Below are 72089 nucleotides of genomic sequence, written 5' to 3'. Positions count from 1 at the left end.
AACAGAAACGCTTAATAGTTTCCATGTTTAGAGTAATTGATATTACTTTTTATTGAATGTTTCTATCATATTTAATACTTCTCTTCTTCCAACAATGAATTGAATTGAACTTCAATTTCACAAGGTTTTGGGGAAATTTAAGCTTTTAAAAAATGTTTACTTATCTTTGAGAGAGAGTGAGATAGAGCGTGAGTGGGGGAAGGGGCAGAGAGAGAGGGAGACACAGAATCTGAAGCAGGCTCCAGCTTCTGAGCTGCCAGCACAGAACCCGACGAGGAGCACCAACTCGCAAACTGTGAGATCATGACCTGAGCAAAAGTTGGACACTTAACCAACTGAGCCACCCAGGCGCCCCTAAATTTAAGTCTTAATGTTACTCTGGGCTATTGCTTAAAGGTAACTTGTGAAATATCTGTCTCATAACCTGGAATTACTTGGGCACCCAGCTGAATTATAAATTGAGATATTACTACAGAGACCTTGAAGAGGCTAGAGAACACACCCATGCATGTTTTAATGGAAACTTTCTGAAGATAAAATTTCTGTCAGAATGATTTGTGACATTAAGGATTCTACTTAGTTGGAATGGGGGGATTCAAGGTAGATCAGAAAGAAAGACATCCCTGCATCAGACTGGCAGATGTGTTTGGGATAGGCAGAGTCATTGTTCTTGCTGTAGACTCTCCTGGTATTACTTAAAACCCAGAACACTGAATCAATGAACTGGAATTAGCAGTGGAACTCTGACTAGGTTAAGCCCTAAAGATCCCCTCTTCCTGTCCCCCATGCTAACCCTTCTTATGAAAAACGTAACTTCTGGGGCGCCTGGGTGGCGCAGTCGGTTAAGCGTCCGACTTCAGCCAGGTCACGATCTCGCGGTCCGGGAGTTCGAGCCCCGCGTCGGGCTCTGGGCTGATGGCTCAGAGCCTGGGGCCTGTTTCAGATTCTGTGTCTCCCTCTCTCTCTGCCCCTCCCCCGTTCATTCTCTGTCCCAAAAATAAATAAAACGTTGAAAAAAAAATTAAAAAAAAAAAGGTAACTTCTATTTTTCACCTTCCTGATTCCTCATCATAACTCCCTTTTCATTTTGTTTCATTTGAAAATTAAAATAAGTCTCCAGAATTTTTACCTTGAAATTCACCTGAAAGTCATAGAATCCCCAGGCCTCATCCTTTTTAGCCAATTAGTAGCAACAGGCATTGAGACTCAGCACCCAGCTCAAGTTCTTGAGATGCTCCCTGCCTGGCCTCAAACTGACCTCCAAAGGCTGTCTCCAGCTTGCACTGGTACTTAGAAGGCTGTGGGTAGTTTGTGAATGCTACATTCTAAGAATGGACTCCTGTCAGAATGGCATTTATTCTTTTGTTGTTTTTTCAATAAATATTTATCAAGTGTAAGAGATACCAACCTCTCCCTTTCCATGTTTTCTTACATAGTCCTTCTAATTTCTTGGAAGTGTTAGGGAGAAGGCTACAATCCTTCTTATTTTCACTTCCCACCTGTTGTCTCTCATGGGAGGTAGATTGGTTTGTTTTAGAAAAAGGATCACTGCATTCACATGGCCAAATCCCTGCTTTGCTTTTTTTTTTTTTTTTTTTTTAATGATGTTTCCCATAGGATATATGCATTCTTCTTTTCTTTGTATGGTAGACTAACTGGGGAAGACCCTCCTTCTGTAGATAGCCTGTGGTTGTACAAGTTCTGCCTATGCTTGGTTCAATATGGTTAAGTTCAATTTGGGAAGGAGGAGTATGAAACTCATTTTGGCTTCTAATCCAGGCTGTGTTCTTTAATTTTTTTTTTCAACGTTTATTTATTTTTGGGACAGAGAGAGACAGAGCATGAACGGGGGAGGGGCAGAGACAGAGGGAGACACAGAATCGGAAACAGGCTCCAGGCTCCGAGCCATCAGCCCAGAGCCTGACGCGGGGCTCGAACTCACGGACCGCGAGATCGTGACCTGGCTGAAGTCGGACGCTTAACCGACTGTGCCACCCAGGCGCCCCCAGGCTGTGTTCTTTAATCTAGCATTACCATAAAAACTGATATTTGAATTATTATATGATTCCTGGAGTGATATTTTTGTTGTTCAGAACTCGGAAGTAAGAGGGAATAATTCTCATATTATTCTCATTCTTAGACTCTATTTATTGGTGTTCATTCTGTACAATATCCTGCTAAGAGCTATGAAGAGGTCAGAGGATTATGTACATGGTCCCTGCCCTCAAGAAATTTGTAGTTTTGTAGTGTAAGACATTCACACAAATAACAACAATTCAAAAGAGATACTATCATCCAATATTTTGAAATTTTTTTCTGGCTTAAGGTGACAGATGCTGAAGATACAAAGATATATCTTCATGGTTTCTGCTCTCAAGGACCATAAAAAGAAATTTTCACAGAGAAAGGGAAACTGACCTAGTCTAAGAAGGGTAGAATCTTAAAAGGCAGAGATAGGAGAAGATAGTCCAAGTAAAGGGAACAACATGATCATGAACTTGGAGGCAGGAATGAAGACAAGCCCACTCTCTCAAGTCCACTTTGAGAGAACTGGGGAGATCTTTAAGGAGAACACTGGGAGATAACTGGACAGGTATATTGGAACCAATTGTGTGGTTTCCTGATTGCTGGCTAATCAGAGGTAATAGAACCTATGGGTAAGTGTCTATGACCCTGGGTAGGAAAAAAAGGGTCCCAATGGACGCTAAACTCCTTAAGAGAAAAAAAATGTCCACCAAATAAATACTTTCCTCTATAATTTACTTGGTATGTAAGCACAGAATATCAAAACTGGCAAAGCTTTTAGAGAAACTCTAGTTCAAATTCTTTATTTTAAAAATGAAGAAAGAAGTTCAGAGAGATGAAATGAATATTTGTATGAACACTGGAAGCATACCTAAAAAATACTTAAAGATGATGCCAGAGTGAGAAATCATCCTAAGAAATAAAAGCAGCAACAGGATCATCTTTGACCAAGAAAGGCAGAGTCTCTCCAGAATTCCAATAACACAATGAGTAAGAACAGTTTCAGGAACCCAAATTAAATAATTTCCTATAAAGTGAGTGGGAAGCTTTCTGGTCTTTACATGTATGGATACTGGTCTTGTATGAACCAGGGGGACTGAGTCACAGTAATTACTAGATTATTGTAAAGGGTTTTGGTGTTTTTTTTTTTCATGTTACAGTCATGCACTTAAATGACTTTTAGGTTAAATTTTCAACCCCCAACTAGCCTTTAAAAGGTAAGAGACGTCTTTTGTTGGTGCTTGCTGGAATGATGGGAGACCAATGGAAAGCATTGCCATTATGAGTCTTAGCAGGGAACCTGTCTCCTAGGCCTTACTTGTCAGACAGTGAGTTCCATGGGACAGGCAGGAACAAGATGTAGAGGGGAACACCTGTGGGAAACAAAAGTAAACATTGTATTAAGAATAATTAAATTAATAAAATGGACATTCTCCAACCCACCTTAGTCACCAAATGTTTAATGCACCGTGGCCCCACGCAGCCAGAGGGAGAGTTTTAATAAGCACCAGACTCCCCGAAACTAGATGTCCTGAATCCAACACAGTCAATGTAAAGTGCCAGTCCTTTGAGGTTGGGAAGACTGCTGCTTGTGCAGCCTTTTTGGGGGATGAAAGTTGAGAAGAGGTCAACCTTGGCATTCTTAAGCAAATGTGTTGGTTTTTTTTTTTTTTTTTTTTTTTCCTTAAGAAAAACAGGTTTGGGGCGCCTGGGTGGCTCAGTCAGTTAAACATCTGACTTCGGCTCAGGTCATGATCTTGCGGTTTGTGACTTTGAGCCTGGCATCGGGCTCCGTGCTGACAGCTCAGAGCCTGAAGCCTGCTTCAGATTCTGTCTCCTTCTCTCTCTCTGCCTCTCCCCCACTTGTGCTCTGTCTCTCTGTCTCTCAAAAATAAATAAATGTAAAAAAAAAATGTAAAAAAAAACCAGGTTTATTTATTTATTCAATAACATACAATTCACCCACTTAAACTTTATAATTCAGTAATTTTTAATATATTCACAGATATGTGCAGCATCACCAATTTTAGGGTAATTTTATTACCTCAGGGGGAAAAAAAAACATCTGGTGAGAATGAAATGTAGACTTACCATCTGATCCAGCAATTCCAATTCTGTGTATATGTCCCAAAGAATTGAACTTAGGGACCTGAACCCACTATTTGTATCCTCATGTTCATAGCAGCATTATTCACAGCAGGCAAAAGGTAGAAGCAACTCAAGAGTCCATCACCAGATATAAACAAACATGGTGTATATATACAATGGAATATTAATCAGCCTTATAAAGGGATGAAAAACGGACTCATGGTACAACATGGATGAACCTTGAAGATACCATGCTAAGTGAAAGAAGCTAGTCATGAAATGACAAATATTGTGTGATTCCACTCATGTGAGCGACCTAGATTAGTCAAACTCATAGAGACAGAAGTAGAATGGTGGTTACCAGGGGTTGTGGGGAAAGGGAGAGAAGAATAAGGAGTTATTGTTTAATGGGTATTGAGTTTCAATTGGGGAAGATGAAAAAGTTCTGGAGAGGGATGATGGTGATGGATGCACAAAAGTGTGAGTGTGCTTAATGCTACAGAATCGTATAACTTAAAAATGGCTAAAGTGGTAAATTTTGTTGTGTACATTTTACCACAATTTTTTTTAAAGATGGGGCCATCATGAAGAGGCCCTTGAGAGAAAAAGCGTTTCTAGCCCATCTCCAGCACAACTAAAGTTCATGTGCAGAGACAGGGTGAGCTGCAGCGACAGAGAGGCTTCTTGCCTCTACTTGTGAGCCGTGCAACCAACACGGTACTTGCTCCCTAGCATGTTTCCTTATCTGGGAAATGGGAATAATGAAGCAGCATGGCTCTGATAGTTATTGAACTTTCTTGAAATGTAAAATTCCTTTAGACCACTATAGTATATACTCACCAACATAAATGGTATAAAACATAAAAGAAAATATGTAAGTAAAAACAATGGAAGAAATCCCATACTCTTTAGCTGTCTATCACCCCCTAGTCCTCATTTCCCCTCCCCACCAACCCTTCACCTTAAGAAACCATTAATATACTTTCTCTCTATATAGATTTCCCTATTCTGGGATTCCTTATGAATGGAATCATAAAATGTGTGGTCTTTTGTGAATGGGATTTTTTGTCTTTTTTGCCTTTAACTAAGCTGCCCTTCATTGTGAAACACTGCATTTCCATGGTGGGAAGCCTGGAGCTGTAGGCAAGCCCTGGGCAGGGCATTTGGGATTGTTAAGAATGAAACTGAAAGTCCTAAAATTAAAGCAGTTTTAAAAGTTTTTCTTATTATAAAATCATATATTATTGTAAAAATCTCAAAGAATATTGAATAGAAAAAATAGCAAAATAAAAATCAGCTCTACTCACAACACCCAGAAATAACCATCAACAATTTTTTTAAAAGTTTATTTATTTTGGGAGCGAGAAAGAGAACGTGAGCAGGGGAGGGGCAGAGAGAGAGGGAGAGAGAGAGAATCCCAACCAGGCTCTACACTGTCAGCACAGAGCCCCATGCAGAACTTGATCCCACGAACCATGAAATCATGACCTCAGCCAGAATCAAGAGTCAGACAACCGACTGAATCACCCAGGCACCACTAACAGTCAGTGTTTTAATATTCTTTCAGACTTTTTGCTATGCATATAATACTCTCACATATACATATAATTTATTGTATTAAAATGTTTTTACATATTTTTCTGATTATAAAATTTAGAGATGTTTATTGTAAAGCTATTGAAACAGTACACAAATATAGATTTAGAATGTACTTGGTAATCTCTCCATATAGATATGTTTTGACTTAAGAACACGTCATGATATTTTTCATGTTAGTTCACAGGAATTTATTTCATATTTGTCAATAGTTGCCATTGGGGCGCCTGGGTGGCGCAGTCGGTTAAGCGTCCGACTTCAGCCAGGTCACGATCTCGCGGTCCGTGAGTTCGAGCCCCGCGTCAGGCTCTGGGCGGATGGCTCGGAGCCTGGAGCCTGTTTCGATTCTGTGTCTCCCTCTCTCTCTGCCCCTCCCCCGTTCATGCTCTGTCTCTCTCTGTCCCAAAAATAAATAAAAACGTTGAAAAAAAAATTAAAAAAAAAAATAGTTGCCTTAATAGCCCATTATATGAATGTGCCATTGTGTTTTAGCATTATCCATTGATAAAACGTGTGTAGCTTCTAATTTCTCACTGAAATGACATAATCCAGATATTTATACTTGTTTTTTTGTGCTAGTATTTCCTAGAAGTGGAATTTCTGGATCAAAAGATATGGAAATACACTGTTCTGTAAACTGGTTTTTTTTTTTTAACCTATTGTATATTATGAACCTCTTTTCATTAAGTATTTAATTTAGTTGCCTGTTATTGTAATCTACAAATGTAATAATTTATTTTTCCGAGCTCCTAGCACTAGACATTGAGTTGTTTCTACATTTTCACCATTATAAACAACTTTGCAATAAATATCACTTAGCTAAATTTTCACATGCACATTTAAAGTTATACTTTTTAAAAAATGTTTTATTTATTTTTGAGAGGTGGGGGAGGGTATACAGAGAGAGGGAGACACAGAATCCGAAGCAGGCTCCAGGCTCTGAGCTGTCAACACAGAGCCTGACGCAAGGCTCAAACCCATGGACCATGAGATCATGACCTGAGCCCAAGTCAGACACTCAACCAACTGAGCCACCCAGGTACTCCTAAAATTATACTCTTAAGATGAATTCTTAGATTTAGAATTGTTCATTCACGGAGTATACACACATTAAAAATAATTATGTTTATTGTTTTTTCTTATTAAAGAAATAATATATGGTTATCCTGCATTAGAAAATACAGATAGGCAAGGAAATCAGATATGTATAACCTCACCACCCAGAAGTAACCATTGGTAATGCTGTGGAGGTGAACATTGGTAACTAGTCTGACCACATATTTTTTTTACATGAATACAAATACAGAGTATATTCTACTTTGAATACTTACAATAAGCATCTTTTCATTTATTTCCAATATCAATTTTAATACCTTCATAGTGTTATATCTTATAGATGCACCAAAATATAGTTTCATAATTCTTATTGCTTGGCATTTAGCTTGTTAATGAACATATTTAAAAAGCTTTTCAGGTGAATGCAGTACATATGAGGGGAATCATCTTACTGTCAAGAATACCTGAACAAAAGGCTCCCGCCTTTTTATGGACCTGTGGGCCAGGGTGAGGGAGAGGGAGGGAAGGGATAGTAATGGAAAGGTATGGAGTCAAAGTGGAGTAAAGTGTCTCAACCAAGCCCAATAAAGAGGGCTCTATCTGGAGGCTTTTTGGTTAGGAATATAGATATGTACATGAGCATGGCTGGTTTGGGTGGGGAGAAAGAGGGCTGAGTCCTTGACTGTGACTTCTGCCAGAAAATTGCCATGCTTTGGCAATGCATCAAGTCTGGTGTGGGGAAGGCAGCTTCTACCTATGTAGCCAGACAGGCAAAGCCTTATAATTTCTTATGATCGGGTCTGAAATATCACACATAGGATTTTGGCCTGGGGCTGGATTCCTCAGTACATGATGACAAATTGCCAAAATTTGTCCCATATCCCTTCCCACCAGAGTATGTGAGAGTGACAGTTGAAATGGAAGTTTGTCAGGGACTCAGTAGGGAGGACTGAAAGGATTTCTTCTGGGATATATAAACTGACATCTGAGGGCAAGACACAGAGTTCAGCATGACTGGGCAACTGAATGAGCCCCAGAGAATCCTAAATAGGCTAAGCCAGGATCTGATGTAATGGGTCCCCTCCTTTTGGGAGTTGTGACTGAGTCATCTCCATATCCACTAGACTGATGGCTCTACTTTTAGAGTGAATCCTAAGCATATATCGTGTGAATGCTTGGCTCTGCTCCATGACCTCAGAAAGTTATGATAAATCTTCTAAATTTTGTTTAAAGTTTATTTATTTATTTTGAGAGAGGACAGAGAGAGAGCACAAGTGAGAGAGGGACAGAGAGAAAGAGAGGGGAGAGAGAGAGAGAGAGAGAGAGAGAGAGAGAGAGAGAGAGAGAGAGAGAGAGAATCCCAAGCACACTTCACTCTGTCAGAGCAGAGCCCAACATGGGGCTTGAACTCACGAACTGTGAGATCATTACCTGAGTCAAGATCAAGAGTCGGACACTTAACTGACTGAGCTACCCAGGTGCCCCAAATATTCAAAATTTTAATTTTTTTCTTAGGAAATAATCTATTTTGGTTGATTCCTCTTGAGTTTCCTCTAAGCCCTTTTGATTATTTTCAACTTGCACTATTTCTCTGAGTAATGGGTTTTCTTAGTCCATTACCCACTGTATATAGTGCTTGTATTAAATTTTCCTGCTTCAAGATTTAAATACTGTGAAATTTAACAGAGAATAAGCACTCTCTGGTTAGCTCATCCAAACCCTCATTATTTCATAAACTTTTATCGCATCTCCTTTTAGTCATAATTGTTTTGGCCTGGTCTATTCTTTTTTTAACCCGTAAGATGGATTATTCTCAAGCCCTTTGGCCACTCTATGTGGACTTTCCTGAGTTTCATTAAATTATTATTATTACGACTATTATTATTTTGAGTAACTATCATAGGGAAGAACTGTTGTAGGTTCTCAGAGAGGGACACAAAGTTGAATAACTTATGATTCCTTATGAACCTACTATTCTCTTACCTTGGCCTACAGAATTAGCCCATTGGGCCAAGTCTTTGGAGTGGAGTTAGGACAGGACATTGCAGGTGGACAATCTATTCGCTAAGCCACAGGGATGTTTGACTCTTCAGTAATGAAGAGAAGAACTGATGGAAGTTAATTTCTTTAATTCTTTGTGTCATGGAAATAGATTCTCCACAAGAATAAGGTGAGTGAACCTCATGTTTCCAGATTTTGCCTAGATTCTACCTCCCTATAATGAGTTCTGACACCAACTACCCAGAATTAGGCTAAACTTTACAGGTTAATGGCATACTCCTCCACAAGACTGCCTTCACTTTAGATACCAGCTGTAAGTTCGGGGGTGCTCAGGCCAACTTTTAACCTGATGGCTACAAATTTCGGCGTTCCCACTATCCTCTCAGGTTTGATAATATTTTAGGATGACTTAGAGAATTCAAGAAAGTGCTATACTTATAGTTTTTATTATAGTAAAAGGATACAAAGCAAAATCAGCCAAAAGAAGAGACATGTAGGGCAGGTTGGGAAGATCTCAAGCTCCCATCCTCCTCAAGGACATATTGCCTTCCTGGACAACTCGTCTATGTGTGATAATACACACAGCAGAGGAAAGCTTACTTGAGCTTTGGTGTCCAGAGTTTTAACTGGTATTTCATTATATAGCCGTGATTGAATCATTACCATGTAGCTGAACTCAATCTCCAGACCTCTCCCTTTTCTAGAAGTTGAACTGATATCACATCACTTAAAACCCCAACCATCTGGCATAGCTAGCCTCCATCCTGAGCCATCTCATTAGCATAAATGATCTAGGGGCCCATCATGAGTCACCTTGCTAACAAAAACTATCACGTATGGTCTGAGGGACTGACCATGAATAAGAAAGTCTCTCCTATTACTCCAAAAATTCCAGGGATTTAGAGATTACCTCCCAGGACCCAGCGGCAAAGGCCAGCCAAATTTTTTATTACACAGTCCCCTTGAGGTCTCTCCCTAAGCACCTCAACATTGGCCTCAAGGAGTCATGGTTTCTCTTCTACCCTGCAGGCCCTATGTTCACAACAGGTGCACTGCCTTCTGGTAGTACCTGCTCTCAGGCTGGCAGAACTAAGACATTACTCTGTAGCTAATTATTAGAGGTCAAGCAAATCCACACAAAATAGTCCAACATCTACACAGGAAATACTCATATGATAGCAGGGGGGTCAGTATTCTGCATTTCCAATCTGGCTTCTTTTTCTTCCTCCTTTTGTAGAAGACAAAGAAAGTTGTGAGGTTTGGTTTTGCTAAAAAGTTTTGTCTTCAGAAATGTTAAGGGAATGTTAGGGAGAGCTTGGGCAAACCAGGCATTCCCATATGCTGTTGATGGCATTACTTTTTAGAGAGTAATTTGTAAGTAGCTAAATGAACGTAACAATAAATTGAGAGGGACTTCTGTTCATAAATTGCATTTAAAACTGAAAGTTGACACCACAAGACACTAGGTAAGAAAAACTAGATATGTATACATTTTCCAGAGAACCATCAACTGATCACTTTGAGATGGGGTCAAACACCTCCGTAGAGCTTCTGGAAGGAAGGAAAAGTGGCACCACCACCACCACCACCACAACCACCTCAACAGCATTCTGAGCCTATTTAAGAAGACAGGAGGAATGGGAGAAATGGTCACTAGTGGTCTTCTGATAATAGACTACAGTGACCATGGTGAGAGGTTTTCCTTTCCTTGGGTGACAGAAGGATGAGTGCTTTCCCTTCCCTGGATCCAAGTGAGTGGGGATGCCAAGAGAATCATTAATAGAAATTAGGGACACCAGAAAGAAAGGGAGATAAACATTTCATTTCCAAATGAGGTCTGCTTAGGCATATACAGGTCTATTTCCCCTGTGCCTACCTAATATGGGAAAAAGAATTGGAGAAAGTGTATAGCAGCTGGCTTTCCATGATGTAGTGTGGCAAGGACACTTGTTTGTCCTACGTATTGAGAGGATCTGACAGAAAGTATCTGTGCTTGAATTATCTAGCTAGTACTCCATCCAAGAAGGTTACCTATTTGGAGAGCAATAGCCGTGGAGTGAAGGACCCCAGTGGTCCTGTATTAGAAGCTAAGGTGGGGAATGAATAGAAGGTTGAGCTGGAGCCAGATCATCTTTGTCAGGGGAGCTATGCAGCGGAGAGGGAGGCTTCACCAGACCCCTTCAAAGAACTCAACATTTGGATGCCTGCCACACAAATAACATCAACTATCTGCCTGGCTTAGCCAGAGAAGCAGCACAGCCAAGATATTTAAAGTCAAGAGGTGTTTGCCTTTTACCTTGCCTCCATTCCATTTCTATCATTGAAGGAGCTCCTAGGTCTCTCAAGGGAAGGTAGAGCTTTGAATCAGCTTTGAAGTTTTAAATGGACTGGAAATGTATGGAATTTTCTCAAGACACCCTTAAGATCCTGAAGTGTATTCATAACATCATTAAAAGTGATGATTGTCAGGGGCACCTGGGTGGCTCAGTTGGTTAAGCATCCAACTCTTGGTTTCCCCTCACGGTTCATGGGATAAAGCCCCACATCAGGCTCTGTGCTGACAGCATGGAGCCTGCTTGGCATTCTCTCTCCCTCCTCTCTCTCTGCCCCTCCCCTGCTTGCACATGTTCTCGCTCTCTCTCAAAATAAATAAACATTAAAAAAAAGTGACAATTGGTAAAACAAAACTACTTCATGTTTATACTCTACCAAGAAGAGAGTCTTTAAAAAAATAAACCAATTACATGCACATTCCCTTTGATCCTGCAATTCCACAGTTAGGAGTTGAGATGACAGGTGTAGTAGGTAATAAATGACAAGTTATATATATAAGGATGGTTATTGCAGCATTATTTGTAATAGCAAAACCAACAGTTGTGAGAGAAACAACAGCAACAAAAACTAGAAACAACACAATGCTATCAATAGGATACTGATTAAATCAACTGTCTCATAATCTCATATTTAAAACAAGATCTGTATGAATTGACATAAAACAGCTCCAAGATATTTTGTTAAATGAAAAAAGCAAGGGGCAGCACAATGTGCTGGTATACAAATTAAAAATGTTTCTGGAAGGATCCAAAAGAAACTTAAGAGTTATTTCTTTTGAAATGAATGACTGGGAGAGTTATATTTCACTTGATAACTTTAGGTGCTATTTGAGTTTGTTTCTAAAGGCATATGGTAATTTTTTTTAATGAAGAATTAAGTAAATAGGTTGTACAACAAGGTGAATGTACTTAATGTTACTGAACTGTACACTTGAAAATGGTCAACATGGCAAGTTTTATGTTATGTATATTTTTCCACAATAAAAAAGGAAACAAATACATGTAAATTCATTTTAAATATAAGAAGTATCAAGAGGAAAATAAAGAGCTGCAGGAAGAGAGAGTGTGTGGGAGAGCTCTGAGGAGGCAGTAAAAACAAATTCAATGCCTTGTCTTGTGACTCTCATTGAAGCCTATTGCACATGAGGCCTACTGAGTCTTTTATGGGGGGTTCAGAAAGGAGCCAGGACATGCATGTTTGTCTGGAATAAGTTGAGGAGGGCAGCCTGGTAATTTTTTATTTCCATCCGAGTTGTGATTAGACTCTGCACTGTTGTGTGAAATTAAAGAGCAGGAGGATTTATTGGGCAGTGTGACCAGTTTTCTACCTGAGTAACCAAGGGTTTGACTTGCACAGAGTCCCATGCAAAACCCGGGCTGGATTCTTGGTGGATGAGACACTGTCCTAGACCCATGGATGCTGAGAACATCAGAGCCTGAAAGGACCCTGGGTATGTCCACCTTTACTTGAGGACACTGAGACCCAGAGAATGACATGAACTGATCCAAATTGCATGGATGCTAAATGACTGAACTAGGATTGTACTTCCAGCCCTGGTCAAGTACTGTTTTTCTCAAAAAGTGACACCAGCACTGTGCTACTCATGGCTTGACTATCTTCACTCAGTTCCTCTTCCTGTTAATTACCCAACGTCTCCTCAGAATTGAGGGTCTGGAGTTTAATCATTATTCTTTTGAAACACTGAAGGATTCCAGTTGCTAATACCTTATCTATAATGTTTTCACCTACATTCCATATGTGAGATTAGTGTATAGTTTTCTGGTTTTGTACTACTCTTTTTCACCAATTTGGGGATGTATGTTTTTTCATATTTTAGTATCTTAGAAATAAGGATGTGACTGACAGTTGCTGTTGGCAAGGCCTAAGTCATGACATAGCTGTCATTTTCTGCGCTTGTGCCTGTGTGAACTTGTCTGAGACCTTCCACTGACATCTGCAGCAGGCGTAAGAAAGCTATGGCACTGGGGTGCCTGGATGGCTCAGTCAGTTGGGTGTCTGACTTCAGCTCAGGTCATGATCTCACTGCTTGTGAGTTCAAGCCCTACATCGGGCTCTGTGCTGACAGCTCAGAGCCTGGAGCCTGCTTCACATTCTGTGTCTCCCTCTCTTTGCTGCCCACCCCCACTAACACTCGGTCTCAAAAATAAATAAACATTAAAAAAAAATTTTTTTTAAAAAGCCATGGCATTAAACTTGTGAATGTGAACACCAGCATTTGGGAAAAAATAAAAATAAAAAACAAACCCAGAGACATTCATAGACCTCCTTTTGGGAAAGGCAGTATTGCCAATACTTTTGATGGTATGGAGGACAATATTGTGTGGAAAAAAACAAAGATCAACAGTTTTGAATTGAAAATGATTCAGAAGAGCTTGTGTATGAGCATGAAGACTTTTTTTTTTTTTATGAATGCACAAGACTGATAGAAGATAGTCTTTTAAAATAGGACTAAAGCAGTGCTTTCCATACACTTAAAATATAAACTGTAAGTGCTAGCTAAGGAAGTACTTTTTAATGGTACATAAAATAATGTGAATTTTATAATAATTTGCACCTTAGATTAGATGAACTATGTCAACAACATCAAGCTTTAAAGTAATAGAGTCTCATTTTTTTCTCTTTAAATGAAGAGTCCCATTTTTTTTCTCTAGGCTTTGACTATTTAAATAACATCATAAATTTCTAAAGGTCAACTAACACTCAGCTATGAACTCATGTAATCCTGTGGGCTTTTCCAATGCAAGGTTTTTAAGTACCATTTTAAACATTTCTATCGTTTCTATGCTAAATGGTCTATTTATATTTTCCTTATTTCAGGATCCATTTTGGCAATCTGTATTTTTACTAGGAAATCACCCATTTTCCTTAGGATTCCAGTTTGTTGCCATACGTTTTTCTTATTATACTTTTAATTTCTCCTGTACTTGTCATCTTTTACAGAATTCATAATTTTATCTACTTTTGCACAGTTCTTCTTAATTAGGTCAGATCTTTTGCAAAGGAGGGCTTTTATATTTATTTGTGCTTTCTACCTCTTTTCTATTACTTTCATTTTAACTCTAATCTTGATTAATTCGCTCTTCCCAATTTCTTTTTACTTTGTTGCTCTTTTTTCTAATTTCTTAAGATAAAAATGAACTTTATTTTTTATGTTTTCTTTAATAATGAAATCACTTAAGGTGTATATTTTCTTCAGAGTATAGTTTCCACTGTGATGTCTGGGTTTTGGTAAGAAGTGTTCTCTTTTTCATTGCTTTATAAATACTGTATTTATAATTTTGTTTTGATTTCCTCTGTATATGGTTTTTAGTCTTCCTTACATTATTTATTGTCAACTTTATTGAATTAAGATGAGAGAATGTGGTTTTTAGAATCTGTTAAGTCTTTCTTTGTGGTCAAATATGAGTGATTTTTGTAAATTTTCTATGGGTACTCCAAAATGTTTTGTTGTTTGTTTGAGGGATATTAGACTCTATACAGAACTATTACATCAAGTTTATTGATTGTATTATTCAACTCGTATGTCATCCCATATTTGTTATATACCAGATTTGCCCAATTCTGAAATAAAGTATTAAACTCTATCACTATAAATGCATTTTATCAAATTCTTCTTGTATTTCTTCTAATTTTTTGCCTTATATATTTGGCTGTTATTTTGTTTGGATTATACACCTATCAAAAGTTGAGAAATAACAGAAGTAAAACCAATGAATCATTGAAATAATAGTAGAAGTTTATTGCACATACACCAAAGAGACAGTTTGCCAAAATATGAACTCAGACTCAGAGGTATATTGTTCTGAAGCAGCTTATGTAGTAAGAAAGCAGTGACTGTTTATTCTTCACAGAAATTGGTTATAATATTAGAATCTTCCTATATGATAGGGAATTGACCAGTGGTTACCTCAGATCAACCTTGGGAAACAGTTTAACTATTGCTTATGATTTCTGGAGGCACAAGCAAGAAATGACCCAGGTCACGTTAGCATTGCAAAATAAGCTAAATTAAACTTTGTTTGTATGACTGACCTGGTTTTATCTGCACAGGGAATTTTCAAGGTTGGTCTTTGTTTTTTTAACAACTTACACATTGCTCAGCTTGTGGTTATCTACATATGTATTTTATCTATGTATCTATATCTGTCTTTATATTGACCTATTTATTCTAAGTTTTGTTACTCACTACCATTTCCTTCCTTATCATCTTGGGCTCTATTATTTGACTAGAGCCCCTTCTAAAGTATTTAGTGGGAAAACATAGGTGTTACTCTGTCTTCTTACATATCTGCAATCTTCTTTCACTGTGGAGACTGAATTATGTCTTGGCTGGTCATGGAGCTCTTGAGGTGCAGTCCTTTTCTGTCAGACATCTGTAGACATTAGTATTCCACTAACTTCTGACTGCTGGTGATGCATATAAGAGATCTGATTCTGTTTTTTTTTATAATAAGGCAACTTTCTATGTGGAAGTTTGTAAAAAAATTTTTCCCCTTAGAGTTCAAAAATTTTACCAGTATATTCCTAAGTGTGTGTGTGTGTGTGTGTGTGTGTGTGTGTGTGTGTGTGTTCATCAGTTCAGCTTGGAACTTGCAGATCTCATTCAATCTGTAGACTTAGGTATTTCTTGGTCCAAGAAAAATTTCTCCTTTTATATGTTTAATTATTGTCTTTCCTTCATAAGTACTTTTTCTCCAATCACATTTCCTATACTGTATGCTAAGTCTCTTGGATCTATCCTTAAGTCTCCCATCTTCTCTCTGATGATTTCAGTCACTTTTTATTTTTGCTCTGTGCTTCGAGATATTTTCTCCATTTGATCTTCTAGCCCACTAATTTAGGTCTCAACAGTGATCATTCTCTCCTTTCATTTATGCAGTATTATTTTAAAAATCTTTTCTTTTTTTCTTCCATTTCCCATTGCCTCCCCCATTCCTTTCCTCCCCACTCTGGTTCCCACCTTTCTTCTCTCTTTCTCTCCCTCCCCCACCCCTTTCTCTTCTTAGGGCTAAAGGTCTTTCTTTTTTCTTGTACTTGTATCTTCTTGGTATTTGTTCTGTCTGTTCCGGTTGATCTTCCTGTCTGCTATTGAGTCTCTTTGGATATGTTGTTATTTCCTTTGTTGAATCAGTGGGGCTCAGGGCTATTTGTGGTGTCTTAACAGGCAGCAGTCATAGATATGGTGGAAAGCAAAGTGGTTTCCTCCCTTTGAGCTCATTGTGTAGAGATAAACTATTCATAAGACTTTTATTGAAACAGGGAGGAAGATACCCTTTTCTCCCTGGTCTGATTCTTTCAGCCTCAGAGGCAGGGAAGACATAGCTCACCATTCAGTTCCTTCTTGTCTTTTGGGGACCCGGAAAAAGCCATACATCCATGTGGGGCTGAAATCAACCTTTACCCTTAGGATCCACAAGATCTTGGAAAGCCAAGTTTTCCCTGGATATGTTGGTTTGTTTTTGTCCTGAGCACTTCCAGTGATGGTCTGTCTTATAGTCTTGGGAGGGGAATCCTGGCATCTTTCCCTCTCCAGGACTCATATAGTGCCCATAGCCTCACATTTATTCATACACCCATAGGTCTTAGCTGCCATTTGACAAAAGATTGTAGTTGCTAGTTGAAGAGAAGGCAACTGTACTCAAACTGCCATCTTCTTGGTGTTCTAGTCCTTAGGCACTTGGTAAGCCCTTAGAAGGTATGAATACCTCTTTGACCTCCATGTCTAATTCTGTGACCTACACATCATCATGATAATGAAGGTGGAGAAGGACAAAGAAGAGAAAGAAAAGGAGGGGGAGGAGAATAAGAGAATGAAGAGGAAGAAAAGGAAGAAAAGCAAGACACAGGTGCCCAAACTCTTTAGTGATGCAGCTATCTTTTGAAGACTGGTTTTTAGTACAAAGAGATTTCCTTAAATCAATGTCTGCATCTAATATGACCTTCCCACCTTCCTAACTGTCTAATTTTATGAGGAGTGCACCCATGGGTCTGTATTTCTGGATCTGTTCATATATGAATAATTGCCTAATCTTGCCCTGGTGCTCATGGTTGCATAAAGAAAAGAGATGAAATGTTAGCTATTTGGGGCTAAAGGGCATGCAAAGGAAAATCACCCTCATCAGGGTAATAGGATTATTAATGATAAACAGATCCCTTCAAATTCTGATTTGAGAAAAAGAAACACCTGCTTTGTGTCAGATCCACTTCTTGGTCTTTACTGTAAGATGGCTTTGGCGCTGCATCTTTGGAAGGAGGAAAAAAAAAATCAATCCTATCACACAATAAGCCCAGTATTGCCTGCAGGATTACCTAGCAGCTCATTTATTCCTCTCTGGGCCACATGGTCAGGTGAAAGTGACAGGCACAATTTGCTCTCTGTGCCCAGTGATCAAACTTCAATCTTTGGCTGGGCAGATATGTATATATGCATGGGTACCTGTGTGTGTATGTATATGTGGGAATATGCGGGATTGTACAAGGATTTGGGCTTATCTCAATATTAATAATGATTGATCCAACTTAAGTTCCTCTCCTTTTTAAAAAACAATTTTTAATGTTTATTTATTTTTGAGAGAGAGAGAGAGACAGAGAGGGAAAGAGAGAGAGAGAAGGAGACACAGAATCTGAAGCAGGCTCCAGGTTCTGAGCTGTCAGCAGAGTCCAGTGCGGTGCTCGAACTCATGAACTGTGAGATCGTGACCTGAGCTGGTCAGAATGAGCCACCCAGGCACCCCTTAAGTTCCTCTCTTTAACAGCACCTTGAAGAGATTATATTACCTGAGAGTTCATAAGGATATACAAAAATATGTAAAAGAGTGAATCTTCTCTTTGGGATAAGTTTACAATGATTAATATGCAAACTTACAAATAATATGCATACATAACTTCACTGTGGTTCACGTATCAATCACCATCCTTCCTTAAGGGGGCATCCATTAAATAATCAGCCAAGAGTGGCTGGGAAACATCTTGTCCTTCTTTCCTCCTCCTAGATACCTCAACTCCTGTAGCTACACTAGCCTGGCTGCTGCTTAGTGTCAAGGTTGAAGGCTTCACTGTGAAGAATTCTCTTTTCTCAACTTACCAGGTTGATGTCCAGTTCTTATATTATTGGATTTAGGTCTCCATTGCATAGAGCTGTGATCCTGTTGTGTTCTCATTTTCCTCTTCCTAAGAGGTTTTGCACACTTATTAGAAGTGTGACTCCTGTGTACATTGGTTTTTAGAGTGATGGGAGGAATTTTGGATTGGGAGAAAGGACAGAGAGGATGTAATGAGAGGAAGGGAGAAGCAACATTTTGGAGCCAAAGGTACACAAGGAATATAATGAGTAGCATGCATGTACATGTGTGCATGCATGCGCACATATGTGCGCGCACACACTCTTGCATATACTTTGTCTTACTAATGTCGTTGCGCCTCTCTGCTGATATAAATAATTTAAAACTTGTGGCCATATCTAATCTGGCTAGCACAAATCACAAGAACCTTAGGAAATACTTCCTCCAGTGACAATTGTTAAGCTTCACAATTGCTAAAGAAGTAAAATCTTCTCTGAGGTACTTAAAAATAAGATAGGTTCTCACCCAGATAGTTGAATTGTCCTCTTGTGTAAAGTGGTGTGATGATGACTTCTCAAACTCTCACTGATTCTGTGATCACTTAGAACTAGAGAGAAATTTCTCTAGCGAGCCAGAATTAAGAATTAATTATAATTACGCTGCAGTTTAAGTCATAGACACCTGGTATTCATCTAATTCCTTCTTATCCATTAGTCAATTACACACGTCTTTTTTATATGACATGCTGCCCTCAGCAGAAATGAAAAAGATTGTTTCAGAGAGACTCATTGACATGTTATTCACTACAACAGACCCTTGTAGGCTTTATAAAGGGTAGAATTTTAACTGCAGATTCAGGGGTAAAGTTCTTATTACTAACTCTGCCCCTGGCTGTATGTGCACCAGTCTAGAAGGAAAGATTAAAAGACCTAACTAGAGATGAATAAACAGGGTAAAAGGAATAATGCAAGAACTTATAAATATTTGAGAGCTACAAAAATAGAAAGAGTTCTGAGCACAGATAAAATTAGACTTAAAATAAGGAAGAAACTTGGAGACCACTGTCAAGTTTGAAAGAGGTTAAAATGAACAATAAGGACAAAATTCTAAAATTGTAGCTTTTTGGCTGTAACCTAAGCTTAATTTCAAAGTTAAACTTATTTCACATATTTTTATTTTCTTTTCCATGAGTTTCCATGGCATCATGAACAGGTTTGCTTTTCCATTTAAATCTTCTCTATTTACAAAGGTATTAAGAGTGCATGATTATTCAGATTTAAGTAGTAAAATAATCATACAGCCTCATAGCTAGATCGAAAACAAACTATTGTAGAAATTATGTGTAGTGCTTATAAAAATGTGTAGTTTAGTTGAACTTGCTTTCCTATCATGGAATCTATGTTTATGGATTGACCGTAGGCAGATGCCTACATTTTCTTATCTTTCTTGGTAATGTCAGTCTGCTCCTCACTGCTGCTTAAGATGTTAGCCATGTCTTTATCAATGGTCAAAAGAACCAGAGCACAACTTGATAAGGTTTTCCTCACCGAAAGGGAAGGCTATCTCTTGCCTTGTGGCTATAACCTGAAATATTTGACCAAGTCATCCTTTCATGAATGTTTCTTGTGAAGTTGATCTGTTTGCTGCTTTTGTTTTCCATGATTCAGCAGACACTCTGATGTAGTTGATGTTGGCTTCAATATGGCCAACGGTATTAGAATACGGTATTAGATAAAGGTGAATGTTATAGTGAGTAGCAGTGAAGTGGGAATCCAGAGGCTTGGATTCAAGATTCAGACATTTTGATTCCTGGACAAGTCTCTCTTTGCTTAAATTTTTTTCATCTCTCAAACAAGTGAGTCCATTTCATACCTTTAAAGTTTCTTCTAGCTCTAACATTCTAGAGAATGTTGATGGAATTGAATTGCTCATGAAGTTGGCAGTGACTGATGTGGATAGGACATGTCCAAGTGTTACTATCCCCAGAAATGTTCTGCCTTCCTATTTAGTATCTACAGTTTATAAGCCATTAAAGAAAATTATTCTTCAGACACCTGTTCTAAGGAGAACATCCCAACGGGGCTGCTTAGGGAGCAGTTTTATCCTCAAGAAAGGAAAGAGGTCAGTTACACCCTGTTAGGATGTCCTTGGAACCACAGTAGAGGGGACGGCCATCTCGCCAGCCAGCGCAACCCAACGAAAAGCCCCTAGTAGCGTGCCAGAACGAATTGGAGGTCAACCAATCACCAGCGACAGCACAACCTGATGCGAAAAAGGCCCACCTGGACCTAAACCGGGAACTGCTGCAGCTTAAAAACTCCACCCCACCACACCTGGGGGTGACTTCCCTGACTCCATTCTCTCTCTCTCTCTCTCTCTCTCTCTCTCTCTCTCTCTCAGTCACAGAACCTCACCCGAGACCTTAGTTCCCAAATAAAGGCTTTGACTGCTAAAAGTTTTTAGCCTCTGACTCCTATCTTTACCCTGCCTTACACCTGACCCTAACATTTGGTGCCGAAAGCCGGGGGGAGGTAGTAGCTCGCCTCCCTTGGCTGAGCTCCCTCCTTGCCAAGCCAGAGGCCAACCACCCTACTCTCAAGCGCCTACAGGAAGCGGTAAGTAGGACAGACCCCTCCTTCCCTCCTCCAACTACGGCTGACACCCACAAGAGACGTCTAGCAAGTCAGTCTCCTTTCCTCTGCACACCGCAAGGCCCGCACACCAATAGGCCCCTTATTGCGGCGCGAGGGATGCCTCGCCCTGCCACGCCAATGGCGAGTAACGAGTCTAAACCTCCTCGATCTCTTACCTACCCCCCAATGTCTGTTAAAAAACTTACGGCTCCTGGGCTTACAAGGTGAACTTCGTCGTAACCGACTCATCCGCCTTTGCACTGTAGTCTGGCCTCTACAAATTAGATGATTCTCAATGGCCACCCGAGGGGTCTTTACAATACCAAATCTTAACCGATCTGGACAACTTCTGCCATCGGCTGGGAAAATGGAGAGAAATACCCTACGTCATGGCCTCTTGGGACCTCAGGTCTCGCCCCAACCTATGTTCCTCCTGCCCCTCTGCATGCATGCTCCTTGCCCGCCCACAACCCCCTGATGACCCCACCTCACCAACTTCCCCGATCTCCGACCCCTTAGAGGATCTAGCCACGCCGGGCACCAGCCCTCGCCCCCTTCCGTACTCCCAACCTCCAGCCGTCCCGCCCTCGCCTCCCATATCATCCCAAACTCGTGCTCAGGCCCCTCCCAGCGAACAGACCCCAGCGGCCATCTTACCTCTCCGTGAGGTGGCAAGACCTGAAGGCCTGGTTCGCGCTCCCGTCCCCTTCTCCCTCCAAGACTTATCCACCATTGAAAAGCGGCTAGGGTCATTCTTGTCTGACCCCACCCAATACATTAAGGAATTCCAATAGCTTGCCCAAGCCTACAGTCTCACATGGCATGAAATCCATGTAATCCTCACCTCTACCCTCACCCCTGAGGAGAGGGAGCGCATCCAGGCCGCAGCCAGGGAACATGCAGACCAAACCCACATGACCGACCCCACTATGCCAGTAGGGGCCGATGCTGTCCCGGCGGCCGACCCCAATTGGAACTACCAACATGCAGGCAATGGTCACCGGCGCCGGGACCAGATGATCCCGTGCCTACTAGCAGGCATGAGGGCAACCTCAACCAAATCAGTAAATTTTAACAAACTTCAAGAAATAATACAGGACCCCAGTGAAAACCCCGCAGCCTTCCTTAGTCGGCTCACAGAGGCACTTACCCAGTATACCCGACTAGACCCTACCACCCCCGCCGGGTTCACAGTATTGGCCACCTACTTTATTTCCCAATCAGCCCCTGATATTAAAAAAAAAAAACACTAAAAAAGGCCGAAGATGATCCTCAAACCCCTATGGCCGACCTGGTAAAGATGGCTTTTAAAGTTTTTAATGGCCGAGGAAGCTCAAGAACAACGGCGATAGGCCCGTCTCCAACAAAAGGTACAATTACAGACCCAAGCCTTGGTAGCTGCCCTGAGGCCAGCCACAATAAAGCCCTCTGGACCACAGCCCCCTCCGGGGCCAAGCTTTAAATGTGGCCAAGAAGGCCATTGGTCTCATCAGTGTCCCCATCCCAAAAAGCCTACCAGTCCATGCCCATTGTGCCAGCAAATGGGCCATTGGGAATCCTAACCCAGGGGACGACAGACTAGCAATGCCCCCACGTGGCGAGGCTTCACCCCGATTGGACTCTGCCTTCCAACTGCTGGAGATGGAGGATGACGACTGACCCGGCCCAGACTCAGTAACTCCGGTGACCCACGCTGAGCCCAGGGTAAAACTCCAGGTAGCGGGTAAGTCCATCTCCTTTCTGTTGGACACGGGGGCTACCTATTCTGTCCTGCCGAGCTATTCCGGCCCCACCACGCTGTCCTCCGTTTCCATCATGGGCATAAATGGCACCCCCTCCATTCCCCCATGCACACCGGTACTCACCTGCTGCCTGAATGGCTTCCACTTCTTCCACTCCTTCCTAGTCATCCCCTCCTGCCCCGTCCCCCTGTTGGGCCGAGACATCCTCAATAAACTAAAAGCCTCAGCAACCTCCCTATCTGCCTTACAAAGGCAGATCAACTCCCTAGCACAGGTCACTCTACAAAACCGACGAGCCCTAGATCTCCTGACAGCAGAAAAAGGGGGAACATGCCTGTTCCTGAGGGAGGAATATCGCTACTACCTCAATGAATCAGGCTTAGTTGAAACCAATATAGAACACCTAAAGGAAATCTAAAAAACTCTATCCACCTGCCCAGGATCCTCAGACGCCCTAACCTCCTGGTGGCAATCACCCCTCCTAACTTGGCTCCTCGGTATAGTCACCCCACTAGTTGGTATCTGTATAATACTTATGCTCTTACCTTGTTTTCTCCGTTTCGTACGAAAACGAATTCATGAAGTTTCCCAGGTTGCATTTCACCAGATGGTGGTCCGGCCATATTCCCGCATTCCAACCTCAGACCCCACATACCATGACGTCGCCCTTACACCCGCAGGAAGCAGCCAGATCAGATCCGTCGCCCATTATCACCAGTAAGAGGTTGGAATGTTAGGATGTCTTTGGAACCACAGTAGAGGGGATGGCCATCTCGCCAGCCAGCGCAACCCAAGGAAAAGCCCCTGGTAGCGTGCCAGAACGAATTGGAGGTCAACCAATCACCGAGCGACAGCACGACCTGATGCGAAAAAGGCCCACCTGGACCTAAACCTGGAACCGCTGCAGCTTAAAAACCTCACCCACCACACCTGGGGGCGACTTCCCTGACTCCTCACTCTCTCTCTCTCCCTGAGTCACGGAACCTCGCCCGAGACCTTAGTTCCCAAATAAAGCCTTTGACCGCTAAAATTTTTTAGCCTCTGGCTCGTATCTTTACCCTGCCTTACGCCTGACCCTAACACACCCAATGTTTTTTTCTCTTCTGCCCTTCAATTTCTGAGCCTATCTTAACCAAGAAGCCCTCCTATATACTAACCAGGGAAGTGGTAAGCTTTTTCCATCTCAGCAAATTTGAAACATTTACCTGTTTTGTTTTGCAAAGAATGTGTCTTTTCTACCCACTCTGCTTACCTCAACTCATAACCAACCACAATATTCTTTCCAATTTTGGAATCTAGAAAAATGTCAGGTGTTATAGGGCCACCAAAATAATGGCACTAAAGAACAATACTAAATACCGTAATATTAGTGTGTTAGTACTATACTACTTCGTGTTAAGATTGTTTGATTCTGGACTAAATGAAATGGAGTACCTGACCTTCATCAGCAAAATGACCTCACCAATTTCTTATTAGAACATGCATCCATAAGTCTGATAAGACTGTGGAAACAGAAGGAACTGTGGTAGAAAGGTACCTGGTCTAATTCGTCTTTTATCCTTTGCATCCAGCACAGAGAGTGAATGCTAATACATGCTTAATTTAATGTATGTATTCATGTACTGAAAAAGTTCAACAAATAGATGAGCAGTGGTACAGCAAGTAATCAGGCAAATACCAACATTATAAGGATTTTAGATTTTCTAAAAGTTCAATTAAATTAAAATACTGCCACTTTTCCAGAATACAGAATCAAATTCCAAGAAAGCACTTTTAATAAAATAAGGCACAATGTTTAATAAGGCAAAATTCACACAGAGGGTTAATATAACATCACATTCTCTTGTGAGTCCTGTGGGGGGAAAAAGGAGGTATAGAATTGAAGTAGCTTAAATATATTTTTAGAGCATTTGCCATTACCAAGTAATATATAAATTTGACGCACTTAACTGTATCTTATTCTGAAAAGGAAATATAATTGTTGAATCATGTTGCTGAATTACATTTATTGTTATCATTAAGTTTTAAATATCTATATATTTATAGATATTTGTAATTCACAAGATTTCAAGTAGATAAAATTAAGAAATCAGACAATAAAAAGTAATCTGACTAAAGCAAAAGTACATATATTTTCAATATCCTTTGTTGATACTTTAAAGTCCCAAACTTTATAAAAAGTTAAAGTTAAAATACTGGTAATTTAAAATATTTCTCCCATTATACTTTCGTTTCTCGTGAATATAAAGTGGGCTCAGAAATGCAACAAACACCAATTATAGGCACACAGGTCTCTCCATGATTAAACTGTTGTAAAGTGATTGTTGAAATTAATATTCCTTCTAAATAACATCACATCAATGACCACATCAATGTCAACCATTTGAGTTTAAAAGGTTTCTCTTAAAACATCAGTTGTAGACAGAAGAACTAACCAATTTAGTAATGTTTTATAGTACCAGCAACAGCATTTTCAATCTTATCCCAGTTTCTTCTAACTACAATTTAGAATAAAAGTTTTATCCCATTTATTCACAACCACAGAAAGTAAGTTCTGGTGAATGCATATAGTCAGTCCAACCATGGCTTTCTGGTACAATGGTATATACATAACCTTCATTAAACTAGTAAGTTTTAATATTTACTAGATTGAATACTGTACCTTAGGACAAACTGAGACTAACAAATCCCAGGTAAAAGTCTAGTAGCACCTAAATCAGTATTACCCTGTGAGTAATAATTCAATAATGTTTGTTGTTAGTGAACTGTTATTTTATACATTAATTCGCAACAAATATGGACCACGGAGAGACAGAAAAATGGAGATATTTACATGAAAAATGTTAAAACATAGCCCCTTGCAACCTAGTGTTACAAAGAAACCACTCAAAATATCCTAGGCCTCACAGCAGTAAAATCTTTGCATCATGCTATTAACATGACAGCCTTTATATGCTGTCACCCTTAGTGGTAGCAGATAAATTTTCTTTACAAAATAATATAAAAAAGAATATACCTTTCACTGATTTTATTTCAGAGGACCCTGATCCTTATGGCTTGACCTTCTCCCATAGTATGCATGATTAGGATTCTTTCTCCAGAAGCTCTAGACTCATAGACATTAGGCCCTATTTTAGGGGAAGGAATTCCTCAGGTCACTCACAGTCTACCTCCCTCAAGTCAAATGCAAAAGGTCATTAGGCTGTCATAAACCACTTACTAAATGACAGTGCCCCAAACTTTGGGTCTACAATGAAGGATTTAAGGCACACACTTTCTGAGCATACATGAAGACATTGTTGCCTTTAAAAAGATCAATGGCTGTAATGAAAATACAAAAGTGGATTCTATTAAATTCATCACATTAATGTTATACAGAGTATGGTGCTTAATACAGAAACAGTGACAGTCAGGTACTTCTTTTCTACACAGACAGAATCAGAAATATGTATCACAGATCATGTTGCCTAAAAACATACATGTTGCCTAAAAACATACGTATCAGCCTTTATTGTTAACACCCAGCAGAACTTTTAAAAGCTATTTTGGACTAAATGCAGAATATTTATACTAACATAATACAATCTCTACTTTGGATAAGAAGAGGGTCATTTAAGTAAAAATTAGGTATTTCTAAATAAATGCAGCTTAACTAATTACATACACATATTATAACTGATGTTTTGCCTACAAAGGGTTTTATTACTTAGAATAACATTTTATATAAATAAATACTGCTAAAATGCTTTAAAAGATCAAACTTTATTTGCACCAATTATTTGCTTAGTATTTTTTTCTTTTTTTACATAGTGAAAAGGTAAACACTAACTAAGGCTGTACCATAAATTTCAGGTTAATGAGGTATTACTTTCTCCCTTTGGAAAGAGCAAAGTTGGCTCTAAGAAAATCCTATTTACTTGCTGGCTTGTCATCATAGAGGGATGTGGATAATCTCCCAATAGCAGAAACCAAAGAAACTTAGTGATAAAGACTTTCACATGGTTGTCAATGGGCCACATGATTTTAAAACAATTCACTATTACTTTAAAGAACTTTCTTGGCTCAGGGCTATCCTGGGGTGTCTGGTGACTTCTCTTTTCCTGCCCTTTGTTATAAAGATTTCTTTCATTTAACACTCCAGCAAACAGCCTTTTCCTACTCTTTGCTTAAATTGATATTTACAATGTTTGGCAGAATTGGCCTGCAGTATTACACTGCACTAGCGTGGACTGCCTTTAACTTTTATCTACATCAACATAAAAATTTCTCAAATTTGAGGTACGGTTTACAATGCATCTTTATTTTTAAATTTGGTTACTTAAAATTCCAAAGAATAGAAATTTCAGAGTAAGAGACTCCTCTGACATACATATAGAAGTAAAATATGAACAGTAAACCCTCAGATCTACCTCTGGTACTCAAATACAAGGAATACTAAGAACCTCGAATAGCTTGTCGTTAGGTCAGCCAACCCCTGGCACCATGGAAGCAAAATGTTCTATCAGCTAATCTTCCTATTTCCTAAAATCCTAGGACTATTCAAACTGAGTTGGTGATGCTGAGAATTGGATTCTAAGAATAAAGATTACTAAGAATGTTCAATGTACCCATTTCCATTTCAAATATTAACACTAAAGAATTCCATTCTAGACACATTAATGCTGTGGTGAAGTAATTTGATACACAGAAGTTCTGGTCACTAAAATTAGAGCAGTATCAAAAACTTATTTCACTATGAAAATTAGCGCAGGTTTTGTAAATCTCAAAAAATAAAGTTTATTAACTAGTTTAAACACAAACAGATGACTTAGCAACTAAAGAGAGAGACTACATTTAAAATACATAGCTATATGATTCGGGAATTGATTATCTGGTTGTTAAATTATCAAGTCCCTTGCATCTCATCTTCTGGCTAATTTCTACCAATCACCATTTATGAAAAAAGGTAAGGTAGAGGAGAGAAACAAAAAATCTTAGAAATTATTAGCAGCTCTTATAAAAGGTTAGGTCAAAGATTTAAAAGAAAAAATATATTGATCTGTGTTCAAGGGACAAGACTAGCCCAAGGTCCCCCTGCAACACTGGCACCTTAACTCCTAAAAACAAAACAACAACAAAAAACCAAAAAAGATAAAACTAACAACTGAAATGTAGAGTTTTGTAAAAGTCACTAGAGACAGCTACACACTGATCTTAGATTTTCAAATGTCCACGTACAACAAACATTTTGTTGTATATTATGGTATACATCTACATATAAAGCAAAGGCCAGAAACTGTTTCTGGTTGGACCTATTTACATCTGTAAAGACCAATCAGTATAACTTCTTTCTGGGAAGCTGGAAAGAGGTAAGTATGGTTAAATACTATACTGACGTACCTACCCATTTATTTTATGAAGACTAACTCTCAGAAGATTACCCAAGCTGTTACTTAGGTCAACCTGGTAATAAATTAGTAAACTGAGGCATTTAAGCCAGAAAAATTTGGTCCTATCAATTTAGATATATTACTATGAATACATTATTTTCTATGAAAATATTTTATGTATTGATATTAACTAAGTCAGTTACAAACATTTTGGGTTTGCCACTTAGGCACTGCCTAAGTCATCTTTACCTTTCCTAATTTTGTAGTATGCAGCTTGCTGTGGCTCAAGTGGAAAAGTAAACAAAGGCTTTCCATTACTTCCATATTATGATATAATCACCCATATACTACATTGCTAGGCAGCAGAAACATACTAGATTACTTCTACAGACATAGACAATTTCTGAATCAAAAGGAAAAAAGAATCTTACTACGTTATAACGAGGTGAAGGGATTCATTCTATAGCAGCGTTTCACAACTGCAGTCATGAAACTCTCACGATGTTTCATGAATAAAATAATAAAGTCTGAACTATCCTACAGTATATTTTCTTCTAAAATAAAAAATAACATATGAGACAAAACCCTAACATATGTACATATTATTATTATTATACAACAATCTGGTTTTAAGAAATGATGTGCCCCAGTCATGAAAGCCAAGAAGTCAGAAAGGAGATCCTCTGATGTTCCAATGTGTTTCTGACCTGCGTACGACTGTATAGGTAACATTTACCAACAAAACATCATGTTATTATTATTGGTCAGTTATCTAATGACTGCTAGTATGTGTTGTGCATTTTATAATATCAACTTGTAATTGTACTATCATTGAATTTTTATTGCATATTAAACTAGTTAATAAAAATTTGGTCATTTCTAATAGCAATTAATTTGTGACACATTTTTCTGCTATACTTTAGATGTCTTCAATAAATTTCTTATCAATACATTACTTTCATAAAGTATTCTATGGTTAAACTAGTTTTAGAAATTGCTCTATTTCACACGATTTCGAGACTGCTTTAAAGTCTTTACATAAATGAGTGCTGCCAACAATTTTATTTGGCTTGTTGTAGTAGTTTTCTAGTTTTTCTTTAAAATGTACAGAAAGCTACAGTTCAGTACACACAGGCAAAGGAGTCAGAGGTGAGCTAAAAATTTTTAAATCATCTTCCCACTCCTTTAATGCAAGATACAAAGACGTTTTCTGAGCTTACATCTCTTTTCTGTCAAAAGAAATCGGACAGATTTTTAAATCAAAAGCTATTATCTGTCTTAATGAAAAGATTAATCAAGACTGTTGCCTCCCATTAAATGCAAAAGTGATTGCTTACAAGGGATCACTTCATGTTTAAACAAAAAATTCAAGTTAAGGTGGCCATGAGCTCTGATGTCAGATGTATAGTTGTTTACGTAGTTCTGTTAAGGTATATTTTAAAGCATTCTGCATAGTATGTCAGATTATACAGGCTACTCTGGCATCATTCCTTGAATAAATTTCTAAAACCTTGCTAGGATTAAGGCACTATAACAGTCATTGCTGGATTATAGAAGGGAAACCACAATCATATAGAACAAAAGAGCAGTACTGAAGAGTTTTAAAATCCCACATAAAAGTTATATTCCTTACTTTATCAGTTAGAGGTCAGAAAGGGTTAGGTCCTATGTAACCATCTGTGAACTTATCTGAATGGCTCTGTAATCTAGACACACAGGCGATACAAGAAGGGAGGGCAGATCCTGTTATGGGATAGTGTTCAGCCTAAACCCAAGGACAATTCTGGTAATAATTACAGCTCTGATCACTTCTTTGTTCATCTCAACTGTCACAAGTCACACCACTCATGGTTTATTATAACACTGCTCTTCAGAATGCTCCAATGTGCTGTATGATTCATGAAAAACTTAAGTGAAAACTGCAAGGAATCAGCTAAATTTGAAACTGCCATTCAGAGTGAATTATATTCAAAGAATCCAAACATGGAACTGGACTCATTCCTGCTGAATAAGAAGATGAAATACAAAATCTTTTCTGTCATCTCCGACTCTTTCACAGACATTCAAGATGAAGATCTGGTTTCCAGTGAACTTCAATTTTCTTTTCTAACCACGTTTGCTCAGTTCTTTTAGTGTTTCACACCACCCTCCATTCTTTTCAACCAAGAAGAACTTTCTGCATTCTGTGTGCAGCAACACTAGCTTCATCCTCTGAGTCAGATTCGCTCTGGGATGTGGAACTGTGAGAGGCGGAACTGCAAGGGGAAGAGCACTCTGGGGAACATAAGTAGTGCATCAGTGGGAGGCGGTACTTCCCACAGAAGTCCACAAATTTAATTTGTCTGACACAGCAGTCAAAGTAGACTCCTGGAAAGAAGAAGGAATTAAGTACAAAATAATCATTACAAAGCAAAGAGCCATTTCTTTTTCAACCCCTTCTCCAGCATTCTGAAGAAAAGTCATATACAGTCTTCTCTTTTAAGCAGAAGCAGTAGTTGCTTCTATAGGTATTTACAGAAATACCAGAAGGTCTTAGGGATGGCAATTTGGCTGCAAAGAGAAGGCCAGATAAGATTTAACTTAAAGGGAGCTGGCATTAAAGGGATACTGTTTACTTAGCTTGTTTTCTCTGGGTGACTTGGTGGACAGGGGCTGATGGAGAGATTACAGGATACCCACCGTTGTGTTCTTCCTCTGTTCCCCAAGTTACTCCTTGGTACTACCCTTCAGTCAAGAAGCTTTAAAAAAGCCCATAAAACTGCTTTAATAATGATCTTAAAAGATTAAGTTGTCATTTATAAAATGTGCAGGAAGGAGATGACTTCTGGTATTCCTGTTCATATACACTGGGAAGGCAAAATGCCATCTTACATTTCCACAGGTTCTGAATCTACAGGTTTCAAAGCGGTTTCACTAATGATCTCACTTGATTTTCACGCAATTATATATTGTTAGGTAGACTGAAACTAGTATTCCCCTTTTTTGATTCCTACTTTAGTGCTCCTGAATCTGGGGCCTTTCAGCTAAGTAAAAATACAGCTAGAGCTGAGAGGAAAGCAGAGGTTGCTGTGGCTCAGGGTTCAGTATTAACTGGAACATCTACAACTCTGGGTCCCATCACCTTTCTGCAGTGGATCTCAACCTCTTTTTCTAAGATTCCTCTGGCACCAACTACTCTGTGTATATCACACAAGGGACTAAAGTAAAAAGATGTGGTTCAAGGAAAGGAGAAACAATGATTTCTATTTAACTTTTTCCTAATACTTTCCCCATTAACTTTAAAGTTTTCTGATACTGTAAGAATAATTCATAGTTTAAAAAGGGTATTTCATGGTATGTTACTTTGAACAATTTAGGAAAATAAATAAATGCAATAAAGTGGTCAGTTAATATTGATAATAAATTCCCTAAAATGTGTTAGCATCCTAAAAACAGATGGAAGTAATAAAATAAAGCATTATAGAGTTACCATGCGCTAAAACAGTACAATACTACCTTGTCATTTCTGAGATCTCAGACTCTACAAAGACAAAAAATCCACACAAAATATAAATTTATTTTTGTTTAACTTAGGGTTCAAGAGTTAATGAGTCTGAGCGGAAAATATAAAAGGCTCAATTTATAATTAATAATCTCAACTTTTAAACTAATAATTTTTAAAGTATTTTTGTTTCTGAGATAAAGGACACGCCAACATACTAAAGAAGTCTTTTAAAAAAAGCATTTAAAAGGATACTGTCCCTTACCACTGTCAAAGCCAACTTGGGAAAGGAGAACCACAGAGAAGAGCATAAGCACATCTAATCTGGCACAGCACAACACCTTCTATTTCTAAGAGTGAGTGGCCAGAAACGGCCCAGGGTATTGTCTTTTTTTTTTTTCCTTTTTAAACCAACAGCGTCGTTTTTATTTTTTAATATTCTTTGAGGAACCTAAATCATTTTCTCTTTTAACCTTCAAACAGTTCAAGACACAATGGGACTTTCAGGGATAATCTCACTTGGCTCTGATCATCATTATGCACCATTTCCTTAGCACCTACATTTCTCCTACAATAGTAAAAACCTTTCTGTAGCCTCATATATTGGATTTTTAAAAAGAAGTCTGTTAGGAGAGAGCCAAAATAAAATGACCTGCTATCAGTCACCAGCTCCCACCCACACACCCTGGCACTTGAGGCCCTTCATAGTTAGGCCTCAATGTATCTTTTACTCCTCTCTCATTACTTCCCTAACTGCACATTTGAGCAATTATTACTCAAACCATAGTGTGCCCCATACTGTTTTGTCTCCAATTTTGCTCTCTCCAACTGAAAAGTTTCCTATCCTCAATTTTACCATATCAAAATTCAACTCATACTTCAAGAATCATCTCTTTTCCAGACCTAATTAAATATACTCTCTCCCTCCACTGATTTCCAATAGTACTCTGATTTCCTATTTTACTCTGCCTTACAGTCTACCATTTCTTTAATTCTCTCCAAATACTCTAAACTCAAGAAATTTTGAGCCAGGGATTTACAAGAATATATAAGTCCAGGGTACATTCCAAAACTGGCACATTCAGCCCATTCTCCTACATCCTGAATCATGTTCTATGAAGGTACCTGATACTCAGAACAGTGGGTCTATGAAAATGTCCTTCAAATAAATATGAAAGGTGGCTACACATTTTGGAGACTCTTTTTATTTTTTTATTTTTATTTTTTTTTTTAAATTTTTTTTCAACGTTTTATTTATTTTTGGGACAGAGAGAGACAGAGCATGAACGGGGGAGGGGCAGAGAGAGAGGGAGACAAAGAATCGGAAACAGGCTCCAGGCTCCGAGCTGTCAGCACAGAGCCTGACGTGGGGCTCGAACTCACGGACCGCGAGATCGTGACCTGGCTGAAGTCGGACGCTTAACCGACTGCGCCACCCAGGCGCCCCTTGGAGACTCTTTTTAAACTGTTAGGACTATTGGGGCACCTGGGTGGCTCAGTGAGTTAAGTGTCTAACTCTTGGGTTTCAGCTCAGGTCATGATCTCACGGTTTGTGAGTTTGAGTCCCACATCAGGCTCCGTGCTGACTGTGCAGAGCCTGCCTGGGATTCTCATTCTCCTTCTCTCTCTGCCTCTCCCTGTTCACTCTCTCTCTCAAAATAAAGAAATAAACCTTAAATAATCTTACATTTCCACAGGTTCTTAATCTACAGGTTTCAAAGCAGTTTCACTAATGATCTCACTTGATTTTCACACAAACTTAAACTGTCAGGACTGTTTAATGCTTCTTTTGTGTTTCCTCTCATTTTACTGTCTTACTCTACTATCCTATGACAGTTCAAAGACATGCTGAGACTTTCTGGGTATTTTCCTTCTGTATGAATTGTAAAAACAAACAAACAAACAAGCAAAAAAGCAAAACCAATGAAAAACAAAAAGGAAGGAAGGAAGGGGGAGATGGGAGAAATGTCTTCTTTTTGGTAAAAGGGTGAAAGGATGAGGGAAACAGAAACAGATTAAATGCCTTTCTCTGAAAGAAGACAAGTAATTAAAAACATTTCGACTATCAATATAAAAAAAAAGCTCAAGGAACAGGAAACATATATACTGAATGAACTTACCTCCACACTTTGGGTTTGGGCAATTGCTGGCTAAACTCAAGTATCTAAGAAGATTCCCAGGAAGATCGAAGGGAGTGTAGGAAATATTTCGAATTTTAATGGTCCGTGCAGCTAATTCCAGGAGAGTTGGAGGGTCATAGGTTAAATCTCTAACAAAACGAACAACCAATGGATTTCCTCGCAAACTCAATTCTTCCAAATGAATAAGATTGAGGATCTCTCGAGGCAGGTATGTCAGCAAGTTATTGTGAAGACTGAGGGAACGAAGTGAATGCAACCTACAATGAAGGTAGTATAAAAATCAATGGCAGGGAGCAAGCTAACTACCGAGAGAGTTAAGCAAAGAGCTTGATTTCCCCAAGAGAATGAGCAATTAAGGTCAATGAAGTAAAATAAAAAGGAACTGAAACTAGAGTGCAGACTTGTAAATATCATGAAATGACATTTGCCCATGGAATCTTAGAGAGTGTAGAATTAGTATTCTGATGTGCCAGGCTGATACAAATGCTAGATTTAAAGATTTTTTTTTTAGTATGCCTTATCATTCAGACACCTACAAAGATTTAAAATGCAACAGAAAGCAAGTTCTTTCACATTATTTCATCAGGACAGGAATGCTTCATAACAAATATAAAATCAATTAAAATTCCATAAACCCTGGAGAAATCTATGCCAAATTACTCTATTTTTGATTAGAGAAAACTGGCTAACCAAATATTTTGAGGAATAAACCAGGGCATTTAAAAGTAGTATTAAAAATAAGCAACTCAACTCACAGCAAACCTCAAAACTATAATTCTCATGTATCATTTACTTTGAGAATGTCTAATTCTCTTTTACATATAAAATACGTGGGATGAATACTTAGGACAAAAATTCCTAAGCCTGGATCTCTGTGTGTACTTAGATTGCCTGAAACTACTCACTGTGAAAGCTGAGGAGGCACACTTTGAATTTTGTTGTCACATAATACCAAGTAACTTAGAGAAGGCAGATTTGCTAATTCTGGTGGGATTTCTTTGATGAAGTTTCCTCCGAGATATAAACACTCTAAACTGTAAAAACAAATAAAAACAAATGTAAACAAACAAAAACTGGACAAGAAATTCCAATGTCTTTATTACAACAAACATATTTATTTATTAATTCAGCAACTGTTTTACTTAGGGATGTGCTAAGTGCTGTATGGTCTCTAGAGAAATAAAGCAACCTTCAGGGAGCTTATATGACAGGTAAGCAGGTAAGACATGCCATCGTTAGACAATATTATAATTAAACACAAAACAAAGACATAAGTAAGAATAACATGATTAAAATACCAAAGTAAGCAGAACAGTCCATAAATAATAGAGAAGTTTAAAAAGTAGAGAAGAAAAGGACACAGTAGTAGGGACTGAGACAGGTTTTGCAAAAGTGTTATGACTGTGGCTGGACTTTAGCCCATGCAAATGCAGGAACGAAAATAGGTTGGAGGGGAGAGCTTTTTTGGGACAACAAACACATCTTTTAACACAGAAGAAGAGAATTCATATTGAAGAACCCAGAGAGAAGGCTGAATGAAAGCCAGATTACATGAAGCCCAAATTCTGTGATGGTAGGCTTGGATTTGATGCACTGTGAGGCAATGGGAAAACTACTAACCTTTTTCTGAAGACAGTGGAAAAACATGGCTGAACTCTACATTTCTTCTTTGTTCTTACTATTGCAAATGCATTCTTCAGGAACTATCTAAATAAATTATGTAAAACTGACCACTATCATGAAATTAAAGATCTAGATAGTCACCTTATTTTCCATCAAGTTAACAATATTTCAGACATAAAATATATTGCACCAAAACGTACTGCTACTTTTTGTGGTGATGATTGTAGAAAGGCTCTCTCCAAAAGATTTTGGCAGGGAGTGGCAGAATCATTTCTTACAATGTATATAAATATAATTAAAATGTATACATACAGATCTTTTTCATTACTGTTTTGTCTTCCTGTTAAATCTGCTAACTCAGTAGACACTAGCATTCTTTAAGACACCTTTAAGTGTGTCTTAAAGAGAAAATACCTACTATACCCAAACTTCCAGGGTAAGAATTCCCTGGGGTACTTTTAAAGCTACAAAATCGAAGCCCCATCCAAATTTAATCAGAGTTCCAGGGGAAGATTTTAGGAAATCAGGTTAAAAGGGAAATGTTAAAAGGTAAAGCCAAGTTACCCTGCAGAAGTACAGCTAATTACAAATCCACAATTAGCATTTAAGGGCACTTCTTACCACGTAAACCTGCCAACACTTATTATCATCATCTCCCTTAGTTTTTTGTTATTATTTGTATGACAAATGACACAATTCTGTTCTTTAAATTTGCAGTTCTCTAGTTACTAGTGAATTTTGTATGTTTTGGCCATTTGTGCATCTTTAGAGAACTGCCTGTTCATATCCTTTACCCATTTTTCTCATAGGTTATATGGCTTTCTCTTATTAATTTGTTGGGAGCTTTGTTGTTAAATATATGTTCTGCTTAACCTTGTTTCTCTGTGGCCTAGAGCATGGTCTATTTTTGTTCATATTTTACACATGTACAATGAATGTGTAGCTACTAGGATTGAGCTTATTAACTGCAATTCAAATTTTTACAGTTATCTCTCATTATTTGGCCTTCTTGTTCTGCTGCTTAGTCTTCTACCAGAACCATAGTTTTCCTTCTTCCCTTTATAATTACCAAGTTTTGTTCTTTCCCTCTGAAAATACAGGAGCTATAATACAGATAAATCCTTGTTAAACTGTTCCTTAACTCACATGAAGCATTTCTCTTTTTCCCTTTTAATCCATTTTGCCTTAAAATTTATTTCTTTTCATTATCAATACTGTCTTCTTTTATTTGTTAGTATTTATTTCACTTAATCCACCATTCACCAGAATAAGAAGTTAGACCAATTACTTATTCTCGTTATGCCTCCGTTTCTTCTTCTTCAAAATAGAGTAATATATAATATAAAGTACCTAGTTAACACATATGAACTGGGCACCTACCATATGCCAGGCACTATTCCAAGGAATATGGTACAAATAAGACCAAGTTCTTGACCTTACAATCTAGTGATAGAAAATAAATCAGAGAACACATATAGATTATGACAGATATGTTTAAGTGTTATAAAGAAAAAGGGAGGTAATCAGATGGTGATTAAAGTGAAATTCTAGACAGGGTGCTCAGGAAAGTTTCTCTTAGATGACATGTGAATGGAGATCTGAATAGAATAAATGAGTACAAATCCCTGAGGCTGAAAAATGCTTGGTGTGTTGCCAGTGTGGGTACATCAGTGTAGTAGAAGTGGGAGAGTGGTGGTCAGAGGTCAGACAGATAGCCTGGGAAGGCCAGATCAGAGGGACCTTTGGGCCTTAGTAAGGATTTTATCCTATGTAGGAAGGGTTTTGAACAAAGGCTAATTGTCTAACTTAACTTACACTTTAGAAAGACCACTTGGCTACTGTGTGAAAAGTAGCATGGTAAGTGGTGGGGAGAGGGGAGTATGATGGGAGGAGAGGAAGCAGGATGAATGTCTGGAGCCTAATGCAGTAGCACAGATGCAAAATGGTAGAGATTTACTTGATACATCTTTTTCTATCTTGTTACTTTTAACTCATTGGGTTATTTCAAGTGAACTCTTTACAAAAGTACACAACTTGATTGTTGATATATTTAGACTTGTGTTTTCTAATACCACAGTATACCTCAATATCTTTTGTTCATTTGTTGTGTTTCAATCATGTCCAGAGACAGGTCTAGCAAGAAGTTGCTATGACTGATGTCAGAGAGGTTGCTGCCTGCATTCTCCTCTAGGATTTTTATGGTTTCCTGGCTCACATTTAGGTCTTTCAGCCATTTTGAATTTAGTTTTGTGTACAGTGTGAGAAAGTAGTCCAGTTTCATTTTTCTGCATGTTGCTGTCCAGTTTTCCCAACAGCATTTGTTAAAGAGACTTTTTTCCACTGGATATTCTTTCCTGCTTCGTCGAAGATTAGTTGACCATATAGTTGTGGGCCCACTTCTGGGTTTTCTATCTGTTCCATTGATCTATGTACCTGTTTTTGTGCCAGTACCATACTGCCTTAATGACAATAGTTTTATAATTTAGCCTGGAATCTGAAATCAGGATGCCTTCATTTTTGTTTTTCTTTTTCAGTATTGCTTTGGCTATTCAGGGTCTTTTGTGGTTCCATACAAACTTTAGGATTGTTCTAGCTCTGTGAAAAATGCAGGTGCTATTTTGATGGGGATTGCCTTAAATATGTAGATTGCTGTGGGTAGTACAGACATTTTAACAATGCTTGTTCTTTCAATCCATGAGCATGGAATGCTTTTCTATTTCCTTGTGTTTTCAATTTCTTTCATAAGTGTTCTATGGTTTCCAGAGAACAGATATTTTACCTCTTTGGTTAGGTTTATTCCTAGGTATCTCATGGTTTTTGGTTAAACTGCAAATGGGATCAATTCCTTGATCTTTTTCTGTTGCTTCATTATTGATGTATAGAAATGCAACACATTTCTGTATGTTGATTTCATATCCTACAACTTTCCTGAATTCATATATTAGTTCTAGCAATTTTTTGGTGTCTTTAAGGTTTTCTACATAACGTATCACGTCATCTACAAATAGTGGAAGTTTGACTTCTTCCTTACTGATTCGGATGCCTTTTATTTCTTTTTGTTGTCTGATTGCTGAGACTAAAATTTTCAGTACTATGTTAAATAGTGGACATCCGTGCCTTGTTCCTGACCATAGCTGAAAGGCTCTCAGTTTTTCCCCACTGAGGATATTAGCTGTGGGTTTTTCGCATGTGGCCTTTATGATCTTGAGGTATGTTCCATCAAACCCTACTAGTTGAGGGTTTTTATCAAGAATGGATGCTGTATTTTGTCAAATGCTTTTTCTGCATCTATCAAGAGGATCATATGGTTCTTACTCTTTCTTTTATAAATGCGGTGTATCACTGATTGATTTGAGAACACTGAACCACCCCAGCAGCCCAGAAATAAATCCCACTTGATTGTGGTGAATAAGTATTTTAATGTACTGTTGGATTCGATTTGCCAGTATCTTGTTGAAAATTTTTGCATCCATGTTCATCAGGGATACTGGCTTGTAATTCCCCTTTTTAATAGGGTCTTTGCTTGTTTTGGAATCAAGGTAATGCTGGCCTTGTAGAATGAGTCTGGAAGTTTTCCTTCCATTTCTATTTTTTGGAACAGTTTGAGAAGAGTAAGTATTAACTCTTCTTTCAATGTCTAGTAGAATTCTCCTGGGAAGCCATTTGGCCCTTGACTCATGTTTGTTGGGAGATTTTTGATTACTGTTTTAATTTCTTTGCTGGTTATGGGTCTATTCATATTTTCTATTTCCTCCTGTTTCAGTTTTGGTAGTTTGCACGTTTCTTGGAATTTATCCATTTCTTCCAGATTATCCAGTTTGTTGGCAAATAATTTTTCATAATATTCTCTCACAATTGTCTGTATTTCTGAGTTGTTGGTTGTGATCTCTCACCTTTCACTTGTGACTTTATTTATTTGGGTCCTTTCTCTTTTCTATTTGATAAGTCTGGCTAGGGGTTTATCAATTTTATTAATTCTTTCAAAGAACCAGCACTTAGTTTTGGTAATCTGTTCTACTGGGTTTTTTGGTTTCTTCTATCGTTATTATTATTTTTTAAGTAGGCTCCATGCCCAGTGTGGAGCCCCATGTGGGGCTCAAACTCAGGACCCTGAGATCAAGACCTGAACTGAGATCAAGAGCTGGATGCTCAACCAACTGAGTCACCCATTTTTTTATTTTTGTTTTGTATCATTTATTTCTAGTATTTATTATTTCCCTTCTTCTGTTGCCTTTAAGCTTTATTTGCTGTTCCTTTTGGAGCTCCATTAGGTGTACGGTTAGGTTGTATATTTGAGACCTTTCTTGCTTCTTGAGATAAACCTGAATTGCAATATACTTCCCTCTTAGGACCACCATCACTGCATCCCAAACGTTTTGGACTACTGTGTTTTCATTTTCATTTGCCTCCATATACTTTTTACTTTCTTCTTTAATTTCCTAGTTAGCCCAGGAAATAGGTTAGCCCTATTCTTTAATAAGATGTTTTTTTAACCTCCATGTATTTGTGGTCTTTCCAAATTTTTCCTTATGGCTGACTTCAAGTTTCATGGTGTTGTGGTCTAAAAATATGCGTGGTATGATCTCGATCTTTTTGTATTTGTTGAGGCATGATTTGTGACTCAGTATGGAGCTATTCTGTAGAAAATTTTGTGTGCACTTGAAAAGAATGTGCATTCTGCTGCTTTAGGATGGAATGTCCTGAATATACCTGTTAAGGCCATCTGGTCCAGTATGTAATTCAAAACTATTGTTTCCTTATCAATTTTCTGCTTAGATGATCCATCCATTCCTGTAAGTGCTGTGTTAAAGTCTCCTATTATTGTATTACTATCAGTGAGTTTCTTTATGGTTGTTAGTAACTGATTTATGTATTTGGGTGTTTTCAATTTGGGGCATAAATATTTACAATTGTTTGATCTTCTTGTTGGATAGACCTTTTAATTATGATATAATGCCCTTCTTCCTCTCTTGTTACAGTCTTTGTTCTAAAATCTAGTTCATCTAAGTATGGCTACTCCGGCTTCCTTTTTATGTCCATTAGCAGGATAAATGGTTCTCCATCCCCTCACTTTCAATCTGGAGGTGTCTTTATGTCTAAAATGAATCTTTTGTAGGCAATATGTAGATCAATCTTGTGGGTTTAATCTATTCTGATACCCTGTGTCTTTTGATTGGAGAATTTAGTCCATTTACATTCATATTGATTATTGAAAGATATGAATTTAGTGCCATTGTGTTACCTATAGAGTTGGTGTTTCTGGAGATGTTCTCTGTTCCTTTCTAGTCTTTGTTGCTTTTGGTCTTTCTTTCCCACTCAAAGAGTTCCCTTTAATATTTCTTGCAGGGCTGGTTTAGTGGTCACAAACTCCTTTTGTTTTTGTTTGTGTGGGAAAATCTTTATCTCTCCTTCTATTCTGAATGACTGCCTTGCTGGATAAAGTATTCTTGGCTGCATATTTTCCCCATTCAGCTTTTTAAATATATTATGCCACTCCCTTCTGGCCTGCCAGGTTTCTGTGGAGAGATCTGCTAACTTGATTTGTCTTCCTTTGTAGGTTAGGAACTGCTTTTTCCCTTGCTGCTTGCAGGATTCTTTCCTTAATCTCTGTATCTTGCAAATTTTACCATGATATGTCTTAGTGTTGGCTGGATTTTGTTGATTTTGATGAGAGTTCTCTGTGCCTCCTGGATTTGGATGTCTGATTCTTTCCCGAGATTAGGGTAGTTTTCAACTGTAATTTGCTCAAATAAACTTTCTGACCTTTTTCCTCTCCCTTCAGCTTCTGGGACTGCTGAGGTACAAATGCTATTTCATTTTAATAAGTTGCTAAGTTCCTTAAGTCTACCTTCATGCTCCATTACCTTTGTTTCCCTCTTCTTTTCAGCTTCACTATTTCCCATTAATTTTCTCTCTTGTATCACTAATTCACTCCTCTACTTTGTCCATCCTCATTGTTATGGCCTCCATTTGGGTTTGCAACTTGGTTATAGCATTTTTAATTTTGGCCTGACTAGATTTTCATTCTTTTATCTCTGTAGTAAGGGATTCTCTAGTCTCTATGCTCTTTTCAAGCCCAGCTAGAACCCTTATAATTGTTTTAAATTCTAGTTCAGACATCTTATCCCTGGCCATCATTTCTTCCTGTTCTTTTTTGGTGATGAATTCCTCTGTCTTGTCATTTTGGAGGGGAGAAAAACAAAAAAGAAAAAATAATAAAATAAAATTAAAATTAAAAGATTCTTTCTCCACTTGGTGGTGCTATTTAGCTCACTGTGGTCCATCAGTGCTGGTGGGCTAGGAGTGAAAATGGCTTCACCCTGCTCTCTAGTCTCTGGAGTGGGAAGTTTGCACCCTTGCAGATGTGCAATCACCCCTCCTGTGTCCCTGGCTTCTGTCAGATCCCCACCTCCACCCAGCTGTGTCTGAGCTGTCCACCTGCCAGGTGGTGCAGCTCTCCTCGGTTTTCTCTCAGGCATGGCTGTGTTTGAACCCCACACTTCAGAGGCCCCCACAGCCTGCTGTGATCCTCTGGGGGAGGGTTTCACTGTATTGTGGCCGGTGCTGTCTTGCCCCAGGAAATGGTCACTTGACTCGCACAGAAGCAGTGGCTCAGAGTTTATGATATCGTAACACACTGTCAGAGCCAGGGTTTGCTGTCCTCAGCCAGTGTCTTTGTTCCTACACTGGTGAATGGAGCAGCTCTACAGTGCCTGCCAGGTCTTTTGCCCCCGGAGAGGCCGTATCACTTCTACCAAATGCACTCCAAGCAGGGGAGTCACATGCTTCTCCCCATGTGACCCAGGGGATTCTCAGATCATGCTGCCTGCTTCCTTGCAGAAGCACCACCAGGTGTTAACCTCCAAAACGTTAGACTCTGTACTCACTGGGATCATGGATTCCTCTCCACAGCAGCACCCATGGCTCTTTTCTCCCACAAATCAACTTCTGCAGTTCCTACCTTCCACAGGTGTTTTTGTTTGTTTGTTTGCAGACATGCAGCTTTGTTCTCTAAGACTTCTGATTTCTTGGGTATTCAGAATTATTTGATTATTTCGATATTTATGTAGCTGTTTGGGGGAGGAGGCAAGCTTAGGGTTACCCTACTCCTCTGCCGTTTTAACCCTCTTCTTATAATTCTGAATTTTATTAAAATTAGTTCCCACTTATACCTAAAAATAGGTTGGGCCCAGATAAGCTTGTTTTCAACCTGTGAGGTATAAGCCTTTGCTAGTAAACAGCTTGCTATTTCTTTTAAAGTCCATTTTTCTTGGAGTATATATTTTACGAGTCCTTTCAGCAAGGACCCATGGTCTTAATTTTCGAGTCCTTTGTCTCTGTTTTTATCTCTTTCCTTCACTGTTGAATAACAGCTTGGCTGAGCATAAAACTCTAGGTTGACAGTTACTTTTCCTTAGCACTAAGAAGCTATTATTTCATTATCTTACTACACCCAGTATTACTACTATCGTTTCTTTGTAGGTAATCAGTTTTTTTCTCATTAGGAGCTGTGTCTTTTTTCTGTATTCTCATTGTTCTAAAGTTTTACTATGGTGTTTCAAGATACCAGTTTAGAGCACTCTTTCTTTAATTGTGGAAAATTTCAGCTACTATTGCTTTAAACACTGCCTTTCCTATATTCTCTTTCTAGAATTTCTACTAAACAGCAGTTTGAATGTGGGAATCAATTTTCCATGAAAGAAACATTTTTTTCATACTTTCCATTTCTTTATCTTTTTGTGCTGCATTCCAGAATGCCTCAGTAAGATCTTTTAGCTTACCGATTCATTCATCAGCTGACTTCAGTCCACCTTTCAGCACACTTAGTTCACAATTACATTTTTTCATTTCTAGGGATTCTAACTGGGGTTTTCATAATTGTCGGTTTTTTAATCTTCTTATTCTTGTTTCATTGTTGAAGTTCCTGCCTTTACCTCTCTGAAGTTAGAAAACATACTTATTTTAAAGTCCTTTAGTGAGTACCTTATTATATGTATTTTCCCAGGTATAATTTCTTTCATTTGTGAATTTCTTATCTAGTCCATAATCTCAGCCATCCTTGATAATATGGTGATTTAAAAAGCCAGCCCGAATCTGAAGTTTTTTCATTTTATTTATTTATTTAAAAAAAATTTTTTTTAATGTTTATTTCTGAGACAGAGAGAGACAGAGCATGAATGGGGGAGGGTCAGAGAAAGAGGGAGACACAGATTCAGAAGCAGGCTCCAGGCTCCAGGCTCTGAGCTGGCGGCACAGAGCCCGACGTGGGGCTCAAACTCACAAACCATGAGATCATGACCTGAGCCGAAGTCGGTCGCTCAACCACTGAGCCTCCCAGGCGCCCCTGAAGTTTTGTCATTTTAAACATACATTGATACTTTTTTCCTATTTTTGACTATGCAAATTTTTCCAAGATTGTATTTCTCCCTTTTGATTTATAATGCTTAGTAAAAGTAGCAGACAACTTTAATTTTGGTATGTTATTTTTTCTCTTTCAAAGATCATCTTGTAGCAACAATCAACTGTTTGCATAGAAGACTGAATTCTCCTGCACATAAGTGTTTAGGCACTGGTAAAAAAGGTTTCTGGGCAGGATTTTTGATCCTACTAAATATGGTATAAGTTAATGCTTAGTTACTCAGAAATCTCTTTTTCAGTGAGGGGAGCTACTAGAATAGAATAAAATAGAGTAGAATAGAGTAGAACATTTGGGGCCCAAATCACTGAAATTATCCTGGAAAAGGGACTGTTTTAATTAGAAGACTACCTGGGAAAAAATTTAGCAATCCTGGGAGTCCTTTCATGAAGAATTCAATAGTTAAATAACAATTTGCAATATAATCTAATGATGAAGAAAAGAAAAGAAGGTGAAGAAAGGGAAGAGTGAATCTGAGAGCAAACTTAAATATTCCTTCCTATTTGTTTAAGTCAAGAACTAAGAGAAATTAGTATCTGGTTGTCAGTTATGACTCCATGTCTCCTTTAATCAATGCTTTGGAGTGAGTGGGGAGGTACACAGACAGAAAGGATACCAAACCTTAGTAGTTACTTGACATTGGCAGAAAGTATCTCCATCTTGTAAAATATAAAAAGCCCACTATTTCAAAATCATATAAATTCTCTTTTGCAACTGATGGGTACCATTAATCAGAGTACACAGCCAGCATATTAAATTTACACTCTCAGGCTTATTTTCTCACTTTGAAGCTCAATTTCCAAAGGTCTAGAGACTTGAAGCCTTTCATGATTTGTGGGAATTTCTAAAACACACTGTTTCCAAACATGCTTCTGAAAGGAGAAAAGAAACTATTGTTGAATTTAAATCAAAACTGTAGTGTTTACAAGTTCCTGTGGTGTGTATTTGTCAACATTGCATTTCTGTTCATCAGGCTTGGAACAATTCTATTTTTTAGTATTTGATGGATATTGAAAACAGAAAACTCATTCACAGAATTTATAGAATTCTTCCTTTCCTTTCTGTTTCACATTAACAGACCAACCTTAAATTTGTTTCTTGGAAAGTATTTTGCTTTTCCAATCATTAGGGATACTGAAATGGGTGTCTTTTCTCTAGCAAGGGCCCATGACCTACTGAAAAAATACATGAGAGTCCCTTAGTGCCAGTAACTTTAACCACAGGTACAAGTAGAAAACGTTTTGTTTCTCCACCCAAATAAAAATGACATTAAGAGTATCAAAAATATATTGGGGCACCTGGGTGGCTCAGTCGGTTGAGTGTCCGACTTCAGCTCAGGTCATGATCTTGCAGTCTGAGAGTTCAAGCCTCATGTCAAGCTCTGTGCTGACAGATCAGACCTGGAGCCTGCTTTGGATTCTGTGTCTCCCTCTCTCTCTGCCCCTCCCCCCACTCATGCTGTGTGTCTGTCTCTCAAAAATGAACAAATGTTAAAAAGAAAAAAAAAATGGGGCGCCTGGGTGGCGCAGTCGGTTAAGCGTCCGACTTCAGCCAGGTCACGATCTCGCGGTCCGTGAGTTCGAGCCCCGCGTCGGGCTCTGGGCTGATGGCTCAGAGCCTGGAGCCTGTTTCTGATTCTGTGTCGCCCTCTCTCTGCCTCTCCCCCGTTCATGCTCTGTCTCTTTCTGTCCCAAAAATAAATAAACGTTGAAAAAAAAAAAAAAAAAAAAAAAAAAAAAAAAAAAAAAAAAAAAAAAAAAAAAGAAAAAATAACAAAAATATAAATTAGTTCTACATTATGGTTGGTTACAGGGAGATGGAATTATAGTGAGACAGTTCTGAACAAAAAGGCAGAAAACCGGAAGAGAAACACAGACAGATTAAGAACCAGGGGCGCCTGGGTGGCTCAGTCGGTTAAGCATCCAACTTCAGCTCAGGTCATGATCTCATGGCTCTTGAGTTCGAGCCCCATGTCAGGCTCTGAGCTGACAGCTCAGGGTCTGGAGGTTGCTTTGGATTCTGTGTCTCCCCCCTCTCTCCATCCCTCTCCCCACTCATGCTGTCTCTCTCTCTCTCTCTCTCTCTCTCTCTCTCAAAAATAAACATTTTTTAAAAATTAAAAAAAAAAGTTGGGGCGCCTGGGTGGCTCAGTTAGTTAAGCATCCGACTTTGGCTCGGGTCATGATCTCACAGTCTGTGAGTTCGAGCCCCGCGTTGGGCTCTGTGCTGACAGCTCAGAGCCTGGAGCCTGTTTCAGATTCTGTGTCTCCCTCTCTCTCTGACCCTCTCCTGTTCATGCTGTCTCTCTCTGTCTCAAAAAAAAAAAAAAAAAAGTTAAAAAAAAATTTTTAAAAAAATTAAAAAAAAAGAAAGATAAGAACCATACACTTGTGGATAAAGAAAGGAGTTTTCTTGAGGTGGCATCCTCATACTGAATAATTTTCAAATACTATCACTCACGACAGGCTTTATTTTAAAGTACATGAACCACATAAATCTCATCGTCACTAGCTGGTTTCAACTAAGTGACTGATACTAAATCTCATTGTCCTCATCTGATCAAATAAAAAGGGGTAGGTGCCTGGGTGGCTCAGTTGGTTGAGCGTCTGACTCTTGGTTTTGGCTCAGGTCATGATATTGTGGTTTCATGGGTTCAAGCCCTGGATGGGGCTCTACACTGGCAGCATGGAGCCTGCTTGTGATCTCTTTCTCTCTCTCTGCCCCTCCCCTACTTGTGCTCTCTCTCTCTCTCTCTCAAAATAAATAAATAAACTTTAAAAAATAAAAATAAACAGGTGCCTGGGTGGCTCAGGCAGTTGGGCATCCGACTTTGGGTCAGGTCATGATCCCATGGTTTGTGGGTTTAAGCCCAGTGTCAGACTCTGTGCTGACAGCTCGAAGCCTGGATCCTGCTTCAGATTCTGTGTCCCCCTCTCTCTCTCTGTCCCTACCCTGATTGATCTCTCTCAAAAATAAATAAAAACATTTAAAAAAAATTAAAAAATTAAAAAAAATAATAAAAAGGGGTGAATCAGGACATTGCCCAGGTTGTTTCTACTTCTAAGACTGTATTTCTACATGACCCTTTTAGCCTACACTCAACTAGAATTTAAATTTGGAGCATGGCCTAAACCTTTACTGATTCTGATTAGTAAAGAGAAATAGAGCATACAACTGAAAAATGATAACACAGACAAAAAAGATCCTACACACAACTGAGCCAAAGGTACAATGACCATAAAGCACAGTTTATTAGCTCAGAAAACCAGGTCAACCAGGCAAACAGTTTTGACCAATCCTCCTGATTACATATGCAATAGAAGTCAGAAGGATTAGGTGTTGGCCCTACTCTGTCACTGTGGAAAATTCTTGGGGTTGGAGTCAGAGATCCCTCAGATCAAATCCAATTCCACCACTCATTAGCTTTGGATTCTTATAACTTAACCTCTCAGAGCCTCAGTTTCTTCCTCTCATCTCATAGAGGTATTGTGAGAATTAAAAAGCATATTTAGAGCCCCTACTACAGAGCCTACAGCATTATAAGTACTCAATAAATATGATTTTTGCCTACCTTTCCCCCAATGTGATAGAAGTAATAATTGTTTTTTTAGTATATCAAGAAGACTTAAGTGAGATGGTTGGAATTATGGAACTTCAAATTATGAGGAAACCAAGAACTGTCAATTTTATGTATAAATCTCTTTCCAACACTTCTACTTCTTACTAGCTCTCCTAGCATCATCTACATGTAAGCTAGCATCATCTCTCATTCTCCTAGAATGACCTCCTTTTAACCAGCCCTCAAAGTCTCTTATCTTATCCACCCTCTCCCCACTCCATTGCTGTGCAGCATCAAGACAGATGTGCTTAAAACTCTCTCATGTGGGGGCACCTGGGTGGCTCAGTCAGTTGGGCATCCGACTCTTGATTTCGGCTCAGGTCATGATCTCAGGGATGTGGGAATGAGCCCTATATTGGGCTCTGCACTGACAGCATAGAGCCTGCTTGGGGTTCTCTATTCTGTCTCTCCCTCTCTCTGCTCCTCCCCTGCTTGCATTTGCTGTCTCTCAAAATAAATAAATAAATAAACTAAAAAACAAACAAACCAAAACCAAAAAACCAAAAGCAAAAAACCTCTCTCCTGTGTACTTAGAATAAAATCCAAACTTTACCATGGCCTGAAGATCCAACATGGCCTGGGAATGGTCCAAGTTCACATTTGCCACTTTCCCTTTTGGCCACTTTCTCACTATGCCCTAGTACAATGTCCTCCTTTCAAAATGTTGGCCTTCAGTCCCTCTTGCCTTCAGGCTTTTACATGCACTGTTCCTTTTACCTGGACTGATCCCACCCCACCCTCTCCTAGTTAATTCTTATTCTTCCTTCAAAAGCTCAATTCAGATTACTTCCTCAAGAACCAAACTAAGTCATGTCCCTCTGTTATTTCAACACACTCCATTTGTCTTCATAGAACTTATAACAACTGTAATTAAATAATGAGGTTTACAAGTTAGTTGTTTAATGTCTCCTGTTAGTGTGTTAGCTCCATGAGAATAGGATCATGTTCACCTTTGTATCCCCAGTACCTAGGACAGTGCATAATACATGGCAAGTACTTTATAAATATCTGTTGATGAGTCAAGAAGGGACATCTTGTCCAAATGCCTTATTTTGCAGATTTGGAAGCTGTGGTCAGGATATGTTAAGTGACCTGCCTAAGGCTGGGACACCAAGAGTTCTTATTCTCAGGCTAATGTTCTTTTCACTATTTAACTCTTTCTAGCTCTAATATTCTGTTATCTTAGAAAACTCAAAACAAGATGTGAAAATATTCTACAGATGACAGATACTTTTTTTCCACTTTGGACAATACACTTCCTTTTGCTCTTTTTCTCACACCCTTGCAGAGCACTTTTAGGAGACTTTTGCTATCCTATTTCCTCTGCTTCCTCCTTCCATTTCAACATTTATTTACTGAATAATGTAGTGCATGAGGCGGACCTGTGAACAAAGAATTAATAAGGTAAATGCAACGGCAGGATGAATGAGGTACAAAAGGACAGTTTAGTCAATAACTAATTGTTGTTCAGGAAGCAGTAGAGGAAGAAAATAGATAACCCTGGAGATAGGTTCTGAAGGATGAATAGGAGCTTGGCAGGTGCAGGCAACATTCCAGGCAAAGGGAACTGCACATGTACAGAGGCACTGCATCCATTCAACACATATTTAGTAAGTGTCCATAAGGTGCTGATAAACTGCACGGCTCACTTATTTTCACAAGTAGTAGTGCTAGTATTGCGACAGAGAAAGGAAAGTAGAGAAAGGATAGGAGTGCTAGTGTTGCTACAGAGAAACGATACAGAGCAGTGGAAAGCAAGGGTTTGGTCAGAGTATCCTGTTTGTCATGCTAAACGGCATAAACTTTGATCTGTAGGTATGGAAAACCACCAGACAGACCAAGGAAATGACAACCTCAGATTTACATTTGTGTGAGTACCTACTCCGTTCGGATCACTCCCCCGGAACAAAGTAAAAAGAAAAACTGCTTCCAAAATCAGCTTGGGGCAAACACAATTCCCAAACGCTGTCACACACAACGATCTTATTTATTCACGTACAAACTCGCTGAGATGGCCGGGCAGTGCTCACTGCCAAAGAATTAAGGAGCGGGCCTGGAAGAAGGCGGTTACGTGACAACTGTACGACGCCAAGACCAGGCCTAGCGCTCCGGGGCTCCCGGACACCGCCCCAGGCTCCCCGACTTTTGGGGGCACGGCCCAGCTCACCTCTGCAAGTTCTCGATCTCGGCCGGGATGCTCTGCAGCTGGTTGCCGCCCAGGCTGAGGGTCTGCAGCGCGCGCAGCTCCAGCAACGAGGCGGGCACCTCCTGGAAGCAGTTCCCGCTGAGGTTGAGCATCTGGAGGCTGCGGCAGAGCGGCGACTGGGCCAGGCCCTTGGGCAGCGCGCCGGGCCCTCCGAGCCGGTTGTTTTTGGCCAGCAGCGTGCGCAGGCTGCTCAGCGCCAGCAGCTCAGGCCCGAGCGCGGTCAACGCGTTGCCGCTCACGTCCAACAGCTGGAGGTGTGGAAAGCCGCTGCCCAGCGCCCGCGGCAGCGACACCAGACGGTTATGAGGCAGCAGCAGCCGGAGCAGCGCCTCCCTGGCGCCGCGCCGCTCCTCGCCCCGCGCCTCCAGCTCCAACTCCAGCGTCTCGGGGGACACGTTGAGGCGGGACATGTTCAGTTCAGCCTCCCCCGCAGCGACCACCGCCGCTCCGGCCTCCTCCATCGCGGCCGCCGCGGGGCGCGTGGCCCCGGAACCGAAGGGCGCCGCGCGCGACCCAGAGGCCGGGAGCTCCGCCGCGCCCCGGAACCTGAACCGAGGGCTGCGTCGGAAGTGGCGCGAGCTGGCGCTAACCCCGCGCGCCCCCGCCGGGTCACGCGACGCTAGGCGGCGGGGTGCGCGCGCCGTTCGGGGGCTGGGCTGCTTTTCACGCGGCGCGCAGCGCGGAGATAGAGCGCCGGCGTGGGGGCAGGGGCCGGGTGGCTGCCAGGTAGAGCCTTGAACCTCGGAGGGTTTATAGTCCCTGAGGTCCCAATGACCTGTCCCCAGAGTGAGGGACTGCCTCGGTAAACAGCCCTAGGACTGTTTGCTTATCTGGCCTCGAGGGTTCGCGCGTCATGGTGCACCGCCCCCTTGGTTCCCAGGTTAGGAGTGGGCCCTCTACGCTGCAGGATTCAGTGAGAACACAGGAATTTAGTGATGAGTCATCTTCAGTACAGCAATCCCAGGAATTTAGAGGCTGGGGATTAACCAAGCTGACTTCAAAATGCAAAGAAAGACAGCTGGACTAGAAAATCAGAACCCCTGGATCCTTCCTCCGGTTCTCTTATTAAATAAGCTATGTGTCCTTGGACAAGGGATTTCATTTCCCTTTCTCCATCCATAAAGTATTGATAATACTTGCTCTGTTTACCTTACAGGATTCATTTTTTTTTAAAGCATGATAAAAATAAGGTATATCAAGTAATGGTGTTTCTATTTTTTAGCTACAGAAGCTTTTCCGTGGTTGTAGTGGCTAGAAATGAATCTGGGAGCCAAGGGGTTTGTTAATTTCAGATAGCTAAAATTAACTGATTAGTTTAAGAACCAAGCATTGAGACTTTACTGCAGGTTAAAACTGCAATTAACTGGCAAAATCCTGACGCTGGCTTTAATTTAGTACTTACAAGTAACATATTTGCCCTAAACTCAGTCTCCTCTGAAATTACTTTTTATGATTTTGAAAAGTCGTGAGTAGAAATGAGAAAAATATCAAGCAATTTTTTTTTTACTAATTGTATAAAATTAGTATATAATCAATGACATTAATTTGCTTTCCTCCTAAAGAAATAAAGTAACTTTTTTCTTGACACTTATTTGTGTGAGAAACTTTATGCCTCTGGACTGGCTGCCAAATTTTAATTTCTGGTTGAGTTATAGTAACCCTGGTTGAGTTATAGTGGGAGGATATACTTGGACAGTTTAAACCAGAGATCGAATGTTTTTAAAACCTATAGTGTCCCTGCTTTTGAAACCTGTTTATAAAGGGTCCTCTTAAAAAATTAGACCTTGCTTTGGATCAAGATCACATACTGGCAGGGCCCTTATATGTGGAAATTGCAATTACTTAATACAGTTTTATGCTTCTAAAAATGTTTATATGTCTGTGATAAAAATTAAGTGACAGGAATGTCATATAAAATGAGAAAAAAACTGGGGCGCCTGGGTGGCGCAGTTGGTTGAGCGTCCAACTTCAGCCAGGTCGCGATCTCGCGGTCCGTGAGTTCGAGCCCCGCGTCAGGCTCTGGGCTGATGGCTCGGAGCCTGGAGCCTGTTTCCGATTCTGTGTCTCCCCTTCTCTCTGCCCCTCCCCGTTCATGCTCTGTCTCTCTCTGTCCCAAAATAAATAAAAAACGTTGAAAAAAAAATTTAAAAAAAATGAGAAAAAAACTATTTGAATGTGATTCACAAATAGTTAAGATTACAAATCAGTAAAATGAAGGGGGAAAGATGGAGATAACCTCAATAATAGAGAACGAAGCTGCCTGACAGAAAGTTTCGAAGAAATGTTTCATGTGAGAATCCCCTTCTTGCTCATAATGAGCCCTATCTCAACAACCATGGCTGCATCTCTTTTCCTTGAGGCCAGATAAGTCTAAGCAGCATCCCCCAACACTATAGTGGTCCTTAAAACTATCCAGGCAGCCTGGAGAGTTCTAAAAACCCCGTGGAAGGTAAAGGAGCATTGGTGGCTTGTTGTCATTCACAGTGATGGGCTGTGTCTTGCGGCTAGCTGAAGGAGATGCCAGAGACGCAGTGGGGGGCATTGGAGAGTGTGAAGGGAAAAGGAGACAGCACAGCACAATGCATTATCTAGGGAAAGGGATATGGATTTCAAGGAATTGCGAGAGTACATGGCATATTTGTCCACTTATTAAAACTTAACCATCAGGCTACTCTTGGGTAAAATTGAGTATATTTCAGGATAGGTCTCCTGATTAGGATTTTTATTGAAAAAAAGAAGGGAGACCAAATGAAGGGCATTTCCTCCTTTGGCCACTCTTTCTAGGTTTCTGAGGGCAGGAACTCTGTCTACCCCACACTGAGACATAGTATGTGCCTAATAAATAGTGAATAAAATTGGGGCACCTGGGTGGCTCAGTCGGTTGAGCGTCCAACTTCGGCTCAGGTCAAAATCTCACAGTCCAGAGTTCGAGCCCCGTGTTGGGCTCTGTGCTCACAGCTCAGAGCCTGGAGCCTGCTTTGGATTCTGTCTCTCTCTCTCTCTCTCTCTCTCTCTGCCCCTCCCCTGCTCATGCTCTGTCTCTCTGTGTCTCAAAAATAAATTAAAACATTAAAAAAAATAGTAAATGAAATAAAGCATGAATAGGTTTTGGCATACCTGATTAAGATGGCCCTATTGCCCAAATAACTGCAGAAAAGCCAGGAAATAAGCTGAATGGAGGATCCTTCCGTAAACCGTACTAGCTGGGAGGCAACATACTGATGCAGTTAAAGCATGGGCTTTGGCTATTATGAGATATAGGTTTCAGATCTCCCCCCTCTGGAAATCAGATTTCTTTCATTTAATCCTGATTTTGTTACTTAATACCTTTAAGCTTTAATTTCATCTAATTATGAAGAACATTGTCTGTTTCATAGGGTCATTATAAGGCTAAATCTAAAGTGCTTACCATAGTAACTAGTTCAAGGTAAATATTCCATGAGTAGTGGCAATTATTAATATTATTAGCATTAATAGTAATAGTATTTATTGTTACAACCATTACTTTCTCACACTTATGTTATCATGATCGAGGTAAAGAGAAAGTTGAGAACAATCTTTACTCATGATGGCATAATTTACTGCATAAACTGTGGTTTTCTGCCAGGGCCATGCCATGTTTCAGGGATTAAAATTGAGAGGTTGGTCTAAACTCTCCTCGTCCCTGAGTCTTGACTCCCAAAATTTATGCTTATTGTCCTGTCCCCTAGTTATATCAAGACATCATGCCTCGTAAACTGGATTTCTACCTTCATTGCAGCTACCTCTGGATTCAGATAGGCGTTCTGAAGCACTGCTTTCATTATTTCAATCCATCCCTCTCCCTCCTCCTCTGACCCCATGTCTCCTCTTTAGTTACCAGATGAAGGTCAGTTGCTTAGCCTGGCATGCAAAGTTTCGAATTATCTCCATTGCTGAATCCCTCTCAGTTTGGCTTATCTACTTTGGCCTGGGATGGTTTAAAGTTCTGCCAAATTCCTACCAACTGTAGTCTAAATCTCAAAAAGCCAGTTTAAGGCAGCATTGAAGGCAGAGGGAGATCCATTGTGAAGAGACAATGGCCTCTATATTTACAGGGGCCCAGAGTGAGTCTGCAGCCAGTTTGGTCATTTAGGGTCTACAGTTCAGTTATTATTAGCAGTTTATTTCTTTTCCTTAGTATATTCTCACTGTAGAATTGATAGATTAAGAGGTTTTCCTGAATATCGTTCCCCAAACCAGTCTTCTTTATTGAAATTTTTTGAAGATTCAAATAATGACGTGACATTTTTTTGGATCTGGAAGTCTTTGGCTAAGCATTTATTAGAGCTATAAAAGCATCCTGATGACTATTCCCATTGAAATCACTCCATTTAGGGGGTTTTCTCTTACTTAGTGAGATATTTACCTTGGCAACTGTTTTGGGAATCTGGGTGGCTATATATCTTTTTAATTTTATGCACTTGCTTAGCCTATGTTTCATAATTGGGTTGTTTTACCTTTTCATGGATAGCTAGCCATAGCAACAACTATAAACAAGTTAAAATACTTCTAGTCCCCAATTTATTCATTCTCAAATACTCATGGAGCACCTTTTTTTGTGTAAAAAAGTGAACGATACATTGGAAATGTATAGAGATAACTAAAAATAATGGCTAACATTTATTGGTTGTTTTCAAGTGCCAGGCACTGTCCTAGGGGCTTTGTAGTCACTATTTTATTTAATCCCCATACTCATTCTATAAGGTAGATATTATTATCCCTATTTACAAACAAGAAAACTGAGATGTGGTAAAATGAAGTAACTTGCCAACTCACACAGCTATGATGGGGCTGGATAAACAAATAGTGGAATATAACTCCAAAGTTTATGATTTTATCCAAATACAATCACTGCCTTCAAGATACTTATAGTAACAGAGATTAAACATGAAACTATAATAAAACAAATAATTCAGTTTAAAAATGGGCAAAGGATCCGATAGACATTTCTTCAAAGAAGATATACAAATAACTAATAAATATATGAAAAGATGCTCAATATCATTAACAAAAGCAAATCAAAACTACAAAGAGATACTATTCATACCCACGAGGATGGCTAAAACCAAAAAATAATGAGTGTTGGTGAGGATGTAGAGAAATTGGAACCCTCCTACCCTGCTGGTGGAGATCTAATATGGTACAGTTACTTTGGAAACCAGCCTGGTAGTTAGTTCCTCAAAAGTTAAAAAAAAAAAAAAAAGAATTACCATATACAACCCAGCAATTCCACTCTTAGGTATAGATCCAAGAGAACTAAAAACATGTTCACACAAAAATTTGTACACAAATGGTCATAGCAGAATTATTCATCAAAGCTAAAAAGTGGAAACAACTCAAAGTTCTATCAACTGATAAATTGACAAATAAAATGTGGTTATCCATACAATGGAATTTTATTTGGCAATACAAATAAATGAAGTACTGATACATATTACAACATGGATAAATTTTGAAAACATGAGAACACATAAGTGAAAGAAACCAGTCACAAAAGACCTTATAACATGTCATCCCATTTACATGAAATGTCCAAAATAGGCAAATCTATAGAAACAGAAAATAGATTAGTGGTTGTCAGGGACTGAGGATGGAAGGAATGAGGAGTGACTGCTTGGCACAGAGTTTCTTTTTGGGGTAATGAAAATGTTCTAAAATTGAGTAAGACGATGGTTGCACAACTTGTGAATGTACTAAAAACCATTGAATTATATATACTTTAAGTAAATGAATTGTATGGTGAATGGACTTTATCTCAATAAAACTATTATAAACCTAAAGTTACTAAAATAGGAAGGATCAGTTGGTAGCTGACATACAAAAGCATAACCAAATACTGTGAAAATTCAGAGTAAAGACACCTTTCCAGGCTGCTGTAATTAAGAAAGCTTTCATTGGATGATGGCATTTTGGTAGAGATGGGATGAGGCATATGGAATTGGATGAAAGGGAAAGAAGAAGGTATTTCTTGAGAAAGAATGATGAAAACAAGACTGTTAAAAACTGAGAACAAACTGAGGGTTGATGGGGGGTGAGAGGGAGGGGAGGGTGGGTGATGGGTATTGAGGAGGGCACCTTTTGGGATGAGCACTGGGTGTTGTATGGAAACCAATTTGTCAATAAATTTCATATATAAAAAAAAAAAAGAAGAAGCGAATTACAGCCTATGTCTGGGAAATGGTGGAGAGTCTGGTTTCGCTGATGTGCTTTGTGCTGATGGTTACAATAGCCAAGTATTGCCACACTTTGGAGAATAATGGGAGAAGATATTTAAAATTGTGACTTAGTCCCACAAATCTAAGGTGTGCTGTTATGATACAGTATAAAGGAAGAATAAAACTTGAAATGATTAATTGGTCTAGATCATGGTGGGAGAGGTATGAATACCAGGTGAGGAGACCATCTCTGATTCTTTTCTTTCTGGAAGCTCTATATCCCATTTCCTTACTGGCTCATGGAAAGACTTCCAGGCTTGGGGCAGTCTGTGGGAAGTAGCACCTGCAGAAAGAAGCTTATATCTGAGTACAAAGTATTCTTCATGGTTTCTCAGTACTGTGGTAGCATCAGGGTGTTCTTCCACTGCATCGGAGTGGAAGTCAAGTGTATGTCAAGCCTCAATCCCTGTAGCATGAGTTAGAGAAGGGATATGAACTGATCACAATTATTTCACTCCATTACGTTCCATTTCACAGTTATTTTATTGAGCATATTATGTAAATAAAGTCTATGCTAGGTGTTATAAGAGCTTAAACAAACAAAAAAAGACATCACTCAACAGTTCATGTTAATGGATGTAGTTGTAAGTTTATTTTGAAACTTCATAAGTGTTTCCTTCACTCAGCCACTAAAAGTGATTGGAAGAACTGAGAGGTACTGGAGATTCAAAGCAAGAAACTAAGTGCTTCATTCATAGTCAGGTGGGGTGATAGATCTAGGGCGAAGCTGCTTCCGGCACCCATCCCCAGCAGGCGGCCTCCTGCTCCTGTCTTTACCTTCTTGGCCTTGTTCTAACAAGTCTGCTTACAACGAAGTGTTCCTTCAAACTCTGGATTATAGTCTATCTGGGCTGTGTAATGAGTGTAAGGACTAGGGCAACCCGGTTCAGACCCAGACCCAGTAATTCATGTGCTATGGGAGAAAGGCACCCTAATAAAGAGCTGACCCTATAGAACTTGGGGTTAATGGGAAAGGCTTTGAATGGGGGACCCAAATCATACTTACCCCTAAGAGAAAAGGGATACCTCCTGAACCTTCTCTCTCTGTACCACATTATGTGTGTAAGTTCTGTCTGTCCATTTCCTTATTTTTTGAGTTATAATGTATTTATCATAATGTAAATATAAAATATCACTATAGAAAACTCAGAAATATATAATGTAAACAACTAAAGTCACACATAGTCTCACCATCCAGAAGTAACCACTGCTAACATTCTGGCATATTTCCTTCCTTTTCTATATGCACATATTTTTTTTTCCACAAGGTTGAAATCATGCATATGTGTAAACATTGATTTGTATTTTTATTTTTCATTAAAAATTGTACAATGAGCACTTTCTGTGCCATTTAATTATTTTTCAAAAATATGATTAAAAAAATAGCACAGTATGATTCCCCGATATTGGACATTATGGTATTCTTTTGGTTTTGCTCTTCAACCATAATGCCTTGCAAACACTTCCTTTTTTAGCCAACAAATGCAGCTATTAGAAGTATTAAGTCTCATGGAGTTCTTTACTGAGCTTTTGCTGCAACAGCTTGGTAATAACAGTATCACCGAGCCTTCTCGCTGGGGACTGCCACACAACTGTCCCTTCAAAGACATGCTACCTCCTCACTTTTCTTCTCACCTGGTTGATAAGAGTCACCAGCTGCCACACAGGTAAGCTCTTTCAATAAAGAGACTGTTTAGAGGGGTGCCTGGGTGGCTCAGTTGGTTGAGCTTCCAACTCCGGCTCAGGTCATGATCTCACGGTCTGTGGGTTCACGCCCCGCGTTGGGCTCTGTGCTGACAGCTCAGAGCCTGGAGCCTGCTTCAGATTCTGTGTCTCCCTCTCTGACCCTCCCCTGTTCATGCTCTGTCTCTCTCTGTATCAGAAATAAATAAACATTAAAAAAATTAAAAAAAAAAAAGAGACTGTTTAGAGAAATTGTTGGCTGTGATGGTGAACTGGAGAGCCAAATGAAAGGTAATGTGACTGAAACATGTAGGTATCCACCTCAACTGTATCTGGCCCCCTTACATTTAGTGTCTGCATAAAGCTTGCTCATAGACTTCTCATAGTTTTTCTATAAATGTGAGGTGAAAATGGTACAAGCCCTAGAGGCAATACCTGGGTACATTGCTGGAGTTGTCTGTTTTGATTTAGTTAATACTCATCTTTAGTAGTGTATAAATTTCTTTTTTTCCTTTTTTTCCTTTTTTTCTCTTTCCTGTTATATAGTAAAACTTTGTAACACTGCATCCGATTTAATTTTGTTAATTTGTTAAAAAGACTTATGGATGCCTACAACATATGGAACACCGTGATGGACATACGGAAGACAAAGAGGACTTAGGCTTGACCCTAGGGAGCTTATAGTCCAGTGGGGGTGATAAGATATACATACAAATAACCATAAAACAAAGTAGACCAGGTTGTAAGAATATTTTTAGTGATGTAGAAATGCTCACAAAACAATGCCATGAGAAAATTAAACTGGGCACTAAACTGTATATGCAAACTGAGTTCTCCTTAAAAAGTACACATATAAAAGGCTGAAGGAGAAAATTCCAAAATGTTAATGGTGGTTGTCTGGGTGATGGACTTAAAAGAGATTGTAGTGTTCTTCTTTATTCTTTTCTACTTTTTCAAACTTGTTTTTACAATGAATCTGTATTACTATTAGAAGCACTAAAAATATGCTTTGTTAATTGAGTGAGTACTATATAAAAGTACAAAGTATGGTAGAAGTAGGGAGGAGCAAAGATTGTATCTCCTAGGGTTGGGGAATTGGGAAGGCTTTAAGATGTATATCTTTCCTAATGATGAAAAACTTTCCTTGGAAATAAATATCTTAGAAATAATGAAATTTTATCCAGTTGAAAAGGCATATTGCATTCCTACAACTTTTTTTTCTCTATGACATTTGACTACAGTCTCTCTTTCTCTCGTTTCTACACACCCCCCACACACCTCTCTTTTGCCTATAGCTCTAGTAGCTGCTAGCTGGCATATTGCCTTTTAAATTTTATATTATTTGAGATATATCTTTCAAATTCTTTACTACATTTACCACAGGGAGATATTTTCTGAGTCAATGGTTATTGTCATTCACTAGTCATATTCCTAGTTAGAATATACAAGCTTGGCAAAGAGTCTTTCCACTTGTCCCACTGACCACAGAAATGTTTTATTTGGTTATTGGCTGGCAGAGTCTGCTCTTTTATGCTCCTGTTCTTCTGTAGACCTCTGTATCTGTAAATAGTCAACCCATAGAGTGCATACTCTTCAGGGTCTAATAGACCTCTAGGAAAGAGACTTCTTGTAATATTCCACAAGTCACCTGTGCTGCTTCATCAGCTGATGAGCTTCCTGTTCTGTTGCCGGATGCCCTGGGTGATGGGACTTCCCACAGCGTGTGGTGAAGTTGTAGAGGTTTGTCAGGACAGAATTTAGGTGACATGTATAGGCTTCAGCTAACTTGAAAGGTGAGTCTTGATTCTGGATGGCCTTGGGTGAATTATTTACCCTCTGTATGCTTTAGTTTCCTCACTTGTAAAATGGACACAATATCAGGGTACTTGGATGGCTCAGTCGGTTAAGCTTCTGACTTAGGCTCAGGTCATGGTCTCGCGGTCCGTGAGTTCAAGCCCCACATTGGGCTCTGTGCTGACGGCTCAGAGCCCGGAGCCTGCTTCGGATTCTGTGTCTCCCTCTCTCTCTGCCCTTCCGCCACACACACACCCTGTCTTTCTCTCTCTCAAAAATAAATAAATATTAAAAAGAAATTTTTTAACGTTTATTTATTTATTTATTTATTTTTAACATTTATTTATTTTTTTGAGACAGAGAGAGACAGAGCATGAACGGGGGAGGGTCAGAGAGAGGGAGACACAGAATCTGAAACAGGCTCCAGGCTCTGAGCTGTCAGCACAGAGCCCGACGCGGGGCCTGAACTCACAGACCGCAAGATCATGACCTGAGCCGAAGTCGGCCGCTTAACCGACTGAGCCACCCAGGCGCCCCTAACGTTTATTTATTTTTGAGACAGAGAGAGAGAGAGAGAGAGCATGACCAGGGGAGGGTCAGAGAGAGGGAGACACAGAATCTGAAACAGGCTCCAGGCTCTGAGCTGTCAGCACAGAGCCCGACGCGGGGCACGAACCCACGGACCGCGAGATCATGACCTGAGCCGAAGTCGGACGCTTAACCGACTGAGCCATCCAGGCGCCCCTAAAAAGAATTTTTTAATGGAAACAATATTTACTTCGTAGGCTTATTTTTAAGATTAAGATTGTCATTCATAGGCATTTGATACATAGTTGCTATTCGTATGGTGTATCATAGCCTGGAGGATTGTGGCAGATTTTTTTTCTCCTGAATAGATTACAGGAAGAAGAGGAAGCAGGAAAATATGCTGAGAGGATATCATAACCTTACCTTTCTTTCCTTCTCTGAAATAGTAAGGAACAAAAGAACATGTAAAGAAATAATTGTTATACAATGTGATCTAATGCAATGACAAAAGTATATTCAAAATACAAAAGGGGAAATGTTGAACTGGACTGGGATCTGGAAGGGCTTTGAGAAGAAGTGCTTCTAGGGCAGAGTTTTGAATGATAAGTGAGTAGAGGGGGGCAGGTGAGGGTGGTGGTGAGGGGGGACATGCCAGGTGAGGAGGGTCTGGACAGCACCACAACTTAGGCATGGTACTCCTGGTAGACCTTGGAGTGTGGGGGAGTCTTGAGAGATGAGACCAGAGAGAGAGAGTGGATCCAGACAATAAGATTGACTTCACCTGTATGTGTAAGGGCTTCTCAAAGGGACTGAGCATGCCCTGAGCCCCCCTTTCTCCTACCTGTTTCAGAGGTGTCCCAGGCTTGTTAATTCCATAAAGTGCAGCCCTGGCTACACAGTACTATCTCTTGGTTATTTTTCTCTGTTTGGGAAGCATTGCTTCATAACTTCCCAGACATGCCTGCATATCTACTGTTATACCTCCTCTACTGCTAACTCTCTCCCAGCCACATCCAGAAGCTCAGCAGCAGTTGTTTTGGAAGCTGTCACTGACCCTCAAATATCATCCAGGACTGACTTTGATCCAAATGTGTTCAAATGTGACTCATCTAGAGAGACAGATTTGCACATTATAGAAACAGAGTTCCAGGTTCATATAGCAAATCCAACAAATAGGTACAGGGTCAGCCTGAGTGAACTTAATTCAGTGGCATCCCACACAGAATGCTGAGGTGTTGGAAACCTGTCTGCTCAAAGTACATGTAGTGGGGGTGCAGCCTGGAGCGGGTATTTATGAGGCCTTCTTCAGACCCAGGAGGGTGTGGCTAGGCTATGCTGGCCCACACTCTTTCTTGGCTGAGACAAAATTTCTGCCTTCCTTTTTGTTCCTTACAGAATGTCTTGCTTTTTGGTGATTGTGAACATATTGCTGCTCGTTCATGATGCAGGTGAGTCACTTTTCAAAAAACCTTTGTGGGTATTTCTGAAACAGCGTTGGGAACAGTGAGGAAAATAGTGATTTGGAGATTTGAGGAAAAACAAGCAAATGATTTAATCTCCCTGAACCTCAGTCTTTTCATTTGTTGGATGGGAATAACAATGTTGTATTTGTTTCACAGGTAATGTTGAAGAACAGATGGGAAAATCTAACAGACACAAATTGTAAAGAATTGTTTACTTTTTAAATGAGAACCCCTACACCCACCCCCAATTTGGCTTGTCCATTCGAGTATATATTAGATAATTACACTTATTCACACCTATGCTTTGAACTTCTCTAACTGAAACAAAAATATCTAGACATTCTTCCCCACTTCAAATAACTCTGACAAGTGTTGATTTCGGGTATAGTATTACAGAATATTTGAAACCAGACCTGTCCTGAAAAATCTGGATAGGTTAGTCAATGCAGGGTTTTTATAATTCTTTTTTCTCAATTCTTCAAAAATGTTGGGATGAACAGTATACATATGTTGAAAATGTTAATGTAAACCAACTAACCAAAAGTATATATGCAAAAAGACTTTATAGAAACACACGTGTCCAAAACCTCCAATATAATTACTGCACAAAATGATCAGACATTTTTATAGTTGTCAGACACAGGCCATCTCTCAGGGACCTGCAGCCGTTCTGCTAGGATGGCAGCAGCTTGAAGCCATCCTTAGGTTCCAGAGATCCACTCAGGAGTTAGTGTAAGGCCTGGTTCATCCAGATTGCATTTACTACCTCTTTTCTTTTGATGCTTGGTTACTGTGTGTGTGTGTGTGTGTGTGTGTGTGTGTAGGGAGGCAGTCCACTCACAGTCAAGAATAACCCAACCAGAGAAAGGAAAGAATATGTATATAGGTGAGAAAGAGAAAGGTTCATTAGTTCTAATAATATAGCAATATTGATAGCCTCATACTGTGTGCTAGGTATATAGTAAGTGCTTCAGACATAGTATCTTTCTACAGCTTTCAAAGTGTTTTCTCACATTATTAGCTGTTTGCTGAGCTTTTGCTCAGTTTCTTAAGCCTTGGGAAGCTAAAGACACAATGGGCTAGAAATATAGCACAGGTTGAAATAGACAAAAGAGTTATTCAGATTCAAGTAGGATCATCTGTAGACACATCAGACACATCACCAATTACTCATCAGTAGATTGTGTTTTCGTCATTCTTTGGCTAGAGGCTTTGGATTCCTGAGTCTGAGACCTTTTCCCTTGGGACCAGAAGGGGTACAGCAGTAGCAAGACTTCCTGGGTGTAACCTGAGAAGCTAGAATTAAGGCCCTCTCATGAGTAAGCTATATATTTTTGTAAGAAATTAGCAAGAAGGGCAGCTTACTAAGGCATCCACCCATCTGGTCCACTCTTTCTGTCTCTCTGAAAAATGACTGAGCCATGTCATATAAAAACAGCTCTAAGATCCCGAGGTATTTTGTAACAAGCCCAGGGCAGGTATTTTTATCATAATTATACATTAGAAAACTATAACCCAGAGAGAATAAGTGACTTGCCCATTGCCAAATGACTAGTAAGGGGGGCTTAGAACTAGAACTTAGATTTACACCTCTTCAGATTAGGATTTTTCTTATAACCACAATCCACTGCTTCTTGATTGTGACCACATTAGACAAATAACAATTTGAAGAAGAAAACATTTCAGTTTTTATATGTGTATCTATCCTTCTAAAGGTTTTACAGATTATTTCTCCTTGCCTCCTTCTTTCCATCCTCATCTGTCTTCCTTTATATTCATTCATTTATTTAATTAGTTGTTGATTCATTCATCAGTTTTAAGATGAGTGTTCACTGGTAGATGGAAGAACACAGTTCAGATGGAGGTCTGTGGAGCCAGACTACCTGGGTTTGAGTCATAGTTCTACTACTTACTAGCTATGTGTCCCTGAGCAACTTCACCTCACTTGTGCCTTGGTTTCCTCAGTAGTAAATTGGGGATAATAACAGTAACTACCTCCATGTTAGTGTACAGATTAAATGAATTAAATTTATGAAAATCTATTAGAATATGTCTAACACAATATAAACACTTGATACATGTCACCAGATGTATTAATCAGAATTCTCCAGAGAAACAGAACAAACAAAATCTATATAAAGAGATCATGTGATTATGGAGGTAAGAAGTCCCAAGAACTGCAGTGTGCAAGCTGGAAACCCAGCAAAGTGATTGCCAAGTCTGAAGGCTTAAGACCCAAAAAGAGCCTTTTTTTTCGGTTTGAAGTCTCAGCTCAAACAAAGAGAAGTTCCCTGTTACTCAAGACAGGGTCAGCCTTTTTGTTCTATTCAGGCCTTCAACTGATTGGAGGAGGGCCACCCACATTATACAGGGCAGTCAGCTTAGTTTACCAACTCAAATGTTGATATCATCCAAAACACCTTCCAAGACGTGCCAAAAATAATGTTTGACCAAATACCTAGGCACCCTGTGACCCAGTCAAGTTGACACATAAAATCACACTGGATAGTTTTTAACTGCATCAAGTCCTGTGCTAGGCACTGGTGAAACAGGATGGTTAAGATATGGTCTCTGTACTCTGTGGACAGTTTATGCCCAACCCCACCAATAGCCACATGATTGCCACTCATGAATGAGCAGATTGCAACTATTGTTTAGCTGGAATGTACCCTACTGGATATCTCTCTGGCTGCTCTTTGCTGGGCTGATGGCTCAGAAGCTTCCTTGCCTATGACCATTTAAAATTTGGATTTCCCCTTGGTGTTTCACCTATGTTTTTCTTCTTTCTTTTTTTAAGTTTATTTCTTCATTTTGATAGAGTGAACGGAGGAGAGGCAGAGAGAGAGGGAGAGAGAGAATTCCAAGCAGGCTTCACACCGTCAGCACAGAGCCCAACGTGGGGCTCGATCTCATGAGCGGTGAGATCATGACCTGAGCCAAAACTGAGTCGGATGCTTAACCAACTAAGTCACCCAGGTGACCCTATGTTTCCCTTCTATTTAGTCTCACTTTATTATATCACACTGACTGGTTCTTCCTCCTTTCTGATGTCTGTTACCTGCACAGTGTCCCTAGGAGAAAAAAAGATTGCCTTCTTAGCAGAGTCCCTACTTTCATAATGCTTAAGTTTCATTATTCTGTCTTACTCAAATTGGGAGCTTAGTTTTATAGGCTCAAAAGTGTGGTAACTGTGACCTGAAACTTTCTTTTTTTTTTTTAAATTTTTTTTTCAACGTTTATTTATTTTTGGGACAGAGAGAGACAGAGCATGAACGGGGGAGGGGCAGAGAGAGGGAGACACAGAATCAGAAACAGGCTCCAGGCTCTGAGCCATCAGCCCAGAGCCTGACGCGGGGCTCGAACTCACGGACCGCGAGATCGTGACCTGGCTGAAGTCGGACGCTTAACCGACTGCGCCACCCAGGCGCCCCTGAAACTTTCTTTTTAAACTCTGAAATGTCTTGTTTCTTTCTGCATTGCTAGCAGTATCTTACTTTGTGACCCCGAGCAACTCTGCTTCCTGAGTTTCAATTTTGTCTTTCAGTAGCCAAAATAATTGACAGAAGAATTCCAACGTGGAAGCCCAATTTATAAAGTAAATTAGAGAGGGATTGTTTTGATTGAGTTGGTAAAAGAAAGGAGGTCTCACTGATTTGATCTTCTCTTGGCTGTCAGTGACAACTTCTGGGATGGGCTCTGGAAAAAGTGGTTTCAAAGATTGAATCAGATGATCTCTAAGCCTTCTTCCAGCTCTAACAGATCAGGAATCATTTCCATGTCATGATTCAATGAATAGTACAGAGTGCATGGCTGTATTCTTCCCAGGCCTCAGCTCCTCCTGTTGTTAACTCTGCCCAGACCAGTAGGTGTTTGTGACAAGTAGAATAGACTGACTTACTAAAAATCTGTTTCTGCCTTTCTAATTTGCCTTCCTACCTTGCTGAGACTAGAGAGTAAAACAAACAAACAAACAAACAAACAAACAAAAAACTACATTTCTAAGATTGCTTTACAGTTTGGGTTCTGGGAATGACATAAACTCTGCTAATCAGATACATTTGCTCACAGATTGAATCACCAATTGATTTGAATGGGGAGAGAGGTGATATTGCACGAGGCATCCTTTCTTTTGCCCGTGTGAATCTAGCAGGTGAGGTTTGGCTCTGGAGTCAGTACTTGCAGTGATGACTTCCTGATTTACCAGCTTCCTGATATGGCAGAGGCAGCAGTTCCACTGGCAGACCAGCTCTGAAGTGTTGTTCTGAGCCTAGCATAATGTGAGGAAGGACAGAACACACACACTGCAGGTCTTACCTTCTATGCCCTACTTTGGGCTTATTCCTCCAACCTTCCAGTAATTCTGTAAACATCTAATTGTCTATACTAAATTCCTTTCTGCTCGAAAAAGCTAGAATTATTCATTTTATCTGTTATTAAACCCGACCTGATGCAGCATTTACTAGCCTTTATAAATACTTTACTAACTTCATTTCTTCTTTGACATTCTCAGTGTCTATAGAAGAGTTACGGGTCCCCCTGTTCACTGAGTTTCCCCTCTCCTGCCACTTTTCCTTTGTGGAGGGCACAGAAAATATTGAGTTTTCTTGGGAAAGAGAAGACATCAAAGGGGGAATATGAAGTAGAGGATGATAAAGAATATTACCATTTTCTCAGGTATTATGATTTTTTTTGAAGTTTTCTCAAAGTTGGTCTATAAGTTTCACAATAACACAGAGCAACTAGAGGATCAAAACTTCTTGTATGAGGGAAGAGTCTCTGTGGATTGGGCTGAAATTTCTGAGGGGACTCTATCACTTTTACTAAGATATGTGTATTTCATGGATAAGCTACAAGTGCTCAGCATCACACCAAATGGAAGAGGTGAAAGTACAATTAAGCTAATAGTAGAAGGTAAGGGCATTTATTGAATGAACTTGGTTTTAAGTTCTATCTCTGTTTATAGGGATAAATTGTAAGCTTCCTCTTCTGGTGTTGTCAGTTTTCCTCTTCTACTCAAATTTTTATAGGCTCCTCTCATACCCATCATGTAATTCATCTTAGCTGAAAATACTGCTCTGAACCAAAATTGCTGTATCTGCACCTGTCTATATTATCCATTCTTTTCAAACAAGCAAACAAAATATATATACAAAACCAAAAACCACAGACATTATCCCAGACTCACCAAACAAATTGTAACACTGAAAGCCCAAAATGTTATATAATATAATTCTCCTACATGAAAACCCTGACCTATGTCCTGTGGTTTAGCGAGACCAGTCCTGCACTGAGTATTAGGAGGCCTAAGTTCTAATTCTGGATGACTCTGGATAACTTGTTTAGCTTTTCTAGGCTTCATTTTCTCACTGTTAAAATATGGGATTGGGCCAGTTGATCTTTGTAATGCCCCAGGGATGCTCACCCTTCTCAGGATTATAGGAGAGTGGTCTTCTTCTCACCAGAGATCTCCTGTGGGTGGAGGGAGGCATAGTAGAATCCCTCCAGGGCAAGTGCTGGTAGAGATAAGAAGGTGGTGGTGAAAATCATTTGTTATCTTCTGTGACTCCAGCAGGGTGTCTGAGGTCAGCAGAAGGTCTGCAATGAACCCCTGGAGAGGGGAAGATTCCAAAAGTAAATACAGCAGTGATAGGTGAGACCTGCAGGGTAGGAGCATATATATAGCATGATTTTCTCTCAGTGCCTACATCAAAAGTTTAACCACAGTGAATCTTAAGATATGTTACCTCCATAAGGCTTAATGTAAACACTAAGGGCAAGATTTCTGCTAGCTTGAGCTTCCTGAGGCCAAAATAAAAAAGAAACTAATTGTTTTGTTATTTTTTCCAGCCAGACTTTGAAATGCCCCAGGTGCAGTTTGATAGGATTGATGATGAGGACGTGACAATGTGCATCTCTAAGGGCTGGTACCTCATGCCCAACGTGACCTGGCTTCACCCAGCAGAGAGGGACCTGAGCAATCACAGTACCATAGGTCCCAGAGGAGCAGGTGAATGGCTTCTACAGGGTGTTCCCTGTCCTGAAATACTCTGTCAAGTTAAATGAGAAATATGTCTGCTGCGTAACAGAGACAGATGTGAACAACCAGCCCTTCAGAATCATCCACAAGTACCCAAGTGAGTGAGTGAAAGCAGGGTGTATTTCATCACAAAAAAAGGAAGTATGATTATGATTATGATTATTATTAACAATTATTTCTGGATGATGGGATTATAGACATATAAAAATAAATGTTATTTTCTTCTTTGTACCTGTCTGTCTTATGCAACATTCTATAATGAACATATATTATGTTTTTACTCCAAAAAAACTATACTTTAAAAAATATTTTTTTTTAAATTTTTTTTTTCAACGTTTATTTTATTTTTGGGACAGAGAGAGACAGAGCATGAACGGGGGAGGGGCAGAGAGAGAGGGAGACACAGAATCGGAAACAGGCTCCAGGCTCTGAGCCATCAGCCCAGAGCCTGACACGGGGCTCGAACTCACAGACCGCGAGATCGTGACCTGGCTGAAGTCGGACGCTTAACCGACTGCGCCACCCAGGCGCCCCTAAAAAATATTTTTAAGCATCTTTATGAAATATAATTTACATGCCATAAAATTTACCCATTTGAAATGCACAATTCATTGTTTTAGTATATTCAGAGAAATGTTCATCCATCACCACTATCTAATTTTAGAACATTTTCATACCCTAAAAAGAAACCCCATATCCATTATCAGCCACTCTCCATTCCTACCATCATGTGCCTTAGTCCTAGGCAAACACTAATCTACTTTCTGATTGTGCAAGTTTGCCTATTTGGACCTTTCATATAAATGGAATCATACGATATGTGGTAACTGGTATCTTTCACTTAGCATAAGGTTTTCAGGGTTCATCATTTTGTAGCATGTACTGGCACTTCATTTATTTTTATTGCTGAATAGTATTCCATTGTATGGATATACCATATTTTATTTATCCATTAATCAGTTAATGGAAATTTGTGTCGTTTCCATCTATTGGCTACAATGAATGATGCTGCTATGAACATTGGTGTGCAAATTTTTGTGCTAATACATGTTTTAATTTATCTTGGTATATACCTAGGAGTGGAATTGCTGGATCACTTGGTAGCTATTTTTAACCTTTTGAGGAATTTCCAGGCTGCTTTCCAAAGTGGGTGTACCATATTACACTCCCACCAGCAGGCTATGAAGGTTCCGATTTCTCAATATCCTTGTCAGCACTCATTATTATCTGTTTTTAAAATTTTAGTCATTCTAGTGAATATGATAGTATCTCATTGTCATTTTGATTTGCATTTACCTGATGGCTAATGATGTTGAGGATCTTTCCATGTGCTTATTGGTGATTTGTATATCTTATTTTTTTTTAAATTTTTAATTTAAAAAAAATTTTAACATTTATTCATTTTTTTTTTTGAGAAACAGAGAGAGACAGTGTGACCAGGGAAAGAGTAGAGAAAGAGGGAGACACAGAATCCAAAGCAGGATCCAGGCTCTGAGCTGTCAGCACAGAGCCCAACATGGGGCTCGAACCCACAGACCATGAGATTATGACCTGAGCCGAAGTCGGGAGCTCAACCAACTGAACCACCCAGGCGCCCCTTGTATATCTTCTTTGAAGAAATATCCATTCAAATCCTTTGCCCATTAAAAAATGAGTTATTTTCCATTATTATGAGTTATTTCAATAACTCAAAAGTGAATTATTTTTAAATTATTAAGTTGTAAAACTATATATTTTGGATACCAGTCCCTTATCCAAAGTATATTTGCAAATACTTCCCTTCTGTGGTTCTCTTTTTACTTCTTGATGATGTCTTTTGTAGCAGTAAGGTTTCTAATTTTTATGAAGTACAATTTATCTATTTTTTTTTTTAGAGAGAGCAAGCAGAGAATGGTAGAATATGAGAGAGAGAGAGAGAGAGAGAGAGAGAGAGAGAGAGAACTCTAAGCAGGTTCCATGCTCAGCACAGAGCCCAGTGCGGGGCTTTATCTCACAACTCTGAGATCATGACCTGAGCTTAAATCAGGAGTCAGATGCTCAACTGACTGAGCCCCCCAGGCACCCCCATCTATCTATTTTTATTGTCACTTGTGCTTTTGGTGTCATATTTAAGAAGTAATTGCCTATTCCAAGATCACAAAAATTTACTCCTATGTTTTCTTCTAAGGATCTTATGATTTTTTTTTTTTTAGTTTATTTATTTTGAGAGAGAGACAGCAAGCATGCGTGTGCGAGCAGTGGAGGGGCAGAGAGAGAGAGAAGGAGAGAGAGATCCCAAGCAGGCTTGGTGCTGCCATTGCAGAGCCCAGCGTGGGGCTCAATCCCATGAACTGCAAGATCATGACTTGAGCTGAAATCAGGAGTCTGATGCTCAACTGATAAGCCACCCAGGCACCCTAAAGGTCTTATGATTTTTTAGCTCTTACATTCAGGTATATGATCTATTTTAAGTTAATTTTTGTGTATGATATGAGATAGGGGTCCAACATCATTTTTTATGTAGAGATATTCAGTCTTCCCAGGACCACTTCTTGAAAAGGCTATTCTTTCTCCATTGAATTGTCTTGACTTCCTTGTCAAAAATCACATGTCCATAAATATAGGGTGTATTTCTGGTCTCTCAATTCTGTTCCATTGAACTATGTATCTGTCCATATCCTAGAGCGACATAGGATGAAAAGCTTGGTATAGCTTTTTAGTCAGTTTTAACACAGGAAAGTGTCAGTCCTCCAACTTCTTTTTCAAGATTGTTTTGGCTATCCTTGTTTTGACATTTCCATATGAACTTTAGGACTATTTCTTAATTTCTGCAAAAAAAAAAGGGCATCTGGGATTTTGACAGGGAATGTGTTGAATATATATATCAGTTTTTGGAGTACTGCCATCTAACAATATTGTCTTCTAATCTATGAACATGAATGTCTTTCCATTTATTTAGGTCTTCCTTAATTTCTTTCAATGATGTTTTATAGTTTTCAATTTATAAATTCCATACTTATTTTGTTAAATTTAGTCATAAGTATTTTATTCTTTTGATGCTTTGCAAATGCAGTTGTTTTCCTAATTTTTTTTTTGGAATGTTCTTTACTAATAAAAAAATACAGTTGGGGGCACGTGGGTGGCTCAGTCAGTTAGCGTCTGACTTCAGCTCAGGCCATGATCTCACGGTTCACAAGTTCAAGCCCCATGTTGGGCTCTGTGCTGACAGCTCAGAGCCTGGAGCCTGTTTCAGATTCTGCCTCTCCTTCTCGCTCTCTGCCCCTTCCCCACTTGTGCTCTGTCTCTCTCTCTCTCTCTCTCTCAAAAATAAATAAAAACATTAAAAAAATACAGTTGATTTTTGCATATTGATTTTGATTCTTGCAACCTTGTTAAATTCATTTACTAATTGTAATAGTATTTTCTGTGGATTCCTTAGTATTTTCTGTGTACAAATCATGTTATCTGTGAATATAATTTTTATTTTTTCCTTTCCAATCTTGATTACTTATATTTCATTTTCTTATTTAAGTGGCCTGACTAGAACCTCCAGTGCAATGTTAAACAGAAGTGAGAGTAAACATTCTTATTTTGTTCCTGATCTCAATGACAAAGCATTCATTCTTTAATTATTAAGTATGGTGGTAGATGTGGACTTATTGTAGATGGAATTTATCAGATTGAGAATCTTGTCTTCTATTACCAGTTTACTAAGTGTTTTTTATCATGAATGAATTTATGATTTTGCCAAATGCTTTTCTTGTATGTATTCAGATGATCATGTTATCTTTGTCCTTGTATTCCTGGAATATATCACATTTGACCATAGTACATAATCCTTTTAATGTGTTATCGGGTTGTGTTTGTAGGTATTTTGCTGAAAATTTTTGCATCCATATTTATAAGAGATATTGATCTATAGTTTTCTTGTGATGTCTTTGTCTGGTTTTGGTTATCAGGATAATACTGGCCACAGGGAATAAGTTGAAATGTATTCCCTTTTCTTCTGTGTTGAGAAGGAAAGGGAAATTTTCTCTCTGTGGAGAGTTGGTGAAAGAGTGGTGTTAATTCTTTAATTCTTCAGCTTTTAGGTTTCTTTATTTTCTCTATTGCTTTCCTGTTCTCTGTTCATTTATTTCACTCTGGTCTTTATTATTTCCTTCCTTCTGTTGGCTTTGGGTTAATTTTTTTTTTTTCAACGTTTATTTATTTTTGGGACAGAGAGAGACAGAGCATGAACGGGGGAGGGGCAGAGAGAGAGGGAGACACAGAATCGGAAACAGGCTCCAGGCTCTGAGCCATCAGCCCAGAGCCTGACGCGGGGCTCGAACTCACAGACCGCGAGATCGTGACCTGGCTGAAGTCGGACGCTTAACCGACTGCGCCACCCAGGCGCCCCTGGTTTTCTTTTCCTAGTAACTTAAGGTTGATCTAGGATCTTTCATCTTTTTTTTTTTTTAATCAATATAAAAACAGGGAGGGGGACAAAACAAAATTGACTTTAAGGTAAAAAGCATTTTAGAAATCAGAATGGTCACTACATAATAATAAAACTTCAATTCAGCAGGAACATATAACAATGTTAAACTCTTAGGTATATGTTATAGCTTCAAAATATATGAATACAAAATTGAGATATCTTTAAGAAAAATGTGCATGTTCAAAAACTTTAACATACTTTTTTCTGTAATTGGTAGATCAGGCAAACTAAGAACAACAAGGATATAGATTTGAACACAAATAACAAGCCTAATCTAAAGGACATATTATAGAACACTGCATCCAACTACTTGCTGAACACACAGGGCTATTTACAAAAATTAACCATGGATTAAGCTATAGAACAAATCTAATAAATTTCAAAGACTCTCTATAGACCACCTCAGCAAGTAACAAGTAATAAATACAACTTTTTCAAAAATAACAAAATAAAAATCTATCCATTATAAATTTAAAA

At 39.3% G+C, this 72089-nt stretch overlaps 1 protein-coding gene across 1 annotated transcript; it reads right to left on the bottom strand.

Annotated features, from left to right (window-relative positions):
* Positions 1 to 24309: 24309 nt before the first annotated feature.
* Positions 24310 to 49919, bottom strand: LRRC58 (leucine rich repeat containing 58). Its single transcript, XM_030329389.1, has 4 exons — positions 49374 to 49919; positions 34454 to 34582; positions 33528 to 33805; positions 24310 to 30293 (listed from the first exon to the last, which is right to left on the bottom strand). Exons 1-4 carry the CDS (start codon positions 49871 to 49873, stop codon positions 30085 to 30087), a joined length of 1116 nt encoding a protein of 371 aa, XP_030185249.1. The 5' UTR covers positions 49874 to 49919; the 3' UTR covers positions 24310 to 30084.
* Between the last annotated feature and the right edge of the window lie 22170 nt (positions 49920 to 72089).

The sequence above is a fragment of the Lynx canadensis genome, chromosome C2, assembly GCF_007474595.2.
Source record: "Lynx canadensis isolate LIC74 chromosome C2, mLynCan4.pri.v2, whole genome shotgun sequence".
Lineage (NCBI taxonomy): Eukaryota > Metazoa > Chordata > Mammalia > Carnivora > Felidae > Lynx > Lynx canadensis.
Note: the sequence above shows the minus strand (reverse complement) of the source record. Positions and strands in the feature narration are given on the sequence as shown.

Coding starts and splice junctions, on each gene's coding strand:
- LRRC58 (XM_030329389.1), bottom strand. CDS start 49,873: ATGGAGGAGGCCGGAGCGGCGGTGGTCGCTGCGGGGGAGGCTGAACTG. Junction 33,806..34,453: donor GTGCCTCCTCAGCTTTCACA/GTGAGTAGTTTC, acceptor CCTTCATTGTAG/GTTGCATTCACTTCGTTCCC. Junction 30,294..33,527: donor CCCAAACCCAAAGTGTGGAG/GTAAGTTCATTC, acceptor TCTTCTTTCCAG/GAGTCTACTTTGACTGCTGT.